Source organism: Copidosoma floridanum, unplaced genomic scaffold, assembly GCF_036245765.1.
Source record: "Copidosoma floridanum isolate Cflo_tuat_1 unplaced genomic scaffold, Cflo_Japanese_pri ptg000001l, whole genome shotgun sequence".
NCBI lineage: Eukaryota > Metazoa > Arthropoda > Insecta > Hymenoptera > Encyrtidae > Copidosoma > Copidosoma floridanum.
Window position 1 is genome coordinate 7,166,007 of NW_028321878.1, and position 70,561 is coordinate 7,236,567.

Genomic DNA, 70,561 nt, shown 5'->3' on the forward strand with positions numbered 1-70,561 from the left:
CATTTTAACGCATTACTTAGTCATACGGTTTGAGTTAAGAAATGCTAGATAACGGATTGTTGGATTTCGTTACACTTACAATAGCTGTTTTAAATTTTTTTCTTTAACTCTGAAAATAGAAATAACAGCAGTGAATCATTTTAAAAGTAATTTTAAAAATTGATAAATATTTACATTGAATTCCTTAATTTTTTTTTTCACAATTAACACGGTCTGAAAAATATATTTATAAAACCCTTGCATTGTGGAAAACATAAAATATTTTAAACGCGTATGAAATTGAAGACACAGGAATTCCTTAAATTCTCATGGGAGGGATTATTCTGCGATGGCAGACTGATAAATATTTTCTCGGTTAAGAAATCGTAAAATATACTTCAAAATTACCTGTAAGTCACTTTCTCCTGTAAACTTGATGTTTCGGGTTAACATTATGGTGGGTTTTAATTTTTGACATCTATTTATTTGTATGGAAAAATCCTAAATTTGAACAATAAACCTTAACATACTTTATATTTAAAAGTAGAAGTTATATTAAAAGCCTGAAAAACGCACTGAAAATGTGAGACTTACATTCGTGTATTGATGTTTATTGTTTCGGTAGTATTTTTTATTTTAAGCAAAATTAACCTGAATAATTTTAATATAAATTACAATTATCTTTAATTAATATGTAGATTTTAAAAACAAATTTTCAAATATAATTGTAAGAAAGGAATTTTCCTATTTCGTTAATTGAATATGTAGTTTATATATACTGATTTTGCCCAAAACAAATGCTTGATCGAAAATTTATCTTTTATTCAATATTTTATAATCAGTCGTAATTATAATTAATACACAGATTTTAAAGCTTGGTTATATTTTGTTTCAATTCTATATAAAATAAAAACAACTAATTTATTATCTTTAAGTAAGCTTCCGCTAAAAGCCTCGAATCGTAATAGATTTCGCCTGAGCCTGATTTGTCATCATAGTTTTGGGCTAGTATGTGTATTTACGAGACTGTTTTTCAATGACTCATAGTAAATACTCTTGGGTGCAATTGGCATTGTACTTCAGTAAATAGCCCTAGAATTTTCGAAAACTCATCGATGGAAAATATTGCAAATAACATAATGACCATGAACATTATTTTTAGATAAATCGACACCGGACTTATTTGAAAGTCGTAATTGTCTTTACCTTAGAATATTTTACTTTTGTGCACTACAACCCTTTGTTCTCATAAAAGTACGTACAAATATATAATGAGAGTGATTATAACATGATTTAGATCTCGTAAGTAGTATTTGTATACTCGACTATTGTAATTTGCAACTCCATTTTAAAATAAGAAAATCGAAATGGTGAAAAGTTAAAATAATATTGTTTCCAAAAAAAGACAAATGTTAATCAATAGTATTCAATGATAAAGTCCTTTCTACGACCTTCTGAATGTAATTTCAAGGAACAAAAGTGAATAATAATTTAAAAGTAATAGAAAATAGTATCATTTTTTTTATCTCAATCCACGTAGAACCATGAATTATCATAAATTTGAATTAGTCTTAAAAAATTTTTGTAGAGACATTATGCAAGTTATATTTAAAATGTTTTTAGTAAAGAGTTATTATTAAATATTTTGACGAAATTTCACGATAAAAAAAACGTTCAAGGATGTCACAACAAAAATACTTGGAAAAGACATTATCAAGTAATAAAAAAAATAAAAAATAAAAACAAAAAAATAGTACGTACATGTGAAAACAGTTGGATCTAGTTTCTAAAACTAAGCCGTTTCGGTAGGACGCGTAGGAGATTAGTTCGGAAAAAATTCAAACGAAAGGAGAAAAAAAGGGTTGGAAAGAAAGATTTTTTTCGCTTAACGCTCCCTTTACTTTTTTTTCGAGCAACATTTCGGTACGGCTTAGAAAGCTAAAGAAATAACTTCGAAGATTATGTAACTATTAGCTGCACAACGCCGTAAGGAGAAATATGTAGCAACTTTCGTATTTTTTTTTTATTTTTTTTTTATCACGCTGAGGGTAAACCATTTCTCAGCCAAACGAACCATCGAGAAAAAAAAATTGGGAAAAACTTAGAAAACTCCAGAAGGTCAGTAAAAGTAAAAAGAAACCACAAAAACCCATCACAGCATTTAGAATAAAAATATCACTTAAAAAAAAATTTAACAAACATTTCCCAACATTTATTAAGTATACATACTTTATCAAAGTCATATTTTAAACTTTTTGTGTAACATTTAAAACAGTACCTCGCAAGGATATAATTATATAAATCAGAGTAACTTCACATTGGGAGTTAAATGTATCCAAACAGTGGATCCAAAAAATTTGGATAAATCGAGAAAATTTAATAAATAAAACGTGAAAAAGAAATTTTTCAAGAAGTGCTAGACGTAAGCCTCGAAATAACATTATTTTCCCCAGCCGAGAGATCGACAAAGACGTCCCACGACTCCCTCATCAGAATCCAAGTCCATTCGTGCAGTCGTCGCGTATAAGGAAAAATTGCACGACGCGTCGACTTTTTCCCCCTTCGATCTCGAGCCCTCGAGCAAGGGAATCGTTATTGGTCATTTCACTCTCCGCACATATGCGCGCACACATGCACACACATGGAAACCAGGGGGTCGCGTAAAAGGAAAAATGCGAGCGAACGGGAGGAAAAAAAAAAAGATAGGCGCGATAGGCAAGGATGAGACGAGAGAGATAGAGAGAAATGGACGAGTGCTCCTTGTATTGTACAACCCACACCAGAGAGAAAGCGAAAGAAGGACGGGGTTGCCGTGGGGGACGACCAGACTGTACGGAAAGAGCGATAAGTTGAAAAAAATAAGATTACGGTCCTTCGCATTGTCATCGCGATAATATAATTTCCCGTTTTTTTCCAGAAGTCGTCAAAAATTTTTCGAGCCGGTTTTCCGCTTTGTCCAGTTTTGACGAAATTTTGACAAACAGCTGATTCATGGCATTTATTGCGTGCACGTCCAAGCCTACGAAAATACGATTTGTTGAAGATATACACGTGAAGAACAATGCATGGTTTCTTACGGAAAAAAGAAACAAACATTTTATGTACATGCAGTAAAAAATGATGTGGCTCTGATTATTCAACTGTGCCGTTAACTCAAGGTCGATTCAGAATATTGGCTCCAAGAAAAATCGAAATAACTTTGATCAAACATTTGTTTACGCTCTGGTGGAGTAAAAACTGTAAAAGGCTTTAGATCGCGTTACGAATAGACATTGCCATGTGTATTAATATATATATTACCGAAAGAGTTGAATCATAATTTTACTAAAATTCGCTCCTTTTTTTTTTGTGCAGGCCCACTCTTCTCAGGTTCAAATTTTCATGGATTTCCGCATGTATAGACTCACGCAGGTACACACCAAGACTTTTGGGCCTCTTCTGGGCGTCCGTAAGGTAATCAAGTCTCATTCACTCGAGCCCCGCGCCATTTATGGCGTCAATAATTAGCTCCAGGCTCCATCGGTAGGTTCAAACAATCTGCGTTTGCACCAATACCGATTCGTGCGTATAGTAGACACCGTATATAAGTGTGTGTACCAATGGAATTTCCAGCAGCAGCAACAACAACTTTTTCCCAATATTGTTGTCCCCACATTTGTTATTTACGACGCTCGAGGATGATACTTTTGGGACAGGAAAAACCGACGTGCGTTACAGCAGCTACAGCGTCATACAGTGCAGTACTCAGTAGACGAGCGGCGCATTTGGTTAACTCGATGCTTGTTTTGGAAATTTTCTGTTTTCCGTGTTTCGCGCATTTGGTCATCCATAGACGGTGAAAATATAGCATCGGATCAACAACAAATACCATTGTATACGAAACATGACCAAAAGCCTCGAAGAATGGAGGGAAAAAAAAAAAGCTCGGCTCCACACGAGGAAAACACGCTCTCTCGCCCCTTCGGAAAAGCGCAGATCGAGCACGTATACACACACGAATGTGGGTTGCGTCCCTCGGCATCGGAGAGCAGAAAAAAACAGAAAAAGAAATATACCTCGGGAGAAGAGAGAGAGAGGGAAAAAAAAAGAGGAGCCTCGAAAGGGGAGGAATAAGAAGACACGAACGCGGGGGCGATGCCGAGCACATAAGGAAGAGAGAAAAGGGTCAGGCATCTTTGTGTATACACACATGTGCATGGAGAAGAGGGAGAGAGAAAAATACTCTCTCTAACTACGCGATAACGGCAAGACGCGTGTGAGGAGTCGCAGGGAGGGGAGGCAGAAGAAGGTTCCTTTTTTTTTGTTTCCTCTCTCCTTCTTGACTTCCCTCTCTATACGTATTATATACACACTGGCTTTTGGGGGAGGCGAGCAAGGAGGGGTGGGGGTGTACACGCGCTCGATGGTCCAAAAAAAGAAAAGAAAAAAGAGAGCGCACGGCCGTGTCGGGGCCCCGCACACGCCACGCGCTTCGGATGCAAGGAGGAGAGCTTTCACGCACTACAAGAGGGTTGATGCGGGGGGTGGGGTGGATGGGGGGGACGAGCGATTGCGGAAGGGAGGAAGGAGCCTTTGTCCTATCGCGTTGCTTGGGATACACGGGCTGCACGAGCCGAGAGTATATACGGCTTTTCTCTCCGCTCCGTTTTTTTTATCTCTCCCCCCCCCCTCAGTGGCGATCGGACACAAAATGGAATGGATGTCGGCGACGCGTGGAAATCTGCGGATGGTCTCCATTTTCGTACTTTCGGCCGAGGGAGATTCATTTTGTTTTTGACGACAACCTATACGTATGTTATTCATTTGTTATATTCAACGACTGATCCCTTGAAACGAGCAAAAACCAAAATTTCATAAAAACAACAACAATGACAACAATAGCAATAGCATTTGCTTCCAAAACATTGTTCCGCGAAAAACTCTGGTACATATTTATGGGAGTACAAAACGCAAAACTCACGCAAGCTTGTTCACACGTTTTCCCGAAAGTTCAAAATAGACAAATCAGCGCCTAATTTACCTGGCACTCTTGAAACAATAAGCCAAAGCTCGATAAAAAGACACGCAGCGGCTCTTTCTGGACGCGGTTGAAAGAAAAAAAGAAAAAAAAAAGTAGCGCTGGCATCAGCAGCTGATCAAAAGACCGGGAGAGCGAGAGATGAATGGGGACGTGGTACCTATGTATACGTCGGCGCTTTTTTTACTCTCGAAATAAGTCGGCACGTGTCTCCTCCTCCTCCCCCTCCTTTTCTAACCCATTGAGAGAAAAACGAGCGTTTAAAGGGGGGTTTTACTTGCCCGACTATTTTCAAAGCACCGAGGAGATGGAGAAAAAAAAAAGTGCTCGGGAAATCACGGGATAACAACGGCTTGAGAGTAAGACACGGTGCGCGCAGCCATACGTAATAGTCCTCCTTGGGGTTGGATTTTTCGTGGAAGCGCGTTTAGGGAGTAATGCCAGGCTGGGATGATTTTTTTTTAAATGCAGAGGGTTTGAACAAGAGAGAGAGAGAGAGAGAGAGAGAGAGACAAACGCGTATTTCACTTGGATGTATGTGTCTCAATTAATGTAAATGGAGATGGGTAAGTAAATGGTTTTATTTTTAAACGTAGATTTTAAGGGGAATGAGGTGTTGTACTCGGGAGACTTGACCATCAGCTATACGTAAGAGGCTTACCGAAGGTTTTTTTTTCTATAAGCTAACACAAATGAAAAAATAAGAAAAATTTGGTAAGACGTTTTTTTACTTTTTTTTCGCATAAAGTTTCCTGGAAAATGAAAAACACATTGAAAATGTCAATAAAATGGAAAAACAAGTTGCGAGAAAATCGTGACAACAGTGCGAAATGTACTTTACGGTCAAAAGACTGTGGAATCCTTGCTATATCATTGTGTTTTTACACACATTGACCAAACTCGAGCAAAATTTTAATTTCCCGGAATGGTAACAATCGATTATCAAAACACAAAAGATAATAATGTTGTAAGCGGTAAGTAAAGCAGCAGTGATGGCAGCAAAGTTGGACGTTTCCGAGCTTTTAATAGAATTGCCCGATACAACATTCGAACGAAAATAAACAATAGAAATGGTAAAACAACGTTGTCTAATATCCGGCTCTTTGCCACGTGGTCTCTTCTAGATCAGTTTTTCGGCACATTTTTTTTTCAACTGACAAAAAAAGTCGAGGATGTTTATTAGTCGAGGAAGAACAAAGTAACGACGCCAAAAAGATTTGCTTTCCACGTGGAGCCCAAATCATTGTAGCGATTTTCAAAAATGCTCGAGTGACTTTGCTGAGTAAGTATACAGTCCGAGGATCATTTGTTTTTGCCCCCAGTTGGATGTGCCACATCATATTTCTCCTCGAGCATTTCAGTAAAAATCGCCAAATCAAGAGTTATTCGTTTTCCTCGGCTCGCTCTCCCCCCGCCCCTTTTCTTCAATCGTTCGATCCTCTCGCCCTTCCAATACGTGTAGGTGTATACTCTACGTTCTACGTTCTACGTTTACCTCTATCGTACCTACACCTACACCTGAGTATATATATATATATATATATATATATATATATATATATATATATATATAGGCCAATCGGCCAAGAGGTAAAAGAGGGAAATGGTCCTCCGTGCGCACATGCCCCCTCCACTGCGTCCGCATACATATTGTGCGTAGCCCTACCCCCGTGCTGCGCATTGGACACTGGATGGTGGTTTATCTCGTATTTAGCACACGCACATATACACATGTACATTAGTACCGCTTCGACCCGCACGGGCGAACTGTATATGTGTGTATAGCATCTTAGATGCCAGTGCGTGTATACAATTCGTTCTATTAGCTCTTGAGGCTATAGCATCGTAGCGTATACGCATCGTCGCATCAGTTGACTCTCGACGGTCATCGAGCGACGACCGGCCTCTGCTTGTTTGGCTAAATCTGCTTGCGTGCCGATTTTTTTTCAACTTGCTTTTTTTGTTTTTGTGTTTTTTTTTTTCCATCGACAACACTGGTATATTATACGCAAGTATATACAGTAGTGCAACAGTGCGAGGAACTTTTAAGTGATAAAAAACAAAAACTTGGTGCCCGTTTAGAGAGTGGACACTTGTTTTGTTGCGCTCAGTGTGTGCGCGGCTGGAGCTCCTGAACTGCACAGCCGGTGAGTTGATTTAATTTTTATTTTATTTTTTTCTTTACATCTAATTTAAGATCAAAAACACCGCATGCGTATGACCGACGAAAATATGCGAGCGATTTACAGGCGCAGATTATGCACGCGTGCACTCGCCCGTTTATGCACGTTGTTTTTTTTATCTTCAGTAGAGTAAGTACTTTGTACTATTGTTTCGGGTCTCGCGACTAAGTGCGTTGGTTATTTAATCCTCCATACATCATCTACTTATACCGATACGATAATACGCAGATTTTGCTTGGTCGATCGGCAAAGTTAAGCAGCGTTGGCCGCGGCCGATGCATGGATGGTTCACTTTCGCCATTGATTTCGACGATCGATTAGCTGCAGTTTTTTCTCTTTCGTTTAGAAAATGTGTCCACGCAAGAGTTCAATACCCTTCGTATCTCTAATATTATGATTCATTGTAGGCTTCGACGTGTCAATGACATTTAGGAAATGGAAAAAATATTAGAAAGCCGCGAAAACATGCGTGAGGCCCTCGAATTTTCAGCTTTTTATCAAGACTTTAGAGAGAGTCTTGATAAATTTTAACTTTTTTTTTTTTTTTTTTTTTTTCGTCATGTACACCAACTCTGTTTACGATAAACACGTGTGTTTCTTAGCTTCTGTTGTTTCTTCGCTATCTCCGGTACGCTTTTCTTTTACTTATTTTTTCTCTTTTTTTTCTTTCGTTCTCACACCTCATTCGTTCGCTACATACGTATTAACGTGAGGTAGCAATGACACCGCGAACCACGTGTTTATTCGATTTTTCGCACACAATTCGCGCAGCCGCGACAAATCGGAAGAAAAACACCCTTGGAAAATTTTCACTCGAGGCAAAAGGCAAAAGAGGTTTTTCCGATAGTTCTTGAAAAACTCGGTATCAGCAGTCGACCTTACCTCCAACTCATTTTTTCCCTCATCAGTTGTTTCTGTTGCTCCTCCGTTCTCCCAAGCTATTCAGCCCATTTGAATGGCTAAAACCCCCCCCCCCCCGTGTGTACGTAAGCAAACCTGGCAGGCTGCTTGCGTGTGTATATGCAAATGGAAGCGGAGAGGAAAAAACAGCGGCTCGATTTTTCCCCTCATTCCTTCGTCACGGTACGGCTTTAGGTAAAGAAAAGTATGGACGGGAGAGCGCGGAAAACCCCTTTTTCCAGGAAACAACGATCTCTGCGGCAAAAAAGGAAGAAGCCCGTAACCTCGCGCCCCTTTCACCAATCGTATGCGCATCCTCCCCCCCCTCCTGCATCTTCTGCCCCGATTTTTCTTCTTTTCCGCGTTGACGTGGGCGGATGTAGGGGCCCCCGAGTGTGAAAGGACGTTTTTTTTTTGCGGACGGATTTTTTTTTTTTAGTCCCCCCTTTTTTCGGGCTCTTTGTGCTCGTGGGCCTTTTTTCCATACCACGGAGACAGTGCTGGGCATCACCTGCGTTTGACAGGTTTTCTTTTCTTTTTTTTTTTTTTGAAAGATGGAATTCTTTTTTTTTTTCTTTTCTTTTTTTTTGGGTCTGTCGGGATTGATTTTTTTTTCCAGCCTGCTTTTTTTTACTTTAAATTCTCGTGTTATGGAAATTTCTTCGATTTATTTGTTCGCGTATAGTTCTTGTGTGGTTCTGGATTTTCCACGAAATCAAATGTTGTTCCACCGATGGTTAATATTGTACACGATACAAAAGTCTTGTTACCGCAAAAATGAAGGATTTCCAAACCGCTTTTTCTATAAATAAATTTATTTACCAACTCCGTTTGACGAAATAGGTGGTGCGAGCGAACGTGAAGTGTATTTTTTACCGCGATATCTGTTATGCTCGAATTTTCGACATCCACTTTGAATTTTTTTTCTCTTGGAAATGAAACATCACCTACTTGTCATAATATCAGAATTTCATCTATCTTAGATTTTTTGATCTTCTATTAGTATTGTGTAAACATCGTTCGAATGTATTTTATGGTTAATTGATTGTAAAATTCTACGATCACATTAGTCAGCCTTGACATTGGATTTTATTACATAAGCATAGTTAAAGTGTGACCTTGTCATAATTATCGATTTAAAAATTAATAAATAATAATCTCTGAACATAATACTCGAAAATGCAGTTGGAGCTTTGTGTTTTTGCACATGAATTTATTTACAAAGTTGGCCATTATTAATCCATTAGGAATAGGTAGCTTCAGCGAAACTTTGCACTGTATTAACCATAAAATTCCTCAAATATGAGTAAAATGTTTTTATCACCCATCTTTAACACGCAATAGATTTCATACGATAAGAAGTTTGAAAAATCTTAATGACTTCTTATCGCGGTAGTATCGAGCCATTATATAACCATTTAGTAGTAGTATAGTTGTGGTAATAATAGTAAACCATCAGAATGTGATTCATCAATCGGAGTAAAATATATCCAACAACATAATATACGACTTATAGGGATAATCGCATACGTATGACATAACTGTACGCAAAAGATTAACATTGAAATTTTTGATGTTCTAGGTGCATCGAACAACGCAGCCAAGTGACAATTCTTCCAAAAGCAATGGACAATGGGTCCAAAGATTGGACTCAATATCCCCAGCACCTTCTGCACGTGGTAAGCGATCATAATCTACATATATACATAACGTTTAAGATTATACAACAGAATCACCTCATCCCTTCCAGTCGCGAAGCCTCACCCTCGCTCTCTTGCAGCTCTCTCGCGCATATATATATTTACCTATACCTATCATCATCCCCTTCGCGGACGAATAGAATCCACGCACATGGTAGGGGGAGTGTTTTCCCTTCCTCCCACCCTAATCTCCCCACGTATACGCGTACTTTACGATTGGTCGGGCAGGATGTTTTTCTCTTTCTCTCTCTGTTATGATGCTTATACGCATATATACGCACTTACCCAAAGATATAATGCTCGGGCTCAATCTCATTTTCACGAGTCCTAAAATTATACGCCACTCTGGCGTTCCTACCGAGGATTGGCTGCGTATGTATGTAAGGACTTTAGCGCTCGGGCGTGATGAAAATAACTTGCGCTTTTCTCGCAGGGGAAAAAACAGCCGGGCCGATCGATCGGTATATTCTTCCTTTCGTTTTGTTTCGGGGCAACTACGATGTTTACGAATTTCATGCACTTATACGTGTTCCGTTGTTTCGCGATTTTCTGTAGTTGGCATCAAAATTTTTGTTCCCACTTTTTTGCCAATCGAGAAATTAAAGCCTACGCTATTTGACATTTCACGCGAAGACGTGTCGATGAAATACCGATCAACTCCATTATTCAAACGGAAAATCGACCAAATCTTGGTAACTATAAACGACAAAGTTGAATTTTGCAAAATTTTTACAAAACCTGGGGCATTCCTTGATAAAACCGCAACAAGCCGTGAGTCCCCGATACGAACCGATTTCTCCAATAAAAAAAAAAAAAAAAGACTAAAACCAATCGTTTTACTGGATTATCTTTAGAAACAAGAACCCATGGAGGAGACTACCGACGACTCCGGAGTGTCGCCAAGCCACTACGGGACGAGTGAGTCCAACCCGTCGCTCAACGGCAGTCGGCCATCGTCTCATCAGGGAGCCCAGAGCTTAGTGGACAGCCGTCCGTCCTCGGGCGCGAGCAGCATGGCCGCGTCACCACCGGCCGTCAATTCCTTTGACTACCTTCACCACCATAACTTTGGGAATGATCAGTTAACTTGCAACCCGGCCTACGGCTTTGCGGATATGACATCGCCGGTACTGGCCTATCCCAACGCCCTGCAGCACCAGCAGTTCGTCGCGCCTCCCGATAACATGGACAAGCCCTTGCCAAAGTCCCAAAAGAAGCGTAGGAGCCAGCGACAGACTACTTGCGTGCCGGAAGACCACGTAGCTCGACCGTTCAAGTGTCCCCTTCCTTCTTGCGCCGATGCACCGATCTTGACGCAAAAGTACGTATTTCATACCTATAAGATGTGATTTTCTCCGACGCGTCCATATTATTATTATTATTATTTTTTTGTAATTTTTAATTTTTAACTTTCCTTTGTTTACAGAGACTTGATCGTCACCCACATAATGAATCACAACGAGGCGATATCGGCTGACGAGTACAGGTTCGCCGCTTTTTACACCAAGATTAAGCTCGACGAGGTTGGCAAGAAAAAGCGCAAGAAGAAGCTGGATGACAGCAGCGTCGAGCCCAGCAACGAGGAAGAGATGAGCAACGAAGACTGGAGGGATTTGGAGTCGAAGCTGAACGAGTTGGGGCTCGCGGAGACCGGAATAGACTTGTCACGGGTGGACGCGCTAACGCCAAACTTCAACTCGAAGGGCCAAGTGTCGGTGACGCGTTGCAAAGACTGCAAGATGTTCTTCATCACGAAATCGGCCTACTGGAGGCATCTCGAGCACGCCCATCTCGATCCGAAAAAATTACACAAGTGCGGGCGCTGCTACTTTGTAACGACCCTGCCGCACCACTTCAAGTTTCACGAGGACAACCACAGGGGTGAGAAGCGGTTCGCGTGCAAGCACTGCGACTACCGGTGCGTCAACAAGAGCATGCTCACGAGCCACCTCAAGTCTCATTCGGACGTGCATCAGTTCAATTGCGGCACGTGCGCGTTCAAGTCAAAGTACCTGCATGCCTACAAGGACCATTTGAGGAGCATGTGCCACGAGCAGGGATTAATCTACGACAGCGATGGCACGAGGAACGAGAACATACGCATCGACGTGCACAGCAAGAAACGCGGGCCGAGGCCCAAGCTCAAGAGCGTCAATAACAACAACAACAACAACAACAATAATAACAATAACAATAACTACAATAACAACAACAACAACAACAACAGCAACAGCGCTGATCTTCAGTTGGCAGCGTTCGCTAGTCTACCGGTGGAATCCTCGGAGCCAGCCGGCCCGGCTGACTTTACTCAAGCCGGTTTGACCGACCCCAAGAGCCAGTTCCTCGGTCCCAGCATTAACAAATACATCAAGGAGATGATGATATTGAACGCGATGCAGCAAGCAGAGATCCTTAGAGGAATGTATCACCAGCAGCAGCCCCAGCACCACCTCGACATGAACGTGAGTGCTTTCCTGTCGGAGTCGGCTTGTTCGAACGACGACGACCCAACGGCCAGTCGCGCGGAGGCTACTCCTCTCACGGACCGACCGATAGATTTATCGGTTGCCGTACCATCAGCGGATGAGCCGTCTGCTGATGACTCTGTCGATAACGCAGAAATGGATATCTCCGGCGAGAGTGCAGTCTTGGACCTGAGCAGCAGGTCTTTGCCCTCGAAGAGCGCCAATTCGAAAAAACGTAAGGGCACACCCGTGAGGCACGACATCGCACCGGTCGACGACAAAATTTTTACGCCGCAGCCGAGAGTTTCAGCCGATTACAGCTGTACGCTTCGACAATGGGGCTGCCTGGCCACGTACACTAGTCCGCAGATGCTGGAGATGCACCTCTCGTGCCACGACCCCTTGAACATGATGAAGTGCACGAGGTGCGACCTGTCCTTTCTGAGCTTCGACGAGTTTAACACGCACCTTGCGATCAGAGGACTCTGGCATGAGGGTCAGTAGTCGATCGACCTCGAGTGCGAAGGCATTATTACGATTCAGTATTCTCACGTCGTTGCTGTGGTGATAAATATTTGCGCATGATACAAGATTTTTTTTTTTTTTTCAATGTAACAGTCGTACCTCCTGATTGTTGCTGTTTGTTTTTTTTTTTTTTTTTCTTTTTATTTTTGAAGAGCGATTTTTCTCTTCCGGTTTTTCGTGCGAGGTACGTTACGTGAATTTTCATTGCGCCTAATAATTGTAGTCGTCGAAGGCCAAAGAGTTACTCGAGTCATGTCATCCGCATCGTTTGAGGATATGAAATTTTTGTTTTTTGGTTCTCAATTTTTGTATGATTGAACAATCTTTTTTTTCGTCACATTAATAAGAAGAGTAGCTTAAAAACTCTACCAAGTAGTTGTAAGTAAAAGAAAATTTCTAATCGGATTATTGTAATTAACAATAATTTGCATCGTGTAGAATTAGAAAGTAAAACTCGATTTCGATGTACTATTTGCCGTTGAACAAACTAATCGAAAGTATCAATTTTTTTTTTTTTTTTTTTTTTTTCGTGCAATTTTTTTTTCTCAACAAGAAAAAAAAACAAAACGAAAAAGTTATTCAATCTGTTTCTTCGGCAATCAATTATTTTCTTGTGAAAAAAACTAATCATAACGAAAAAAATAATTTTTTTTCACAAGCTTGTATATATAACTTTAAGATAGCTGTAAGATTCCTATTACAGTGTAAAAATTTACATGTAGGGAGAATGGAAAAGCTATACTTGCTATTTTTTCAATGTTTGTCAATTTATAAATTTTTTGCATGATTGAATGCCTCTTTGATTTTCCACCCTCCTTGACAATACGATGAATGTACAAATTGTCGTGAGGTGGTCATTATTGATAATAAGAGATATTGCTATACTCAATTGTTACATTGTAAATACTATGAATACTCGATGTCTTGAATCTCGAGTCACATTGTCAGTGACATGAATGTCCGTAGATTTCACGTTTGCAAGTGTATTAAATGCCTACTAAATCGTATAAATCTTATTTTACGAATTTTAATACAGCACCGTGAACATGAAATATTTTTTTATATTCAATATTTTTTTGTAAAAGAAAGGAATCGATAAAGAATGATCAACAGTTTTTTTTGTACAACAAAGTTAAAGTTAAGTTTTGCAGCAAATAAAAAGATGATAGTAAAAAATGTACCGAATGATTATTTTTTTCCCCTCTCTACTGAATTATTAATTTATTCAAAAAAATTGATAAAAAATAAATAAAACGATTACTAAAATTCAATTAGTTATTGGGCTACGAAACAGCTCAAATTATTTTTAAATGTACGTATTAATAATTGATTTATTTTATATTAATAATTATTTTTTTTAAGTCATTAAATTACGTACTTGTGGCTCCGGCAATTTTCGCTTTGATATTTTTTACAGATACACATATCATCTACTACGCAAAAATAAAAACTGACGGCTGATTGTACGTTTTAACTTTGACATGTATCCAACATTTTAACGTATTGTACAATAAACACACAATGTTCTGCCTCTGAAACATAGACATTGAGAATTTTCGATAAAATCAAGTCATGGAGATGGAAGTGGAAGCGGAACCCGAATCCATATTATCGCCCGAATTGCTGGGCCCCGTATTTAAAACTGAAACCATTACCCTGCGTCAGGTTAGGAGAAATTAAAAAAAAAAAAAATAAATAAATTTCCATCAAATCAACGTATCTCGTAAATTTCAGGCGTTGTATGACAGCATAACCCACAGAAAATTGAGTCTCTTGGCTACTTTTGTTCCGGACGAGCTGATTTTGCTGATCGCGGAACAAGCCAAACTCGTTGAGCACAACTTTGTTATCTTGCTCCTTCTGGACGTATCCAGTGCGTCCCTACTTACTCGATGATACAACCTATACAACATTAAAGTTAATCATTTCACCTCCTATCGACTACTAGGTTTGTACGCGCTGTTCGACAGATTCTCCAATTGCCAAAACAACGGGAGCTCCGGTTTGTCGTACATGTTCAATTTGTGCACCAGCACCCTCATCGAGCAAATATACATCAACGGGGGTGACGTTCTCCAATTATCGAGTAAGCTCCGATTTCCGAGGTGTTTCTTTTGAATCGACCCGCTATGACACTAATGTCGCAGATAGCGGGATATTGTCGATGTGGAAGCAAAACGACAGCGACTCGGTACCCGAGGCCATGCGGAGAGTCATCTCGTGCGCGTTTGCTTTAAAGGAAGCTCTGAGGAACTTGGAAAACGACTACTTTGACTTGTCGGAAGGTGAGAAGTGAGCTGTCGCGGGTAAAACGAAATAATATCGATTTTTAAACTGCATAATGAATCCGATCAAGTTGGCCCTTTTGTTGTTGAAAAATGAAATATAATTCCAAGTTGTACATTATTATCCTCAAAGTAAATTTGTTTGAAATATTTTTCAAAGTCTCGTAAAGTTTTATGTACTGTCAACATACTTCCGATACATGATTAGTTACATTAAGAAAAAATAAATAAATAAAATAGAGAAATTCCAGCAAAATTACCATTTACATGGTAAATCGCGTGCAAGCTGACAAAAAAAGAAAAAGTTATCATTTGTAACAGTAAAAATTATTGTTTCAACAGTTTAAATTGTGATTTGAATAGTAAAAATTACTATGCTGGAAAGTAAAATTTATTAACCGATTCTCTTAAGGTTTACTGTTTCAGCATGGTACTTTTTACTGTTCTTACCATAATTTTTACTATTCAAACCATAATTTTAACTGTTAAAAGTAATAAGAATGATAATTTTTGTTGAAATTTCTCTATAATTTTTTTTTTTTTTTTTCTCAGTGTAGGAGATACCATATATTTACCAAAAAATGAAGTAGGTATGTATTTTTGACATAAAGTATAACGTTTTTGTCAACTTCCATCAGTTCTCATAAAAAGCGCCATAAGCGCGGGAAGCCTGACTTTTGTAGAAATCGGTAACAGTGACGTCCGCCACCATACAGTCGTCGGAGATCCGATGGTTGCCATCACCAAGGCCATCAAGCTGTCCAACACCAGTGATGTAGTGCTCACCACAAACGCCTGGAAATTTTGCAATCCGTCAGATTACGTTCACGTAATTGACGACAAAAACTACATAAGTGTACGCATCGCGTGTACTTTGTTTCGAAACGAGAACAAAAAAGTACAAAATAATTGATGAGATGAATTTTCAGATAACCAAAGTACTCGAAAAACAGAGTTTATTGAAAATCAATGATTGTAAAAACAACGTTGAACTGATTTGCAAGCCGGATAAAAAAAAATTGGAGTCCATAGTGAAAAAGCACCATTACTATCGAGAAATTTCAAAGGCAATCGCTGCTATGGAAACTTCTTGTCAGAACACGTTGAAAAAACGCGAATGCCTGGCTATTGCTCGCTGCAAAGAAAATGAAAAAAAGATCCTGGAGAGTGAGTTTTCGAATCTTAGGTCATTAGCTCGTCAAGTTATTTAACTTTGTTTTTCCAGATCGTCTTCAGTTACTCGATTCTTGTGGAAACAAAATAGATGAAATCCTCAAGAGTTTTGTCATTTTACCAGTTTTGAAACAAGCAAGTGAGAAAATCCTTTTTAAAAAAAATTGATAGTCATAACTAGGGGATTTAAATAATTAGTAGTTTACAGACACAAATACAATCTCCTGAATTTAACGTATGGATGGATTTAAAACATCAGAAGTAAAAATCTTTACAAAAAAACAGCTAACTATAAGTGATAATGATCAATAATAAAAACAAATAAACTTAGGTTTAAGATTAAAATAAATTGTCATTTAATAATTTTTATTAATGGCCACTGTTAATAAAAATTATTTATTGTTATTATTTAATGATGGAGTTGAATCATAATTTTAATTCAGATTTCACAAAAAATAAATTACCGTCGATCATAACAGTTGAAAAGATTTCCTAACGTCATATAGATCACAATAATGAATGATGAATTATTACAGACTCAAATCTGGACTTTAGTAACAATTACTATTAATTATTATCTGTTTTTATTAGTTACCTTTTTTATTTATAAATAATTAACATGAATTAAATGTCCTGACATGGTCGCTACTACTTATTTTTATTGATTAACAATTAACAAATTCGTAATCTAAGATGTGTAAAGTAAATGCCAACTCATTACTTTGATTAGCATTGTATTACAGATGTGTCAAAAAATGGGCAAAGATCGTCTACCGTCACGAATAGAGCAATAACGTAACGATATTTTATTCAGATCGAAGACGACCAACCTCTAGAACATTTGACGGAGATGAAGATAGTAACCATCGCCATGATCGAGATTTCGTCTTCGGCGAGCACGGATCTCATTTTCCTCGCCGACTATTGTCACGCCATGGTCACAAAGTAATTGAAAATAATTTTACACCGCCTTGAGACATCGATCTCTGAATTTCTTCGCACACCTCGTCGAAAGCATATCTCGATGTGTATTTAACGATCACACACACACACACACATACACATCCATTCGTGAAACACGAGCCTCACGAGAGCGCACATTCCCCAGAGTTTGCGAGGACGTGGGTTGGATCGAAGGTGTGAGCCTATACGAGTCGAGTATTGTGTTTCGCATTGTCTTCGGCATTCGCGGGTATTTGAAGAATCTCAACTATTGCCGTTTTGGCGTCAAGTGCGCCTGGGTACTGCTGAACCTATTGAGGCGACAAAACGATGTAGATAAAGTATCCGTGGGCGTTGCTACAGGTGAATTTTCGCAATCGTTTGAAATAAAAACAGTTTTTTCCTTTTTTTTTTTTTATGTTATCTATTGAAATATTTCGAGAGTATAGTATCGATGGTTACTATAGCATCATGAGTCGCTACCTGTAACATTTTACGTGATGAATTATTTGCCGTACAGGGATGGTGTGTTGCATGGCGATAGGACACGTTGCGCGACGGCAGTACACCTTTATCGGACCCCCGTTCACCAAAGCTGAGCTAATAATGCTCGCCTCGACCAACAAGGTATTTATTTAGTAAATGTTAATTTAAAGAACAATTTACAGTCAATTTTTCGTGCAGGTCAGCTGCGATCATGACACGGTCATATACAGCGAGATAAAGAACACACACTTTGTATTGGCCGAATTAATTGACTTGGAAGGACACCCCAGTGGATATATTTTTTCTTACACCGACATATCCGAGTAAGATGCCATTATTACTCTGCTACAAATAATCGAAACCACGACTTTTCACCGTTTACTTGGAAAATTCACATCTGTGATCTGTTTTATATTTAATAACAATTAAGAGTCGAAGAGCGACTACTCCACGATCTCAAGACCGCCTATCCCATACTGGGCAGATTTGAAGAGCTGGACCTTTTCAGCAGTATACTGGACGACATCGGGTTACCAGACCGCAGCCTCGCTGGCATCGTAATCGAGGTATACGTGTAACAAAAAAAATCTATAATCACACTCCAAACTTTGCCAACTTTTCCGTGCAGGGCCAGAACAGGGCAGGCAAATCTCGCGTCCTGGACATGTTTGCCACGATTGCGAGAGCCAGGCAGATAAAAGTGATCAAAGTCGCCCTCCATCCTCCGTTCACGATGAAGCCGTACTCGACAATCCACAAAGTTTTGAAGCAGGTACCCATTTAGCGCTTTTCATTAGCTATAAATCCAACGAAAAATAAATCGACTTTGATCAGATTCTCGGAGCCGATGATTGCAAATCGATGGTCGAGCTCGAACGGGAGGTCGTGAAAAAACTGAGCAGTCTACTGCCGGTGCAGGACTTTTGCTACCTGAACAAAGTCCTGCGGGTGCAGTTCCAGATGTCCGAGCAGTACATCGTCGACAGCGACTGGGACCGGCACAACAAGACGATCGGCATCTTTGACAAGATCTTGAAAATGGTTCAGAACCTTCGTTCAAAAATTTCTTGCTCCTTGGTGGCTAAATTTCCCAATAGTGTCGCTTTTCTGCAGAAAAATCAAAAGCTGTGTATCCTGCTCGACGACGTGCACTTCATGGACTACATGTCCTGGCAGTTTTTGACCTATGCTCTGGCCAACAAAAACGTCATAATGGCCATGACGATCCTCGAGATCCAGTCCTGGCAGAGGCTGTCCAGGGTCGAGGTGGAGATTTGCAAGGACCAGCGTTTACTCAGACGGACCTTGACCAACTTGGAGTTGGACCAGCTGCCAGTTCTCGTCTGTCAGTTCTTGAACGTCCAAGCTCTGTCGACTGAATTGCACGAGTAATCACCGTATATATACCTCATGAATCATGGGGCATTGGTAAAGATGTTTCATTCGCGTCGTGTACAGCTTCATACTGAAATCGGGAACGAAAATACCCGGATGGTTCGAGATGTTTTTGAGCCTGATGATCGTGTGCAACGGCATCGACGTAGTTCACGTAACTCCGAGCGAAGTGACGAGTCAGTCACTGGTTTTCTTGGGATCTTTGTTGAGCACGCGGATAGAGGCTGAAGTGTTTCCGGACGAAGTGGCGCCTGCCGAGCCTTGGAACAAAAAGAACAAGGTACCGGTCTGCGTGACTAACGACAATTTCAGGATCGCCGAGCAGTTCAGGACTCTGGACTTGAGTGGTAAGGTACGTTTGTTTGGTAAAATTACTCGAGTGGTGACAAAATTCTTGGTCTCACAGGCTTGGCATCGGAAATATTCACGAGGCTCTCGGTCAACGAGCAACACATCGTTCGATGTGCCGCTGTGCTCGGGAAGGCCTTTGTCCGACGATCGCTCGAAATTATAGTCCCTAACAATCAGTCGTGGATGATGTCCTCAGGTATTTATCATTTTTTACATCAAGTTACTTATTATTTTTTTTTTTTTTTAGTTGAAAAGTAACAAACTAACAATCACTCGATCCAGCGATCGAGAAGCTGATGCGAGCGCGAATATTCGAGTGCGCGTCGTTGCAGAAGCAACGCACGGGGGTCGGCGAACTCGCCGTCTGTTCCTTCGAGCCAAGGATCACTTTCTCGGACATGCACCACTTGCTGCGCTGTCTCTGCCAGCTACGCTGTAAGGAAACCTTTCCCGACACCAATACGCATATTTACGCACCATACAAATGGTAAAACGGCTTCTGATAGCTTCAACTCTTGACTCAATGTTGGAGTCGCATTGTCGTCTCGGTTTAGAGTTTTCACTGTGAATAGGTATAAAGTAAACAGTGAAATTATCTTTCTTAAGACATTCCACCTCCAGAGGCGGATTTGGCGCGTTACGCCCACTGCCGATTTATGGAGTTCAAAGTTGGCGTATTCCGGGATGAGATGTACGACAACATACCCGAGCCCGAGAGAAAACGGATTCACGAAAAAATCGTCGATATCTACAAGATTGACGCGAGGAAATGCACTGCCTGCGGGGGTGGGCCTTTCCTCCAGATTCCCGGGAAGGATAAACCGGTAAGACACCCGCGATATCTTGATAAAGAAAAAAACTCTACATTTTAAGAGGATTTTGATTTTTTAGAAAAAGGCGTCCGATCCATCGGTGCCGATCGTCACGTCGAGTGATTTCGAGCCTCTGGTGGCGCGGTTTAGCTCCTCGACACTGACGGTAAACAGCGAGTTACAGGAAGATCCAAGCCAAGGATCGTCTGATGGTGAAGGAACCTCGTTTGAAACCAATGACGCCGATGGTACGTCAGAAAAACAGCTTCTAATGAGCTGTTTGCTGGGCTGAGCATTAATTCATTTTTTGAACTAAAATACTTTTTTTTTATTATGCCTGTTGACATTTCCACCAAATATTTAAATACTCTCTCACGTACTTACTTCAAAATTCGTTGTACTTAAAAAAAAGGTATTTGAAAATTTCTAAAATAATCATGCTCACCCCTGTATAACTGTTTGTCGAGTGTGAAACAAAAAATTCGTGCGAATCGACAGATTTAACCAGCTTCAGTGCTCACCAAGTGATCGATAAGCCAAAACGCGCGAGAAAAATATTTAGAAAAAATTCCCAAGTTCATCCCCTTGCGTGCGATGAAATTGACCTGAGCTCTCAGTTGTACCATTTCAAGTACATGGATCTTCGAAACTGCTACTGCCTGAGTTACATCAATTGCGTTTACGCAAGACTCCAATACCACCTTGACTGCACGGGTATATCATGAATTGAAAAATTATAATTAAATAATTATTAGTGAAAAAAAAAAAAAAATAATTTTCAATCGGATGATTTTTTTTCGAAAAATATTTAGACAGTTACGGAAAAATAATCGACTTTGAGATGGAATATGCAGCAGCACTTATAAATCACGGACAGCCTGGTTACGCGCTGAGCTTTTTAGCTAAGGCAGACGAAAAGAATGACGTATGACGATTATAATTTTTTCTTGTTTTTTCCGCTCATTTTTAATACACGTTGTTTTTTGGTTTTTCAGTTTTCAAGTGCTAGCAGCTCTCGAAAAAAGGGAGTACTACATCGAAAAACGATCAAGAGAAGCACGATTCTCTGTTTGAGAGGTATATATGCGTTATTTATCTTCTTTTGAGAGATCCCAAATTCAATGCATTGACACGGATTTCTATTACCATTTTATTATATTTATGTTAAAAATTGGTCCCTTTAAAAATAAATAATCAGTTCTGATATAAATTACCTTTTTCTCTGTCAAAGACTCAATGAACTTTCAAAGTATTGGTTGGTTTTAATCAAAATTTTATACTCGTTTTTACCTTTGGTTTCATTAAAAACAAATTATGTTATTAATTGATAAAATCTAAAAACCAATGAGGTTGAAACCTGCACCAGTGTCCTGCTAAATTCTCCTACAAAATTTTTTTGTTTTCAATTTTGTTCGTACATTTTGTCCTCGTAGGCAAAGCTTACTTGCTTCTCGGCAATTATCCACAAGCAAAAACCAATTTCTGTGAGGCTCTGTCCCTGTACAAGACCAATTTTACCACGAACGAGCTGTTAACGGGTTACAGAACGATGTACGAGCAAATGAAACAAACCGCCCGTTGGTTACTCATTCACCCTCTTACCAACACCGGTACCGAAAAAACGAAACACGAGCAAAAGTTGAACGTCGTCAGACAAAATACCGCGATGAGCCTGAGTTTGGTTTCTACGATACTTGTGGTAATTTCGTCACTTTAACACCCAATATTTGTTTTTATCCACGAGTTATACACACTGTGTATAACTTATAAGTGCTGCTGCACATTCCATCTCAAAGTCGATTATTTTCCCGTATTTGTCTAAATATTTTTCGAAAAAAAATCATCCGATTGAAAATTATGTCTTTTTTTTCACTAATAATTAATTAATTATAATTTTTTAATTCATGATACACCTACAGTTGAACCATCGTCCCAAGGCAGCAAAACTTGCGTCCACGCAGAGTATTGTCTTCGGCTTTTCAAGTTTCGATCCAAGCAATTTTTACAATCAATGCCAATTGTATCTGACTTTTGCGAAAATTTATGGACAGCTTGGACAGTTTTCGTATATGAAGCAGGTTGAGGAGTACGTGTTATTTGTCATACGTCAAAAAAAAGAATGGCACAGCAGCGGAGATATAGAAATATTGATGCACGTGTATGCGTGTATTTTTAATACGAGGCGAGTAAAAATACTTAATTTTTATATAAAACAACATTTTGGCAAAAAAAAAAAAAAATTAAGAAAGTACGTCATTTAGTTGGATACGAGGATACCTCGGGAAAGCAGTTCATTTTGGGGAAAAGGCCCTCACTGTGGCAAAGGCCTTTCACGCCATTCGAGTAAAATTCAAAGTGCTGGTATCCCTGATTCAGACATTGGTGAGTTGATCTTGGTGACAAAATAATTTATTGAATGAAAAAAAAAAAAAAAAAAAAAAAAAAACCTAAAAATGATAAACACACATCGCACAGATGTGCCTGAAACGCGTCTGTGAAACGATAGACATGTTGCAGCAGCTTCGCGATTACTCAGTCGAGGACATAGATAAATCGGCATTGACGTGGTACTACGCACTTTGCGTGGATCTGTTTTTAGACACGGGATTGCTCGTCGAGAGCTTTGAGAGTTGCTCTAGTTACGCCTGCAAAATACTCGGTTGATATCATCGCTAGCTCTTTCTTTATAGTTATGAATCGCGTACAAATATCTTTTTTCTTTCAAATACCTAAAGCTGGAAAATCGGGTTACTGCGTGACTCGCGACCCAAGAGGATTCAAACGTCTCGTGGCTGGATTGTGGTTGTGGCAACTACGAAAGTAATGATGAATTATTGTCACATGCTAACCTTTGGCTTTTTCTTTCAAAAATTGTATGATATTTTATTAGAGGAGATCTGATGTCCATGACTTTCGTTCAAGAATTGGATTTCTTCATGCACGACGTAGTACTCGACGATTGCTCGCAGATCATAACGCTGTGCAAGGTTTTTATCCATGTTATTATAACTATCGTTTAGCAAAGTAACAGGAAGCTCTGTATCTATACTTTGAATCAAAGTAAATAGTTTTTTGTGATGAAAAGACGGTAAATACGAAAAACGAATAATGATCGTACAAACAGCTGAAATAGTGTCATTAAAAATTATATTAGTGAATAGTCATTGAAAGAGTTAGATGGATTTAACTTTAATTAATAAATTGCTAATTACTTACTGCACTATATTTACATTACTCACTGGTTTAACAGTAAAACGGTGCCTGTAAATAAATGTGCGCAAAACAAATGCTCAGTGAGTAGGTATGATCGGTATGAAAAGATCGGCCGATTTTTACCGATCTAGTTTAGGAGTATAAGGACTTTGATAAGAATGTTTCAAATAAATTGTAATCTTGACGCATCAGATATTAGAGTGTCATCTGCTGCTGCTCACGCGCTGCATCAACATGAAAAGGGGCAGTCAAATGGAGCTGCTTCTGGTGGACATTAAGTTACTGCTAAAAACACTGGACAAAATCGTGGGAAGCACAAACTTTATCAAACCTCGGTATTTACTGCTCTGCGCTTACTTTAGTCTCCTGCATTCCGACACTGTTCTGACGAATGCCCAATTACGCCGAGCCAAAAAATTCGCTGAATCTCAGATGAACGCCATGACGCTCGCCTGGATCGTCCGCAACAAAACCGTAAGTTTGTTTTATCACAGTAGGCGTGATGGATATGAGGATACGATGAAAAAAAAGAGTAGAAATCGGAGATATATTATAAGTTTACATACATTTATTTGATTTACGTAGAGTAATAACTTACAAAAGTTGATACAAGAATAATGTCATTATAATACAAGTTTTGACGAATGATACAGTAGAACAAAAAAAAAAAAAAATAAATAAATGAAAGGCGTTGGAGATGCGCAAAAAAATTGACATCAAGGAAAAAACGAGCCTCGTAATTAATCGTTTGTCACGTCGTGCAGACTTGGTCGGCTGTGATTTACAATAACATGGCCAGCTACTGGGAAGAAAGCCTTGGCTGTCACAACGCCATCACTTGGCAAGACCTCGACACCTTCGACCTCAACGACTGGTCCAACATCCTGTATTCCCTGCCGATTCCCGACTCTTACATATGACGAGCCTTACATACACGTCAACTCTCTTTTTTTCTCCTTGCCACATCTCGTAATATGTTTTGTAGTGCGTGTGCGTGTGAAGGACACGCTTTGCAGAAATAATGAACTTAAAGTATGATATTTTATAAACTAAGTGTGTAGAATTTTGTCATGTTACTGGAATTTAAAATAGTAATAAAAAAAATTCAACTTCCTATGACATTCCTACGTTCCTCAATAGTAATATTCCATCTGATGATAACATTATCTCTGTATACACCAAATACACATAAGTTCCTCTCTTTTCTCTCTCTAGGCACGGAGTACAAAAATTCAAGCAGTCTATCTTACGAATACATATATTTACATTGTTTCTCGAATAATATACTTTTTTTTTCTTCGCCAAGTCAAATCTTCATCTTACTTTGTAGATATAGTTAAAATAAAATACTTCAACTCTAGTTGTAAGGGCTAAAACTTTAATGACGTACAAAAATACCTAACGCTTGTGATGATGATTATAATAATAATAGTAATAATATTAATAATAATAATAATAATAATAATAATCATACTTTTTAATTTTCCTATGTTCAAAGTTAACTTATCAAATGAAATAAACTCTTTCATCGTCAAGGATCGATATGCACGTGTTTCGAGCATCAATTTGCAAATTTCTAAAGGGCAGTTCTTACTTCACCCAATGACCCTGGAAACGCATGCTCTTCTGCTTTTTTATTTTTTCTCAAGTAAAAAAATTACTCCATCGCTACAATTAGTTATCTAGTTTCGTCGTCGAGTACGCCTGGATCTCTAACTATATACCTATTTTTATTGGCTAATATATTACTATGTAATATGTGAAAATAAAAAAAAGAGAGAGAGAAAGAGAGAATATAAAATTGCAAGAACAAGTGAAAAGAAGTGGTCAAAATTTTTACAAAAAAGCATAAGATAATAAATTAAGTAATGATACGAGATACACAAACTACCTATACGTACGTACAACGTGAACATTCACGTATGTGTAGGGGAAATCTTCGACCGGCGATCGATGCGTCGATCAACGCGAAAAGGTCAGTCTGCCTACCGATACGTCATCGGGCCGCAAGAGACCACGCAATCGTACGATCACGATCGGCTGTCGAAGCTACCCTTTTTCGATGTTATTGCTTACGATTTCAATAACCGTGTTTTCTCTGATCCCATGGCGTACTCGATCGGTTTCCTCGAGCTCAGTCGAGTTCGTCCCTTGTAAGTATAAACAATTACTAATATTCGCTGCAGTACCGAGAGGACGGATTCGTGGACGCATCAGTGGACAGAACTGCGGAATCACACATCTTACGAACAACTCCTTGTCAAATATACATGAAACTTTAATTGTTTGATTGAATATGAAATTTTTTAAATTATAGTTCGTAAAACCTGTGTAACTGCAGCTTCGTCCACTCGTCTCTTGGTGGCTGTGAGAGAAACTGAGTATTATTAAAGCAAGATATTTCGTCAACCTCAAAGATATTGATTAAGTTGCTAAAAAGGGAGCTACACCAATAAAAATAGGACGATACTTACAGTTTACGAATAAAGATCGATAGTAGTTCAAAGTCAAAGTGGATGAAAAAGAGAACTAAGTTCGTCCTTGATCTTATTTCATGTTGATTGTCGAAATTCAAGTTTTACAAACGATTCCACTTTGACCTCGATCCATCGGAATAAATTGTTGTAGAGCTAAAATTACAAATATAAAGTACAAATGGCTTTAAGATTATGCGATTATTATTGTCCATCAAAATTTCATCAAGTCGAAAATATTTTCTTCACTTATCTACGTACCAAAGCGACACTTTTGCGAAATCAAGTATAAATGCCGATTTTCCGCCCCAACCTTCGATCGTCGAACCATCAAGAAACGATTCGATTTCGCAAAAATCACGCCAAGTTAGTTTCACAAAATATCGAAAAAAAAGAATCTGTGTCACTTGTTAAAAAAAAAAAAAACTTCATTCTTTTGATTATCCCTAAAAAAAAAAAAATCTCAGAATGACACCACCGATTGCATTATCATTGCCAGCAACCGTGCGTACGCGTGGACCGCAAAAAAAAGTTGACCGAGTCCTTCACAACGCTCTACATTCCAAGAATCGACACGCACACTAGCTCGAGCCGAAAACAAAGTTGGTCAGTAGTTCCACATCTTTCCATAGAAAAAAAAAAAAAAAAAGGAAGAAAAACATACTTGCACGAGTACTACTGCTTACTCGCGCAAAAAAAGTCCTCTCCAAGTACATACCCACAACGACGAGTAGAGCGAGAAAAGTCGTCTTTCCTCTTCCTCGTTCCGTGGGAGGATGCATGCAAGGCATTTCGCGTGTGTTTTATGTATGTGTGTGCGTGTGCGTGTGTCAATAAGCGAATCGCGAGGCTCAGTCGTGACCGTCGATGTCGTTGTCGATGCGACTGCTGCGGATTCCCGTTTTACCGGTCCACGGGTAAATGTCCGGGCAGGCCTGGCACGTCTTCATGTAGCGCACGCCGCTCTTGTGCCACAAGTTACACACCTTCGGGTTGTTGCACTTCTTCGGTCGGTCCTGGGAAATTTGCCGATCGTTACTTCTTTTATTTATTTATTTTATTTTTGTTATTTTTTTTTTTCATTCCAATTTTCGTTGGTTATTGGATAATGTACTTTGAATGAAAATCATCCCGATCGAGATTTGGTATGTACACATTCGAGCAACTCGGGTTATTTTAAACGAAACGTTTGGCCACTTATAACTCCGCATTTCTCTCGAATCTGATACATCACGCAGTTTACCACGCAAACCGTACTGACGCAACGATCCTTTGAAACGCTCGAGCCGATTAAGCCCGAGATTTATTTTGCATTCCTTATTCTCCCGCGATTTGCTTGAATAATTTTTTTTTTTTTTGATAATGCATTCACGTAAAACTTACTTTTCTCACAATGCGCACGAGAAACAATTCACCGAGTGAGAGTAAGCGCGCGAGTTTTTCACACAGAGTTACGTTTGACCCCGTGATTTCAAAACCTAATAAAAACACAAACACAAATAATCGATAGGCCCAATACGCGAGGTAAAATCAATGCCAAGTTGATGGGGTTAGACGTTTTGGAGGAGGGAAGATGGGGGGGGGGGGTACTTACGGCGTAGTTGCATCCAAAAGGCTCGAATCTGTCGAGGAGGGCGAGGGGCGTGGGGTTCCTGACCCACTGGAGGGCCTGCCAGTTCGTGATTATCCAGACGTCGTCCATCGCGACGATCGTGTCGAGGAACGAGATGAAGCCCTCCTTGTGGTGCGGCTGGGTGAACCACGCCGCGTGATAGAAGAGTCCAAATGGAGCTCTATTGGGGCGAAAACAACAACAAATACATACCTTGTCTCGTATCGATTAATATACATGTACGTCAGATGAATTTGTTGAATTGTAGCATTGTCGTGGTGTGCAACATTCATTATGGGTTTAAAACATTGGACAATGTTAAGCGGTGAGAAAAATATTTGTTTTCATCTATAATTTTAAGATTATTTTAATGCTTTCGAGAAAAAAAAGGGAAAAAAAACAACAGAAGTACTTCACCCTCAAAAACTGCAAAGTTAGTACGCGTGGATTAATAAAAATTACGCGCACGTCTCATCAGAGTCAACCATACATTGTGCGCGCCGTTGCGCAACCGCTTATGTAAGTTTATTAAAAAGTCGGGTTATTTGTTTGGTGTCAGTCCCCTCCACCGGACACTCGCCAAATGCTTTATTAAAGCGTCCGATGCACGCGCAAGTGCACACGCATGGGTACTGCGCGCTTTTTATCCTCCGTATACCTTGAATGCGCCTAATGAACTTTCAATGGGTCTGCATAAATTTTCAATTAATTCCGCCTGACATTGAGTAAGTTTTCCCTCGTATGATTATGTGCTCTTCGGATGTCTGCGGTGCCCGTGTGTATAATGTGTGTGTATACGTGAGTCGTGTACGTAACATTGTTCGGCTTTGGGTTTCGTTTGAATGCCGTTGGTCTACGAGAATGTCAATTTTAACGAGCAGACGGTTCGATAGTTGAAGTATCCGATGATTCTTTTACAGTACGTTTTCGTTTGTTTAAAACAAGTCTAATCAGCTGTCACTGAATTGACTCTTACGATTTTTACAAAAATCTTACCAGTTTACAAAAATTGCAAAATTGTTTTTCCTCAATACCTGTGATTTAATTTTAAAATATACAATGCACATGCGTTCGCAAATACATGATACTAGACGGGAAGCAGTCGTGTCAAAAAAGCGGGAAAGAAAAAGAAAAATCATCGAACCTGTTGGTGGTGTAGTGTCGCTCAAAGTTTTTGATCAGCATTTTGTAGACGCCGTCGGAGGTGGGTGGGTTGCTACAGGCGTCACCCATCGAGCACCTGCCTCCATTGAGATCCTGCCACATGACCATCGGCACCTCCCAGAGTCCTGGGTAGGATCTCGTCGGACAGGGTGGGATCATGCAATCGTGGAAGAGCTTGTAGTCGAGGGTGTAGGGCCAACTTGGCGGCCGATTCTCGTAGATCGGCATCGACGAGTCGTACGTGAAGTTTGTATCCCACAGCATTTTGAACATGTTGTTACCGCCAACCTACGGGATTTTTTTCATCAACGCAATTTTATAACGCGCCAAACCGCATTTTACTGTTTCAAATGTCACTCGTGCGGATTCTTCGAATCGACACGTTTCTACAGTGTATCATCGATGCCACTCTGATATAAAAATCGCAAAAAATAGCATATTATTACGTCTATCAACGGGGACGCGTCGTCCCACGACGCCCACAAGCCTCGATCTGCCAGCCACAATAATAATAAATCGCGAAAAGTGAACGTCGATTCCTTAGCTGCAGCACACACAACAATAGCAACGACAACGAGAACTGCTCGCAAGTGAACGTCATTTCACGTCAAAGGAAAAAAAAAGAAGCGAGCGCTAGAGAGAGGATCTTCTTTCTTTTTTTTTGCTCTCTGTCATCAGCGAACGTATAAAGAGTATTGCGCAAAATGTGTTGCCTATAACAAAGTTTTTCATCCCGAGCGAGGAGACTTAATAACCACCAACGCGAGTGTACCTCGGCACGAGTCGATGTATCCCGAGGCGTTTCGATCCCCAGGATAAAGGGCTGTTTGTTCTCGCGCCTGCCATCACTCTTCGTTTGAAAAAACCTTCTTTTTTTCATTCGCCATTCCCTTTTCCTTTCAAATCGCACAACCGAGGATTCTCGATGCGTTTTTAAACGACGAGGGTGTATTGCGCAACGCCAAAAAACAAAAAATTGCTCCGCGTTTTTTCCCCAACACCCACGTCGCACGCACGGAAAGAGCGCGCCGTGGAAATTAATTCTCGCGAAGATTCGTGATCGCGAGGGATGCCTTTTTGATTCGTATCTCTTTCTCGCGCGCGTACGCGCGTGGAATTCGTTTTGACATCTCGTGCGTGCACACAACGCGGCTATGTTGGCGCGCGCGACGAAGATTGATGGAATCGTTTTATTGTGTGCTTGGCGATGGTGTGGTGTCGCAAGGGAGTCCGCGGCGCGGAATCAAAAACTCGTTTTCTCGGATTGAGCCGTTTGGAGCTCACTTTTGTATACGATTATTGAGAAATCAGTGCGATTTTTTAACATTATTTTCATTCGATTGTATAGTTGGTTGTAAAATATGAATTATTAAAAACGTTCATCCGAGTCCAATCGGAAATAAATATAATTGAAAAAAGTAAAGAAAAAGCAAAAAAGCTCCTCGAGACAGCAAGCGTATCATTGTTCCCTAAAATGATGCGTATCCGCGATCGTAAATAAATCCATCTTGCGTGCCTACGGGTCGTATAATTATTTCAAGTCCTCTCCGTGCGAGAAAAATTCAGTTCTCACCTCCAAGATGCCGGAACATCCCACCTAACGCTACATGTTACATAAAAAGAGTATTAAACACGTGGTGTACTTACCGAAAGGAAAGGAGCCCTCATGCCCCTGACGTCCTCGAGTTTCACTCCTCCGTAAGCGGACAGGATCTCTCGTTGACCGGCAACCTCGCGGGACCATTTTCGGTGCGAGAACTGCTCCCCGAAACTATGACTGCACGTCAATGCAACAAGGACAAAGATAGCTCGTTAAAATTACATCCTTGGACCAGTTACCTACAATCACTCATTCGAGCATCACACTACACTCACGAGGATCCTCGACAAAGTATGGGATATCAGCTTTGGTGCACGAGGTTAATGTACCTCTATAGGGTCGTATTTTGTCATTCGCTTGGAAAGTGTGCGTACGGCTACTTGCGAATTCGAGAGTGTACACTCGGTTATACCATAGCTACATGCGTACGTGTGTACGTAAAAATTTTTTTAATTTTGCAATCGTGCGCATACGCGAAAATGTGTTTACTCATCGCGGTGAATTTCTCTAGCGATATCCGCATTGAATTTTAAGATTAATTTCCAAGCGAGTTATTCAAACTTTACGTGGATTAAACGTCGCATTTTGCAAACTGTATATATTTACTTGACGGATATATTAATTTGTAAAAAAACCATAGGAAATGTATCTTACTGTATCTGATAAAGTGAATCATTTCCGATAATTTACTATCAAACAAAAAAGAAGACTGTCATCAATTGTACTGTAACCACGAGCTGGAGATACCTAGTCGAGGATCCCATTTGTCCAACCAACCCTTTTAAGACATACATTCGCAACAGACGTAACAAGTATTTCTCCGGGTACGACTTCACTCGATACGTCCATACATTTGTGATATGATTCGTTAGCAATTCGCGAAACAGCACGACGCACATATCATACGTGCCGTGACTATTAAATGGTGTACCGAATGGGACGCGCGCGATAACGCAAAGTGGTCACAAATGAAACGACTGTACTCGAATAATGGGGCACGGACACGGGAATATTAATTTTTCGGCTCCACTTCAGCGAGCCGTAAAGAGAAAATAAGGTTTATGCATGTATACATTTGCGTTTTGCGCGCGTATGTCAGCGGATGACGGGTTTCATGTGGTTTAATGGACAAAAGTGACTCGCGCAACGGCACACGAGGAGACACGGACAAGAGATTTCAATGCCGAACCTGCACGAGCGAGTAGATACATAAACTGTGAAGCACAGTGAAAGAACACGAGAGCTCAGAGTTATACGTTGGTCGATCAATTGGGTTTGAAAAATGATTTTTGCTGTACATGCACCGTTTATGACAATACCATCGTATTAGGATACGATATGGTACGCAACACTTTTTACACAAAACCAAAAAAATGGTACTGTACACCTGTTTGTTTAGATGTGATCAAAGGATTAAAAACATCTGATAAAATCATAAGTAATGAACTATCCACAAACCACCTCGTAGGGAAATTTTCACAGTAGTAATCGAAAGAATCTCTTAAAATACACATCTTTCTGAAAATGCAAACATATATATAGGTGTCAAACCACGTAACTCCCAAAAGCAAGCAAAACCATACCAAAGCCCACGCAAAGCAGCACGCATTTTTACACAAATACGTTACACATGGATATCATTGTTATAACACACACAAAATTTATGAAAATTTTTGGCCTACAATCAGGTGAGGGAAAAGTAAGGACGTTGTATGTACAATATCCGCACAAAAAAAAATTACAGTATAATACAATTATGTACACCACATGCATATGTCCGCATATATACTCACGATACGGTGTGCGAGGCGATCTCGTGACCCCCGGCGTACAAGTTCTGCACTTGGCTGTAGTCCGTCCACTCGTGCGACACGTAGAACGTGGCACTGATCGGACACCCATTGGGATTCGTCCGGCCTTTTTCAAAGAGATCGGCGTAAAGTCCCTTGTTGAGGTCGTTGACCGAGTCGTCGAAGGTCAACAGCACTATCTGCGGTATCTCCTCCGGCAGGTAGTCACCTGATATGCACAAGTGGATACGTACGTGATGGAGCCGTGATACACGTCATTGCGAAATGTCGATCGGTGTAACCAGCAGCAACGGCATCGGTGGACACGCGAGTAGGAGCGACACGTGCGTATTCATGTGCGTTTTTGTGTACAGTGGGATAAAGGCCGAGCAGGAAAAACAAGAAACAAAAAAAAAAAAACAACATTTACACACATAAGTTAGCTTCCATATTATTTGTTGTTTAATTCGTTAGCTCTGCGATCGCATCGTTATACTATTATTGTATTAGCACATCGTATTAGATGATCGGTCAGTGTGTTATTAAACACATGTAGTATGTACACATCCGCCGAGGAGAAAACTCTCGCTTGACGTGACTCTTTCTTTTTTTTTTTTTTTTTTTTTTTTCTTCTTCGCTCTCCCGTTCGTTTGCATGTTAATGAACGAAGTGCGTTATAATATACGGCTTCGGGAGAAATTTTCCTCCTTCCCTTCGGAAGTGCCTAATGTACAGAATATGTACGTATGTACAAGAAAAGTCGCGTCGTCTTTTTAATACCGTGTCTTCATTCGTATGTGCTTGGAGGTATATATTATGTACATGTATATTTTTACACAGACGAGATTTCCTCTTCGGCGGATTGTTGTATTACTCAAATGCTCCGTATTTGTCTTTACATCGGAGGACACCGCGGAAGACGAAAGTGTGCCGCTGTAACATATATGTCAATGGCTGTGTGATGTATACCATACAAATCTGAAATAAGTACTTTGGGAATGAATTTTTTCGAAAGATTTTTGGAAAAGATTAGAATCGGGTGTGCAGTATAAATACGCGGCTCGTCTTTGGGAATCGTTGGAAAGCTGATGGTGCGCTTCTTGGAAGTGTACAAATCTCTTTTGAGAGAAAGTGAAGAAAAGAAAAGTCCATTTTGATACCGTATGCGAGCGGAAAAATATTGTGCTGTATGTGTGCCAGCACCTGTCGTTGGACTCGATTTCGGTATGATTATTTATATCGTTATTATCTCTGGGATGGTTATCGCGCTCAATGCAGTAAAGTCGAGTTATTGGCTTTTAAATTTTACTTTACCTTTGTTTTCTGCGATAAAACAGGCGGAGAAAGGCATATGGTTACTTGATGGATTTTTCGTATCAATAATAAATATATATTTTCAAAAAACAATTTAACGGTTTGAGATTCACGAGTCAAATCTCATGGATTTTTTTCATTTGGATGCAAGTGCAGTGTCAAAAATTATTAATCTCAAACCGAAACCTTTACTTATTTTGCTTAACATACGATTAACAAAGTAGGTAGCTATTGAATTTAAAAATCGATGCTTGAGATTTCGAGCAAGAAGATGCCTTTTTCTTTTCAAATTTTGTGCACAGCTTAAGTAAAAAGACTTTGTGTTTGCTTTGCTAATATATATACACTGTGATTTTTCATGCCTATAAAATTTTCACAAGTATACACAGCTCATCAACATATATTATACTTGTAACAGAGCAGCTGAAAATTCTCTCTTCCAAGATGTCCTAAAATCATCATATTTGATACCTACAGATGTGACAACGAAAAAAGTCAACGTCCTTAGGAACAAATCGAGTGTGCATCAGCAGCCGTACACCTAACAAAATTATGCACACGCATGTATAATATATACACGATGTACATGATGGATTATACACATGAACACAAAAAATGTGCAGATTGTATGTTAAAAAAAAAAAAAAAAAAAAAAAAAAAAAAAATACCACAGCAGTAGCAGCAGCAGTCCCTGCATTTCTTCCGGTGTGTACATAAACATAAAGTGAGTCAGGGAAACAGTGTGTAACAAGCCTCAGTATCAGCCGGACGCCGCGCATTTACTTCCGAGTGCGCGGTACAACGATTCTCTCGTGAATTATTAAATCACGTCCGCGACGGAAAAAACATCAGCAGAGAGAACTCTCGTATACACACCACAGAGACGTATGATCGAATGATTTACCAAGTGTATACTCACACGCGGCGAGATTGAATCCAGGACTTACGAAAGCGTCGGAAGTGATTTAGTGATCCAACGGACCCTCGTGTATACGTTATACACGCGATAAGACGTGCGTGTTAATTAAATAGTTTCCTAATTAAATTCTCAGCTCGGTGTGGGCCACCCAATGCACGTACGCGCACTGCTACAGCTACCGATTTATTAAGAAGCGAGTGTTTACAGATGCGCGCCTATATGTGTGTGTACAATAGTTTTTTTCTTCCTGCGCGTCGGGGATGATTACGTTATTGATCGCAGGTCGCGGGGATTTATTTACCCCCGGGATATCTGCGGAGTATTAACTTGGCTCGCTCTCCGTCGATTACTACCTTTGATCGGTACGCTTAATAACACCGATACGGTACAGAAACGCAGTGGGAGCTATTGGTACTTTTTAATGCCGTCATTTGTCATCGATTTTTTTTCTTTATAGGTATACATTATCAGTGTACGATATCGAGCAATAATTTAAGGACTGATCCGAGGTTGATCTCGAAGCGGTGACGGTGGGGTCTTTAAATCTGTCACGAGAGCCGGGCGCGCTTGCGATCGATCAGACTTTTCGCGAGTAAGCACCGCAAATGTGGGGTCTAATCGTTTTAATGAATCGCCCAATCGGTTGGCACGAGTTTTCCTCTCCATCCGACGATGGCTGGGAGAGAGTGTTTGTGTATTACGTTGGATTCGTCTAGTGGTCAGAGAGCACGTATCATGTTACAGATTGGAAAATTCGATACACGTATGGCTGGTGCGGATATGGTTTGCATGGGATGAGGATACGCTAGTTGTGTAGGAAAATGATACCGACGAGGTTCGTTTTGAAAATTTGATCTGTACCTGCAATGTGTGTCCATGTATGTACATAAATTACATAAGGTGTTGCAGGTCATTGGATATTCATCCAGATGCTTATGGGAATACCCGAAACTCTGGTTCATAACGAGCAGTCACGTTATACGCCTAACGAACCTTCACAGCGTTAGTGATTACAAATGTTCTCATTAGAACCGTATCAATGGCTATATTCATCATTCAATCACAACTCACGCAATGTAGAGCACGTGGAAAAAAAGTCACACAGCTCGTTCGGTTATCCACAACGATCGGACAGCATATAGCCCGACAAACAGACAGACTTACGAAACGGTGTGCGAGGCCATCTCGTGCCCGTCGACATACATGTTCTGGACCATACTATAGTCCGTCCACTCGTGCGATACGTAAAACGTCGCGCTGATCGGACACCCATTGGGATTTCTTCTGTCCTGCTCGAACAGGTCGGCGTAGAGCTGTCGGTTAAGATCGTTTATGGCGTCGTCGAAGGTCAACAGCACTATCTGCGGCGTCTCGTCCGGTGATAAGCTACCTAGTTTGATGTTTAGGTTCGGTGGTTGTTACTTTTTCTTTCAAGGGCACCATCCTTTGAGCATGTGACAATTTTTTGGGTACACAAGAATCGACAAGAGGAGCACACCGATCGTTCCCTTTGGACGTTTCTTTTCGTTTTTTTCTTACCACTTAAACGTTTTTTTTTTCGCCATACGAACATGTACTTGTTTAGCAGAACATTATGTATAGAAAAAAAGTCTTTTTCTTCTCTGTACTTTTCATTTACGCGTGTAGAAGCTCTACTGTACTTAAGCTTAAAAGTTTGTATATTTTAAATAACATTCAGTTTCGTTTATGACTCTAATTTATAAAAATTCATCAACTATACAATTATCTTTGTTGCCGATTCATCATCAAGATTTAAAGTATACAAACATCGTCAGCAGTTGGAAGTAATGCATCAGAGATATTTGATAAGCACCAAAATTTTATTTTTTGGAATAAAATTCATTGCCATCGTTGTGTCTTGACTACTGATTTCGATGCAAAATAGACCAGCGAAACAAAAAGTATCAGCCGATCCGGTGCATTTAAGCGTGAGTATTCCCGATCATTAGAAACACAAGCACGTGTACCGAAAGGCAGAAAAAAAAACCCACCGAAGAAAGTCATCAGCATAAACACACGCTCCTCTTTTCAGGAAGTGTACAGGTACACGCTGCGCCGCAAAAAAACTCCAACGAAAGTTCAAGGTTTTTTGGCAAAAGACTCTCTCGAGCCGACAACCCGATCGATGTTGATTGAAACAAGTGCGCGAATCGGCTGCCGATTTCCGGTTCGCACGCGCGCAAAGGTGAAAACGATCGAGCCCCCAAACGAAAAATCGGTTCCCCCTTTTTAAAGTACCCAGTCTAGTTGAAAAAAAAAAAAATCGTCATCCCACGAGATACGATCAGCCATCAGCGTTATCGATCCCATTACCCCCGGAGCATTAAAATTAATAAGCCACTGTCGAGAACTACAAAAAAAAAAATCAATAATCGCCAAGTAACCAATAGATTTTAATTCTCTCGCAAAAAGATCGAGTCCGAGCAACGATATACATACGCACAGAGTCACACCGAGCTCGCGCGCCCACAGGAACGATTACCCGAATAAAAGCGGGAAAAGCAGGCGCGCACGGAGAGCCGAGCATACGGAAAAACCGCTCGACTTTCTCGCTGATTTTTCCAATTGCCATAGCGGACTATCAGCGTTTCTCTCCCCGTGTCCATAAGCCGGCGAGCGACGTTATCTCTTTTGCTCGTGATTTTGAAAGGACGCGTGTGTGCCGTTATAATGTTTGTGGGTCTAGCGGGACTACCACGGTGTAATCGCGTGCCGATCTCCCGGAGGAAAGACCCGACGGGAGGGAGGGGTGAAAGTTGCGCAACCGTACACTACCTGCATGCATGTATTGAGGTACACATGTGTGTACGCGTATGGCTAAGAAAGTTAGCGGCTGCGACGCCGCTCAAGTGACAAATTTAATTGGTTTGATCGCTGCTCGCGCTCATGTGGGCCTATATATCGTATATTACTTGGCTGCTGCTGCGCTTATAGGAGCGTGTGGGCCATACAGGGAAGGCAGGACGAGTTGAACGACACGCTAATGCGCCCGATGCAGTACATGCATTATTGTATACCCTTCTCATGTAGATGCCCACACGTGTATAAACGCCGGCTAGGTGTGTCTCGTCAAACGTTATACACAGCGGAGGTGGAGTCGGTCCGTTGATGTCGCCGTCGTCAATATCACCGGGTGGAGCAGAATAAATGCGTTTTATCTTTAAAAATGTATTATTTACCCAGTGGTGCGTTAATTGATCGAAGGCGCGGTCTACGGCGATGCTTATCGGAACATTTACATTGCTAAGGCCGAGTTGTACTGCGGGCGCTTACCGTTATACGGTCGTTTTGGAAAAATCTGCACCGGCAGATTATGAAATAACGCAGCTGTTTAAGTGCACGAGAGACATTTTGAAAAAATATACATTCGTAAATATGACTGTTATTATTGCGCACCGAGTAGTCGTGTGGTAAGATAACGCGTTGTACATCGGTACACTTGGGCGATTTCCGTGGTAAATATTATTTTGCGATTTAAAATTTCACCAACGAAACTCTTCGGGGGAGTGGAAGAAAATACCTTGCCCTCGACCGCGTTATTACGCAAACAGCAGCAACAACCAGCTGTCCACTCCCACGGGAGCAGGCCCGCGCTCGTTTCTCCCCCCACCCCTTCGCCGATCGCAAAATCAACGAGCGCATAAATACAATACACACCGCAGCGATTGTCCGTCCGCGTGTTCCCGTTGGGTTATTAGATTGCAATTTCCACCCACGATTTCCCAGCCCGAGTTGGCCGGCCTGTGTACGATATGCCAGAGATCGGTATCGTTCTCACAGTGGGCACCATGAAATGGCACTTAAGTGCATATATTGCAGCCATTGGCGAGCGCCCGCGCGGCCAATTATTATTATTATAAGCTCGCGGTCGTAAGCCGACGAAGGACACGCGCTTTGTAATACATATTGTCGCCCTTGCGAAATCCGCCGGTATACATCGAGCGAGTCTTTGTGTGTGTGCGTGTAAATGCCCGATCTCGCGTTGTAAGGGATGGGCGTTAGTTGGTGCTGCTGATAATGGCAGAATTATCCTATTTTGCATGGAGTGGCACACGTTTCCTGGTTAATTTAACGGCTGGAGGAGCGATTGTGCTTGAAAACCCATTATCCCGAATCTACGGCGCGGAATGGAAAATGAGCTCGTGCATGCGGGTAGAGATTTCTATCCTTTTATGGGGTGTTGTGTTGATTTTTTATGTATGCATGTTCGTGTGCGCGTGCCGTTGCGAGATGATTTTTACATTTTGTTTCACGTTGTCGTTAGGTTTACGGTATACGAATATTGTTTTCGGTGTACGCATCAGGAAATGCGTCGTTAGTGCGATATTTTTGCCGTACCTTGTACGTAGGATATTTATTGTCTTCGATTTACTTATTACGAGCGGATAACGATACGAGCATACCTTATTCGTTGGGTCATTTCGCGGAGTCGATTTGTTTTTTGAAATTCCTCGCGTAATGCGATTTAATGAATCGCTTATTGTATCCGGCTATACGTATGATTCTCTGTCAAAAAATATGTAAATCGTTGGTGCGTATGTATGCAATTTCTTACTACAAATGGACCAAATACCTCGGTTCTACAAATCTTTGGGATTTCAAAAAATAAAAAAATAAAAAATAAACCACGCGTGTACAAATCATTTCTAAATCATGTATACGAATCTCGACTACTCGATCATCCAGATCGAACCTTCATAAGCAGAGTAATGATACAACCGATTTTTGCACATACAATACCGTAGGAAAGCGAAAAAGTTTTCACACCACGTACACCTATCCCGTACACTGTATACATATGTTTTACTTTGGCGCGTGCCGCGCACGAGCGAGTATCCGCGAGCTGGTGTGTGTACACGTACCAAAGTCGTTCGCGCGTTAGAATCGGAGAAAGTCCCAAGAATCAATCGTCGGAATCGGCGTGTGGCGAGTACACGAGCGCGTGCGCGCTTCCATATTCTATACACACATTTGTATGCCTATACATGCTTGTTTCTATACAGTGATGGCTTGATTTGCGTCCACGTCGTCTTGAGTCTCGAATTTTCAGATGCCACTCGACACTTTACTGTTTGCATCGAGAGGGAGCGCAAAAGTATCGGTAAGGTCTACCACATTACGACACATCGGGAATACGATCAGCCAGTCGGTAGCATTGTTTATTTAATTGTTCACGGGCAGGAAAGTTCTCTATTTTCTCCCTCTGAGCGAATGATCATTAAAGTCAAACAAACGCTGGTTGTGCATCTGTTTTTTTTTTTTTTTTTTTTTTTTTTTTTTTTTTTTTTCGTTTACCGATCGTCCGCTCAAGGAGCGTCGGAGCGATGATTACTCGTTTCAGCCGATCGAGGGGCTGAGCTTCCCATTGAACAAACCTCTTTTAATTGGCATCGAAGAAGTTGTTCGTCCGTTGTGATTGTTATTGTTGTCTGGAGCACTGTATGTTTTAACGAACAAGTTTTTCTAATGAAAACTCCACTTCATTCCATACACAAGAGTATATGTATACCTGTACACCCATAATGCAAAAATGAAGCTGAGCTCAAATATCGCCGTGCATCGAGATATAATCACGATCTAAGATTACCGTGGCTAATGGATACGCATACTATGAGTATAACAGTGAAAAGCTTTTCCAACGTCGTAAACTTAACGCTATTGATACACGTGTGTCACTCCCAAACGACTTCCGCCCATTGTTAATTTGTATTTTAATAAATCGATTCATTGACTTTGGGAAGAAAAAATCGGTTTACCAGCCGATTTCCGTTTGTCAAGTTAATGGCCATCAAGTACGAATCCATTAGAGAATCATAGTCTTGGCTACTTGAAAAGATACTATCTGTTTTGTGGTAGTTTTAAATATCGGCAATTTGGTTGGAACAGTTTATCAATGAGTTTTTTAAACGTAAGGGGGAATTTTATTTCAAAGATGAAATTCGTACTATCCATATCTCTGATTATCGTTACTTCCAACTGTACGCAAAACCGAATGAAAGCACCCATAAATGAGAAGTGATGGACATACCTGGTATATCAGCACCACCACAGCTGCAGTCGGGAAGGAGACACACGTCCTTGCGACACTTGGCGGCCGGCTTATCGACCTGAGGGGTGGGGTAGATCGGTGCCGGTCTAATGGCAGGGTGGCGGTAGATGTCGACGAACTCCTGGACCTTTGAGACGATTTCCGTCGATGGCTTGAGGGTTGGGCGCAGTCTCCTTCGAGAATGAAAAAAAAAATACATGTATCTACAGGTTCGCGATGGAAAATGCGAGCAACACATCTTGTTCCCGCTGTTTGGTTTGGTTTGGATGTCTTGCCGATTTCGATTACGCAAGGATGCGAGTGAGGAAAAATTGCAGATCTAGTTACACGCCCTTTTATGGTACACGTGTTGAATCAAACACCAAATAGGAGACTTGACTCGTAACATGAGTGGGTGTGTATAAGCCTTTTGACTTTATGGAGCAAAGGGAAATTTTTTTCAGCAAAATATTTTTACAAAAAAAAAATTTTTTTCCTAATTTAAAATTGTATATCCATGGCTGAAAGGCTTGAATGATTTTACAAAAATTTTATGTAATTTCTTGTACGGAAATTAAATGAATTCGCGTGGGATAAGCACATCCGTTCAACTCAAAAGCAACGAGAGTGTAGTTGTAATTTAACGTTTCAAAGGAGCTAGAAAGTCATCCAATAATTAAAATAAAGTGGCCGATCCGAAAATCCGATCTCATGGATCGGACATGTCAATATTTTTAAAATAAATACCACAGAAAAAAGACTTACGGAGGTGCTGTTCCACGGTTGATTTGTTGACGGGTTCTGCTAAAAAACATAAAAGTCGACGTCAACAATGTAATAATATTAGACTAATAGGAATTGGCGGTAGAGTAAAAAAAAAAGTATTCCAGAGAAGTGAGTTAGTAACACAAGTCAATAACATATTTTGAGTCGTTTTGTGATACGGGCTAAGAAGGTAATCAGAGAAAAACTCGGGATTTGAACATTTTTAGTTCACCCATCCCATTATCTCGTCTCTACCCTTCGACCCAATCGGCCGAGTGACACTTGGACGTGAACTTGTATAACACAATCACAAGCCAGTCTGTAACTACGTGGACAAGTAATGAAACTATCGTGAATTAAAATAAAATAATTCCTCCCGTGGAGTGGCCTTCCGTGAATCTATCGACGCCACTGTTGTACCCCCCAGAAAACAATAAAAAAAAAAAAATCTACCGCCACTCGGCTCGAGAGACGCGAAACAGATGCATCAGGTGAAAGTCGGCGGTTCGCAAAACGCACAAACCATCACTATAGCTCGGTCTATTCTCCTCTGGCGTGCCGATTTTTGTATCATAAAACCACAGTGTGTTTCACTGCGCGAAAACTGGGTCTCGGTCGCCGATAGAGGCTTCCTTTTCCACTGCAGCGACACTTTAACAGCCGGCTTCCTGGAACGCCCATATACACAGAGGAGCCTAGGAGATGACAGGTGTATCTTCGAGTACACGACACAGAGCCGATAATGTATACGCGCGGCGCCTACTTAAGTAATATATATATACATCGTCGTCGATGCCGATCGTGCTGTACATATATACATACACACACACGAGAGCGACCTTGCCTGCAGCAGCCGTGCACGCCGCCGGCAGCTTTCACACACTTTCATCCAGCGCCGGCGCCGCGTCGTTGTATATTCCTTGTGTATGTACTTATCCATAACGCACGTTGCACGTGTACGTAACACAAGTATGTGAGTGTAATAAGTTTATGTACCTTGCATGTTGTACATGTGCATTGTGTGTACGGCGATCGCGTGTATATACTTACAGCCCGTGCCCCGATAAAATACCGTACATATGTATGAGGGATCTGGTCTGCTTCGCGTGTCTTCCTTTTTCTTTTCTGGGCTCTTTTTCTCGCTCCTCGCTCTCTTTATTCGAGCATGTTGGTACAGCTTGATGGAGATGTTTCAGGATATCGCCGCGTGTTTTTTTTTTTTTTTTCTTTTTTTCATCTTCAGGTCACCACGTTGATGCCGATTTATGGAGTGTCGGGAATCGTTTTGACGTGAGTTGTGATCTTTGTTATTTTTTTGCGCAACTGTATTCGGAAAGTGAATCGTTAATCAAGCAGACCAAATGGTTGGGCTGCCTATACCGATTTTTCAATGTATTTCATTGCACCTCACGTGTAATAAAAAAAAAGGTCCTACAGTATATAGGGCAGATACTCCCAGGAGCCTATGTGATGTTCCGTACGTGGTTGAAACAAAATTTTCATTGGTGTCTAAATAGGCGATCGGTAAAAAAAAACAGTGTCCGAACATTTCGTCTAGCATATATATACCGTGTTATTTAACGTGACCGCAATAATAGATTGGTGTGTGCTAGGTATATATCATCGATACTCACTTTGGTGGGTAACTGGCAGAGTAGGACCGTGCGCTGGTCGCTGGTGGGCTCTGAGTGGTCGTGGTCAACGGGATGAAGGAGTCGATTATGGCATTGGGCGTTGTCACGTGGACGACTGGATGGCTTATCACGTTCGGTCTGGAGAAAGAGGAATCCGGGATTTTTATTTTTTTTTACCTTTTTCCAACAAAATTTTCTTACAATGTTGCAAGTGATAATGGATGAAATTTTTCTATTTATTATAATTTTCATCGGAGAAATAGCGGGTGTAAACGAGTTTTTGTCCGCTGTATTAGTACTTGTATCTTTTTTTTTACGTGAAAATTAAAATGAATAATACGCTGAAAAAAAGTAGCATTCACGTACCTATCGATTAAAAAAATTTCTCGCAAGGTGCCGTGAATAAAACATTATCCACGATCGATAAAAAAAAAAAAGTTTGATGAAAGAGACGGGATTCATCTCATCAATTAGATGTATACGTTTGGAATTCAATTCACCTGATTCTACGGGTTACAGCCAAAGTGTAGCCAAAAGGCAAAAAGAAAGCAGCAAAAAATGAAGCACAGTTTTTACGTAACGATGTTATTTCTTTTTCTCCCTCGAGAAAAAAAAGTACCTAACGATTATTAGACGCACGTATAGCAAAACGCGTAAACGGTGGCATGTGTTTTTTTTAATTTTTTTTTTTATTTCACTCGTTGGTTTGGGTCAGAAAAAAGAAACAATAATAAGGAAACCGAGAAATGGGAAAAAGAGCAATCTCGTTTTTGGTCTTGAGAGAAGAACGAGTGCCGATGGATCATAACTTTTGCGGCAAGTCCAATTAGAAGTGCGGTCGATTGTCCTCGCTCTGTTGCGTAAGAACGCGTCGCGCTAATGATCCAATTGTGGTGTGAAAATTAATTTTTTTTCTCTTTCCTTTTATTATTGTACATGTGAAACAAGCTTATTATATCTGCTGGTGAAATAGATGAAATTTTGCGGTATCGCTCGTCATTAAAAAATAATAGTGCTCAGTAAGAAATGCTCCGGGCGAAAGGTAAGAGGACTAATAAAATCCTCGTGGGCTGTTATGATTTTTACGATCAGGTGTTTTCGAATTTCAATTGAACTACAGCGTTGCATCATCTATCAGTGTTGCGAACATTTACTGATTAATAAATAGCAAAAATTTTTTTTTGCACGATAACGCTGCGTGTAAAGATGTTTTTAAAATCATAAATTGTTTAAATGAAAAATGAAAATTTCAATTGATCGTACGTTACGTATCGACAATTCATCACAATCCAACGTTAATTCGTGTTTGCTGATAGATTTTTAAGTCATGAAAAATTATGCATATATTCAAAATCTAACAGTTTGAGGAGTTTGCATGAACCATACTGTGTCTAAACACATAAGCATGTGGGTGTATCTTAAGATCGTGTTTAGCACCAAACACTATATAAATTCAATTGTATGAAATTCAACTTCTACACTCAATTATATCAGCTGAACTTGGCCCAGTATCAAGTATTAATGTACTAAAAATAAGAATGGATTATTACCTGAGCGATTGTCCTTCGGTGATGCGGAATTTGTTTTTGCTAATGTGCTGTAAGTACAGAAGAGTTGAGTTAAAACATTATCAATAAAAAAAATGAAAAAATGTCACCAAACGTCACTGCTCTTGGTAACGATTTATTTCGTAAAGTATTCGATAATGAAAGAGAAAAAAAAAAGAAAAAAAAATTTTCCTCAAGCGCGAGGAGGAGTCCGACAAAAAGCTACCTGATTATCATAAATATCGTAGTCCTGAATCGTAACATCCTGGTTGAGGTTGTACTTGTCAGCCTCGTGAACGGCGACCTTCTTGGGTTTCTGGGAGAAGGGCTTCGAGCTGGGCGACACCTCGGCTCTGATGTTCTGCTGCTGGTGCTGCTGAGGTGGTGGTGGCGGGGGTGGTTGGATGGGCGTCGAATGGTTCACGTGGAAGGGGCCGTAGTCTGCACAGGACGACGAGGATAAAACAATCAAACAAACGGAAGATCTTGCCGAGATTGTTCCATTATACATGTAAATGGGACTGCAGTGCCGGGCACCTTTTTTTTTTTTTTTTTTTTTTTTTTTCTTCGCATAAAATAACAAGGCATGGGAAGCATTGGTTAATTGCCGATTGTATATTATACGAAGGCGTGCTAATTCCAAGAGAACCATTGCTTTACACCGTGTGTACTGTTTGCTTTGTGCGTTAGTTGCGGTGTTCTCGGGAAATCGAGAAAATACACTCGATCGTACGTGAGAAACTTATACGTCTCGCGTGCTCAGATGGATTATTTGAATTTTATAATGTGCGTACGACTCTTTGATTGCCCGATGCGCAATTTATACTCTGCATTTTATTATTGTGGATTTTGAAACGTACGATTTTTTATGAATAATTTCAAAGAGCCTCACAAAAGACATTATTATTGCATATACCCCATTACTATTGCAACACACAAACCTAATTAGAAATCTGTATGGATTCATTATTGTACTCAAAGCACATGGAAAAAAAAACCCGAGACGCCGCCATTTACAAAAGATCCCCGAATAATTGTACAAAGGTATATAGGCAATCGGTAACAATCAGTCGACGGTTTTTCTTGAAAAAAAAAAAAAAAAAAAAAAAAAAAAAGGTTCAGAGTGGGCGGGGGGTCCTTCTAACGCCGTTCGCTTTCACGCTTCGCGTACAAAATCGACGACTTTCTCGACGAAAGATAAAAAAAAAAAAAACAAAAAAAAAAAAGGTATACATTCCCCGTTCCCATAACACACCGACATCGACGCGTAAGTACACACGGTACACACCGCGAAGGTACGTAAGTAGGTGTACAGCCGGGCGTTGTCGTTGCTCTTTAGAAAGTCCGTCCCCGGCCGGTGCTTATATTTTACGTAAGGCGCCGCCGCCCCGAAAAAAGCCTAATCGAGAGAGCGGAGCGTAAAGTAACCAATACCTGCACACGGAAAGCTCGTATTTTTCGCGACTTTATGTAACGCACGTGCACGGCTGGGGACGAACAAGCGCACACGCGAGTCCATTTCGAAAACGTACCGTCGTCCTTATAGATGGAGACGTCGTCGTCGTAGATGGTGTAGTAAGGATAACTCTGGTCCGGCTCGCTGTAGTACGACTTTGAGACGATTGGTGCGGATGTCGAGGCGCTCGCCTTGGCGATCCTCTGCGGTGGTGACTCCGATGACACGCTTCTGCGAAAGTCATGGCAAGAAGAATAATACGGGACACGTGAGTTAGCTCCAGGATACTATGCGCGACGGCACGAAGCGAGGCAGCTTTTGCGCAGTAATTTTGCACAATTAAAGAGTACAGATGATTCTTCGATTGATTTGATGTGAAAAAAAACGCGCAAATCATCCATAGTCTCTACGCTTGTACAACGTGTCCGTTTTACTCATTTCGTTTGTGCCATTGATATGATAATAGTTGATTAATTAAAAAAAAAAAAAAAAGAAATGCGTTGCATCGTCTCTGCAGAGCAAGATTGGATCTTAAATGAAAATTTCAATCAAAATCACAATTTATCGTGTCCATGAAATTGACTTTTCCAAAAAAAAAGACACACTCGACGGTCCAAACGGAAAAATTCCCACGCACTTCACAACCATCATCATCCATCGACTGCACGCATCAGCCTCGTACAACATGCACAAGAAAAAGAACGTGTATGCACGTACCTGTAATGCGTTTCCGCCTGCGTGCGCGAGTTCACCAGCCTGTCCTTCTCCCGCTCCTGAAAGCAACAAATCGCATTCATCATCTCGAGCGGCCACCATAAATTTTCTCACATCTTTTCCCCCTTTGGCGCACGCGCTTTCAAACATACTATTAATTAGTATGTGCTGGATGCCCGAAACCCCACCTGTGAGCACAATAATACCGAGGCAAGGAATTTTTCGTACAGAGAGCAGATTTTAATTTACAGCTGTGAGAGAAATAATATTAATTTCGGCGAACCCTCTTCTCGCACTCGCGTGCACTTTTACCGAGCCTTGAACTTAATTTATCATCGAAGCGATCTCGGCGCATTACGATTATTGGCTTCCGCGTTTCCAAGACTGCAGCCTCCGGGAGCCTTACCGATCGCTCATATAAAGATCGTTCATCGGAGAGAAATAATTTTACATTGTCTGTTTATTTTACTTTCAACACTTGTGCCGATTTACCGATCGTACTCTCGACGTGAGTAAGACTCAAGCCCACGGACGACAAATCGATACGAAAAGAGACATCTCTTGTACACACACGCGCGCGGAATCTCATCTCTGACTCTTGGCCTAATGACGCTCAATTTGTAGATCGATCGTGCACATACGTATATGTGTACATCCAATCCACAACGTCCAATCATCGGTAGGGATACATGTACACGTGTAAGAGATCGGTATGCCGAGATCGGTATAGAAGAAGAGCGCGGAGAGTGAAATCGAGCGTCGCGATCGGGAGTAACGGACGGCTAATGAAGCGCAACAGATACATACACGCACACTTGACTCCAGCAATCGCGATAAATTCGTTTTGCTCTCCTTAGCACTTTCTTACTACCGATTTATTCGCCAGTAGGGACGATAGCCGATCGAGCCTCCGTACGAAAATCTTTAGAATAGTTTTTCTTAAAAGCTCACTTCCTCGTCTGGTATGGTAGTGATTTTTGAGAAGATTCTCTTCTCAAGGGTTATAATAGAAAACGACAAACGGCACCAAAGTAAAAAATAAAAATAAAATAGAAAGAACTGACCGTGATGATGTTCCTCCTGAGACCATCGCGATCGCGGGCTACCTGACCGACGGTCGAAGGCTGTCCGCGATAGACTCTCTGCTGCCGATCGCTCTCGATCTCCGAGGCAGGCTCGTACTCGTCGTCCTGGTAAGTACGCTGGTGTTGTTGTCTTTGTCTGAGCTGTTGTTGTTGTTGCTGTTGATGTTGTTGTTGCTGATGCTGCCGATCTATCAGAATCGCAGGAGAGACGGAGGGTGAGGACACAGTTACCGATTGTCTCTGGATCGGCTGAGGTTGGGGCTGCCGTTGCTGCTGGTGCACCTGTTGGATTTGGATTTGCTGCTGTGGTTGCTGCTGTTGCGGCTGCTGCTGTTGATGCTGATGGTGGTGATGGTTAGAGATACGAGCTTGAGGTTGCTGCTGCTGCTGGATGACTTCTATTTTCTCAGCTCTGTAACAAGAAGGAAATTTTTTTTTTTTTTGTCATTTCTTTTCATTGCCGATTTTGTTCCGAGAGATTGGATTTCATACAGATAATGAGGACGAGCATGGCTCATCGGCACAATTTAGGCGAAGGTCAAAGTAATAAACAATTCGAGTAGTGATGAACTGATCTCGTGCAGGTTTGTGGTGCCGCGTATGATTATTCGGGTAAAAATAATGCGGTATTTTATAAAACAAAAAATACATCGAAAAATAATAATTATAATAATCCACGAGCGATTTGTGGGAGACACGACTGCGGGAACGGAGAGAAATACACGTGAACTTCCAATGTCCATTCAACGACCAAAGAACCACGCTGTGTGGGGCTTATCCGCGGTTCGCCTCTAATTCGCTATCGGGGGACACCAACCGCGCCGTAAAGTAAAAATGAGCCGAGGTGAAGTAACGCCGAGATACTTATCCCAGCCTCGAAATTCGCGTATCCATATAATGCGCATTAGAATACATCCCGCAAGTCATATTTGCCGGGGAAAGTAAAAAGATGGGGAAAAAGAAGAATATATATATGTATAGAAGCTGCGGGCGCAGTTTTACGACGATGACGCGCAGTAAAGCGGGGGCTCACACGCGAGGCTCCACGAGGGACCAGCACATTTCTCTAGGTGGGATTTATTTATTAAGGTTATTACTATTATTATTATTATTCACGGCTAGCCGCGAATGACCCACGACGATTTTTCATTACCTCTTCTACGTGTATGTATACATAAAATTAGAACCGTTTACCCATGGCAGCGAAAGTGTGCTGTGGAGGGCGCAGGTTGTAATAAATTTTTGGTATGAGTACATGATTGTTAGAGATTTTTGGGAGACTAGGATTTATAGGTATTTTTTGTATAATTGTGATGTTTTGTCGCTACAAGTTACGTTACAAGGTGATGATTATGTAGTTCGCTGTAATTTTCATTAAAAAAAATCTATTAGTAAGGAGTTATTATTTCAAAGTGCTGTGTTTATATCTTCCTTCCATTCTCTGTTCCCAATATCAAGAATTGTAACTTTTGTTATTTATCTCGGTTTACTCGAGCTTTTGGGGCGCTTTAGCATTTTGCACTTTGGAATTTCACAGTAATCATACTTGCTTATTTCAAATTGCACAAGTTTAAAAGACACTTTTTGCACCCGAGAAATCGCTCAAGCGAAATTTGCTACTTTTATACGCAGAGATTACATATTTTTCACGAGGACAGTAAATAAACCACGTCCGTCATTGCAAAGACTCAGTTACGAAATATAATTTCAAGTTTCTGTAACTAAACAAGCAATGATTGGCGGCTTCTTAATGGACACCAGCAAAAAATGTTAATCCTTCACGTGTGCGTTCTTTGGAAATTAAAGAAAACATTTGAAAACGCGAATGCAAGTCATATGATTTCGTGCTGTGGGACTGGTAATTTATTTTTAACTTGTAATGCACTAATCGGAAAAAGATATTTCGTCAGATAATATATACAGGGGTTGATCTATTTTTTTCATAGAAACTAATAAGAGTTGGAAAAAATAAATGAGGGCTAATCTGAGAACAAGGTGTTTTCTGATACTTTGATAGAAAAAAAATCGGATCGTTACGTTCTTTTTCCTCGAATATACGCAAATACTTGTGAAAAAAAATCCATATCATGAAAATAAATTACTTAATCCTATATTTTTGCACCCATCAAAAGTAAAATTAAATATATTTATTAACCCATTGTAAAATCAAACAATAAAAAAAGAGTCTTTTATTAATAATGCAACTAAACAACGGCACCTTGTAAATACCATGCCAACATAATCATTTCCTTTGCAAAAATACGGCAACACGCGAAGGAAATTGCTTTTTTTCGTGCAAAACAAATGGTCTTCCGCGTCAAATCATCGCCACAAAACGAACAAAGTCCACCCCGAGATCCAATCTAATGGCACACACCGCCACGCAACAGCAACAGTTACACAGCAGCGTCATTAGCAACATCACTGCAGGTACAAACGGCGACATTGCGATGACGGTGACGAAAGAAGGCAAGCCTCGACGACGACCTCCCGCGAAATCAACGGCTCGGAAAAACTCGAGGGCCATCCGTACTCGAGAGAGAGAGAGAGAGAGAGAGAGAGAGAGAGAGAGAGAGAGAGAGAGAGAGAGAGAGATGAAAAACGTCTTCCGAATTTGGTATATAGGCATACCTATACCACGCGAATCGGTTGCCCAATGCCGGGACCTTGCGGTTTCCAATTGTTCTTCGCTTCCACCTGCCCCTCTCATCTCATCTTCTTTTATTTTTACCCCTCATTGTTTATTGTCTACGCGCGCGTCCGTCTTTTAAGTCTCATCTGTTCTCACTGCTTTTCTCTTGAAAAGAAGCCGATCCAGCCCCGATCTCTCGCTCAGCCAAACCATACGCCGGAGATACGTTTCAATGTTTCCGGTTTGGGTAACTCTCGTGTGGCTGCTGTTTCGACACCACTGTTGTACTCTTCGAGAGATTCCGCATGAAATTCCAGTTGAGATATCCAACTCTGCTGATGGCAGCACGCGAATGCAAAAGAGACTATCGAGGAAATTAAACGGGGAAATCGTTGCGCGGCCACTTGAAAATCGTCTACTTATTATACTATTGTTCTCGAAATGACGGCTCTCCGTTGGAAAATGGCCAATTTTTCGTTCACTACATCATTAATAATGATTGATATCGCGTAATTAACAATTTAGACAACTGTTTTAACATTTTTTTCGTTTTCAGGGGGAGCAAAAAAAAAATAATTTAACGAGTAGAAGAGAATCGTGATCGTTACGTGCACATGAAAGCACAATCGAATGGAAAAAAAGGCAAAATTTGCAAATGGAAAGTGTAGGCGATTTTTGCGGCTGATTTCTTTAGGGAGGGCGAGTCAATCGGTTTTAAAGAAGCACTAATTAGTATGGCTTCGTGGCAATCACGTTCCTGCGTGACGTTTAAATTGGGATGATGCAAAGCTGAACTCCTATATGCAGTTGCCGCTTAGATCAACAGTATTACACTGTGGTTTTGTAAGTGATGCAGTTTCTTGGAACTGATCTTACTTTTTATGCGCCTTTTTGCGTCATATTCACTGAAGACACGATATTTTTGTCAAACTGCAATAATAAATTTTATCATCGTTATTATTTTTTATATTGTTACCTATCCTTTAAAACTTCATCTCCGAATCATTGAAAATCTATGTTTTATCTATGAGCCAGTGAAAATTTACTAGAGCGTAAGAGAATATTAAGTAAAATCTTAGTGACAAATACTAGGCACTGACTTCCGTTATTGTATTTTTCACTAATTTCATTGCAAAAGATAAGTTGTAATAAGCTCATTTTTACAAAAGAGAGTCATCCTAAAGTTAATCATGGAAAAGCAGTGTATCTCAATGACTCAATGCAAAGGTGACTTGATTAGCCATTCCATAAAGATCTAAATACTAATAACTTATTGTCTTTTGAAGTAAAAAAAAAAAAAAGAAAAAAAAGATACAAAGAGACTTTTCACCAACCTTCAAGTATACTTAGCTTTTTGAGCGCAAGAAATCACCTCGGGAGGGTCATATCTCGAGTAGGCATGTGTTACACATTAGCAATCTATCGTGCAAGCACGTGGAGGCAAGGTGTACCACGTAAGTTGGCCACTCCATTCGAAAACGACTCGTGACCTTCCTCTATCTCTCTCTTTTCCTTTCACCCACGCAGTAGCCACGATTTATCCAGACCATATGCGTATTAGATACGTATACGTGAATAGTTTAGCCCGGCTATAAACTCGAGTACGATCGTTAATGAGAGCTGATGGCTCTGTATACCGATGCCCGTTTGCTTTTAATGACCAGCTTGATGCCCAGCAGTGACAGTGTTTTGATCTAATCCAGAGAATTTTGATATTCAAGGGAGCCCCAACTGAAGCATGTGATTGATGACGGGTCGGATTTATTGTTATGTAACTTGTAGCACCTGAAGTGTTTATTTTAGAGCTGGTGTTTACGTTTCAGAGTTGAATAGGAATTTTTCTTTTCTTTTTTTAAATTTATTTCAAGTGGGGACAGTTTAATGTTTTATGACTATTTTATTTACAACCATACTCGTCATTTTTATGAATTAAAATCAGTTGGTAATTATTTTTTCCTGCTTCTTTTCTGGTGCAATTTAATACGTTTCATAATGATTATACAGCTTTACCTATACTGTTATCGAATACATACATTAAAAATTAAAGGCGATTTTTTTTTCTGTACTACCTGAAACCATCAATAGTCTGAATTTGATTCTATGGACTTTTTAGGAAGAAGAAAAAACTATTTGTAATAATATCCACGTCTCTAAAATGATCAACTCTAGTAGCATTGACCAGATGATTGATAAATGCGAGATTATAATTACATACGAAAATCGTGTTTCCTGCTTCTTATACAAGTCAAATTTAAATAATGAATGAAATATTTGTCCGAAGAAATGACAGATTGGTAAATTTTTTTTCTTGCTAAGTCTGTTAGTTTTTCTACTGCAATAAATTATACCTAGATAATTTTGAACTTAAAAAAAATAGTCACCAAAATAATTAATGCAAAGCTTCCTCGAACTCCGACAGAATATCTAGAATGTTTTTTTTTTTTTTTTTTTTTAATTCATATTCCTTGTATTGACATCAATATAATTTTTTTAAAGCCTGTTCCAGACGCCATTTTTTTTTTACTTATTCTTTCTTACTAGCAATCGTATCAATCATTTGTCAGCTACTGACGTAAGATACTTGTGACGTGTTACTACATCAATTCATTTTTTTTGTTCATTATAAAACATTTTACGCAAGAAAAGAAATACAACTACATGTCACATCAAAAAACTAAACCAAAACCACAAGCCTAGAGCGACCTGAAATAAAAGCTCACCGTAAAACTGCTGCACCACGCCGTACAGTCGAAAGCTTTTGCAAATACACACATAACGTTATCCGCGATCGTGACTATAAATCTCCAAAGGTCTACGGCTTCAATTAAATGAGCCAATAAAATATAAATTTATATTCTTGCTCGCAAAACATTTTTCCAATTCATCCTATTTTTTTCTCCCCCAACTGTTCCAGCCAACCCAAAATATTTCGGATCCCTATCGTTCCCGGAAATTCTAGCGGAGGCGAAAAATATCATCAAAAACAACTGCGGTTCGATTGGCAAAATCAAAGTTGAGATCTCAAAAAAAACAAACTTATTTCCAGTGAGTCCCACGCCAAATGTTTGTTTTATGTTGCATAGATGGTGCGCATGGAAAACCAACCACTATATAGGCAAAAACAAACCAGACGCTCTCCTCAACAACCGGTCGTGCATCACAACCACCCGAGCGGCGGGCAAATACATTACGTGCCATTAAAAAAGCGTTTACCGCACGGCTCGCTTAGCATATTATGGTATTACGCGCAGATGTATAATAGCGAAGATTAATCGTCCGCGAGCGAGTTACACTTTTCGCCGTCAGCGCAAATGAGCCGGTTCTAACAGGTATAACGAGGATGGAAATACATCGACTTTCCCAAATCGGAGGAGGAAAGTTTAGGGGAATGAGCTATTGGCTTTGATGTTGCGAAATAAAGTAGATGGATGATGGAGAAAGAAGGGGAAAAAATGTTTCAACTCACCTCTCGAGCAGTGGATCCTCGTCGATGTCCTTGGAGGGGGAGCTGTTTTCAGGGCAGCCGACGTTGCGGGGCCAATCGCAGGTTTGGAGCTCGTGACTGAAAGGAAGCGAAATAACGTTGTGGTTAATTACGAGGGAAGCTTATAAATCTTCGAGGCTCGTGTGTGTGTGTTTGCACAGTGAAATCGGTGCAATAACCCATAGGGCATGAGCTCATGGATCATATGGGTTGGAAAACTCAGCCAAAATCACATGGCTAGTTTGTTTTGGAGTATCGTGGACTTTATCGGTATGCAAAATTGATTATATAATAAAAAAAAGCATTTACGCGTTATTGGTGAAAAAATGAAGTTTTAAGGACCTACGATGTTTCCAAGTCGATTGCCGTATGTACATGAATAAATATAATTTTAAAAATATTTTTTCGTAATATGCCAAATATAGAGTCAATATAATCCTAGAAATTTTATTAGGACCGATTGCAAGTTATTTTCAAATTAATAAAAATTGTAGGCTCTCTCTGATATGTTATAAAATATAAACTTTATGATGTCTTTGGTACAAAAAGACGCAGCAACTCGCAGAGTTCCAGTAATGTTCTCGATTCGTGTTTCAGTGACCAAACTTCTCTGTTAATTTTCATAAAATTTACCCACCAAATGATTTTAACAACAAATTCAAAAAAAAAAATAGCACTCTCGTGCACGTAATTAATTGTAGAATCACGGGAAAAAACACTCTTATCGGATCCAAAATTCCGCAGGTTAAAACCATACGTATACACACGAGGCAGAGATCGGTCCGAGAGAGAGAGAGAGAGGGAACTCTCCGAATTTTCTCTCATTAACGTTGAACGTCGTCGAAAATCCGCAGTCGTCCATCCATCCATTGCCGTGGAGGCCCATTTTTGCTCTCTCGCATACGTGCTCCCGATGGGCTCAGCACAGCTTCCGGATCGGACGCATACGTACACATAAATAAAACATACGAGAGGGAAAGCCCTGGGCTCTTTCCTCCTGGAAGTCGAATGGACCCGTATATAATGTGCTGTAGGCATACGATGTATATAGGTACGTAGGCGCGGAGGCAAATGAGGATCTTAACGCGCGAAATAAATCAGCTGGTGGCGGCGTTCGGAAGTATACCCAAACATAGCTATATACTGCGCGTGTGCGTGTGTTATGAGTGTGCGTTTGGAGTTAACGTAGCCGCGCATTGCATGCACTTATCCTTAATTGGATCGCGCCTTATGTATCGGCCGTATACATCTCACGTGCGGCTTCCCTCCCTCTCCCCCTCTCTCTCTCTCTTGATTTTCTACGTACATATGTATACGAGCTTGCAAATGTTTTATCCAGCCCACGGATCGTCAAAGTGCAGTGTATGGGTGTGCTTTTCAATTCTGATGTGTCCGTGCACGCATGCACGTTTCCTTGGACGGATGGATGCTGGGGCGTGGTGTACCGTTGTCAGTCGCTGATTTTTCACAAGTACTTGTATATGCTACAAGGGAGGTTTGATTGGCCGTATACGTGCTGTTTAGCTAACATTTTTGTTGTTCCGTTCTAAATCAAAGTGCTCTCTCGCAGTGCAATACACATCGCCTTTGTTCTCATTTTGGGCCAGGAAGTAAGAGATGGGGGTTTCATGTACACAAGACATTGGAATTTTTGCTAATTATATTCTTACGATCGCAAAGCTATGTTGTTGGTACATTGGCCGAATGTAATACTATAATGTAAGTACTTGCTGTTGTTGTTCGAGATGTTGATTTTGCGGGGTTATACAATAAAACGTGTGCAATTTATGTTTTTACATTGTTTACAAGAGAATCAGCGGTACACAATGATTTCACTACAAGTTAAAGCTTTTAGGTATACAATGATCTATCAAACAATTTTAGATTTCATGTTAAACACTCGACTTTCCCAAGCACGTTTTTCGGTGAAATACAATGTTTTCAATACCATTTACATTTCTAAACTGTGTACCTGTATATTATGCACAAGCAGGAATCTCCGTTAAATCATAAAACAAAATCGTGATAAGCCACAGCTACGTGTTAAAATCGTGAAAAAATCTCGAACGACCAAAAAGCACGATACTATTATGAAACATTGTTTACTTGGGCTTTAAAAACATACGATAAACCACACGCGATCAACTACGGGGATCTTGGATGGAATAAAAAAAAAAAAATTCGCACACGTACAGACGCATTGTTCCGCGAGCATTCGATAACTTCCATTTCCCCTGTCCTCTAGCTGTGTACGAGTATAGTATATAGGTGCTCCTTAAATGTCGAAAACTCGCGAGGAACGTATAAAGGTGCAAGGCACCGTGTATACATGTATCCACTGCGCTGCAATACACCCACGCGCGATCTCACGCATATCATACATATAAAGTGCCACGCGATTGTTGGGAACCGGCAGTCAGGTGCAGTCCTATTCTTCGTGGCTTAAGGAGTCTAATTTATTATTTTCACCTCCACCCCTCCTGTGCTCCTGAAATACATATATATGTACCCGTACACTGACTGATGGACGCGTAATTCCATCCGCACTTTCGATTCCTGTACAAGCACTTCCGCACGCCACGTGCACCTATGGCTGCCCAATTTCTCTTCGCGACTACTGTGTGTAACAGTACAGTATGGGGGGTAATATATATATCCACAGGCCCATGTGCCCGCGCTTGATTCGTTTGAATCTCATTATCATTGAATGCGTTATAAATAGCCGTGCACCGATCGCTGGCTTCTCCTTTTTTTTCTATTCGATATTATTATTATTTTTTCCTTTCTTACAGCTCTATTGAGATGCTTTATTTTATTTAGTAGCTTGGAGAGTAGGAGGGATGGATGTTCCTTGCACGCAGGATAGATGGTGATTTTTTTTTATGATCAGCATTTTTTTCTCTTTGCTATGGTATGGAAGTATATTTGTGCGTGGATTCTGACGAGAAAACATATTTTTTCTATCATTGATACCTGAAATCCTGATTTTCATGGTTTAAAAATAGTCCTGTAATTATTTCGCACTTTTAGCACTAACAGTTGAGGTCGAGAAAGCTATAACAAGAAATATTTATTTTACAAATTTCTAAAACTATTGCGAGTTAATAAAAAAAAAAAAAAAATTCAATCAAATAAAAGTCAGTCCAATTAACTATCTTTTACAATTTATAGTCGCTTAAGGGCGCGTAGGGACGTAGCTCAATCGGTACGATGATAGAAATCATCTCTCTCACACATATGTACGATCGAGCCACTGTGGTATCCTTTCAATATGGACCACGTGTTATACTAGAAGGGTATGTATTGTAGCCCAGGGTAAAAACGACATAAACAATTCTACATAAAATAAAACTGACATGTCTTTAACATGCAAAAGATTTTTTTAGTTTTTAGCACTATCTTGTTTGCAAAATGTAAAAAAATTTTTTTGTGTACGTGACAGCAAAAAATATCCTCTCCAAAAGACCATTCGATGAAAGATTTTTTTTTATTTGTTCGATTGTCATTTTCTCGCATCAGAAATTACCAAAACGCACCCGTGAAGAGCAAATTCGAGCATGTTAAAAACTAGAGATGAAAACAAAGGTTGTACTCGCATCTTGAAAATTACGTTATTCGTATACTTTCATAACTGCAGTGAGGTAATATCACGCCCTTAATGCCTCTCAAACATCCGAGCAAACAAAAACACAAAATGACAAATGATCCTTACACCAAATACACAGGCATTGCTTGCGGAGAAAAAAAATATCACCCTGTTCGATAACACCAGTCACATAATACATGTAACGAACAGCAACAACAATCCACGTAGCAGAGTACAGCACTGAGGGGGAAGGAGGGGGGCTCAAAAGTATCACGCACATTTTTCTCAACTCTCTCTTGACAAAAAAAAAAAAAAAAAAAAGAGAGAGAGAGAGAGAGACAAAAAAGACACGCGAAACCTTCGTCGAAAGTTAAAAAAAAGGAAAGGACAGCCGAACATACCATCGACGCAAAAAATCAGCGACGAACAGTAGATACTTTATACGTACACAGAGTACATGGTATAGGTCCAAGTCAGGCGTTGCCGTCCAATTAGAATCTTACGACGTGTACATATATGTACGAGAAGCATTTACTTTTACACGTATCATATATGTATATATATAATGCTTGCATAAGAGAGCGCGTTCTTGCAGCTCTCGAGGTTTATTATAGTTCACTTTCATCAACAATTACGTCAATTGTGTCGCCTCGACTTGCTCGTAATTTCTAAAAAGTTCGTCACACGCCAACGGAGAAAGAGCCTTGTCCGATGGGCGGTACGGGAGAGGGAAAAAGAGAGTCGATCGGTATACGATTCGCCTCTCGTCAGTGGTAATATTTTCCTTTCAGGATATATATTATGGCGATGGGCAATTGGATCTTTGTGGTTATTAATTTTTTTCGATACGATTAATCATGTTGTACGAACCTGTACATAAGTCCACCGGTGCATGACTCGAGTAGAGCACCACCAAAGACGCAGACGTAATACTGCGTGCAGTCGCGGGGATGCGGATAGTAGCCAAACTCCTCGGGGCACTCAAAGTCCAGGCCAGCGGCATTGCGGCTCGCTCGTGGGCTCCTCGGCGTTATCCTCGTGCAGTCTGAAACAGCGAAAGTTGGAGGGCTTTAAATATTTTTTTATTTTTAAGATAAAGGAAACATAATTTGGCAAATATACTGTTCCTCTGCAGGGATTGAAGGAATAATCAGTTGTAAAAATCAATATGTATATATTTATTTACCACAGGCTTTAATGATTCTTTTATTTACCATTGTAATGCATATGGTGATGGAATATACTTTATGCTCTTTTTGCAATTTACAATAAACTAATTGAAATTTGCAAATAAAAAGTTTGAGTTTGATTTCGTAGCCCACAGTATGAAGGACAATTATAGAATTAGCATTGGCGTAAGTGAAAAAATGGTAAAAGCGGAACGTTAAAAGTACTGTTATTATTTTTATATTTTTAATGACTGGTATACATAAAGTAACATTATAGCGACGCATAAATAAAAACGGAAAAGGAAAAAACTAAAAACGGAAAAATATGCGAGTGTACCATTTGTGGACAATTGAGACATTAATTAAACATCTCACCAGTAAAGTTAAATGAAAATTGTTATTCTATTTTTTTTCCTGCTAACCCGAATTTACCTCACAAACTAAGAATCCTTCAATTTCTTCTATATTTTTTATAAAAAACGATTTTAAAAGTATAAAAAAAGCACTTGCACAATCTCACGATTCTTGAACCAAACTTTGAAGCAGCTGATTTGAGAAAAATTCCAAAACGCTCACATATACTCGGTAAGACTTTCTTGCAAAATCCCACGACCGAAACGTACAGATCAAACTTATGTATGTGTACTTGTAAGTACATGCGTATGCAATGTTTCCGCTTAAATAACTCATCGTATTAATGGCCGGCATGTACAGGGAAGTGCAGAAAATTTAGCAACCCATGGGAGCAGAGGTAAATCATCAAACACCGATTGGGATCATTGATCATTATATGCTGTGGCTATCGATTTCCTTTGCCTGGAGTTACGTGCGTTTGTAATTGCATCTGAGGTAATGTAATCGAAGAATATGTCGAGCTGATGAAAATATCATGATGAAATGATGGTTAGAAACATAAGAAAAGCTTTAATTAAAAAACGAAACAAAAATGTCGATTCAGCATTATCAAATTGGTTGGTATTAAACGGTGGCTAAGTATTTTGCTGAACTCCAAGCTTATCTTAAAAATTAGTATACTAAGCATTTTCTTTTAAAAAATTAATTTTAATGAATTTTATAATACTATTAATTAAGACGTTATTTTTAAGTTTTGAGAATAAATATATATAAAAACACAGATTCACAATACGATGGATTTTCTTTAATACAGACCAAAAAGACCTAAAAAATAATTAAGAATTTAGCAATATCTCATTCATCAAATTTCGTAACAAGTTCTTTGAAGCTTTAATTCTGTAAACTTCAAAAATTTTAACTCAACAATTGCGAAATTCATAAAAAAAATAAAACAATCTTTTCTGTTTGAAATATTTTAAGAAATTCATGAAACTTGCCATCGTAAATTAAGACCAAATTTTTTTTGGAATTGGTAAAAACATTTACTGAAAAATTCCAATCCACTAGTATAAAGTGTGTAACAATAGTTTAGCAGCGTGTGGCGAATTTTATGGTAATTTTTAGGCCCAGTTAAATCCAATTACATACGAGTAAACAAACACCACGCATTGAAACTCCATCGAAGCTCTTTATTTCCCATGACACAGCGACGCGAATAAAAAAAAAAAAAATAAATAAAAAAAATGGGCGTGCAGTTTCGCAATTTCAATCGATGTTTTGCTTGGATCGCTTTATTACTGCACAAGCACGGCTACATGGTCGCACGCACAACACTCGCTGACATAACCTGGGACACGCGCTGGGAGAGATCGAGGATTACCCACTCGCTCCGTATCCTTCTGCTTCCAATAATTGTGTTTTACTTTTTCGCTTCATCCCTATTCCTTCGAGCCCAGAAAAAAGCGAGTGATTGCGTTTTGCGCAATACTCTGACGCCTTGGTACATTGCTTATTATCATGCACTTTTTCGACACCAAAACGGATAATGTCGAGTGGGCGCGGAGATACTTACATATATACACGTGGTACTCGTGCGTGCGATGGTTTGTAAAAGTTTTTCGGGGGAAAGTGCGAAATGCTCTCGGCGCTTCGATAACTAGTTATTAAGAGAATGGATCGATTAGTGTTTATATATTTTTGTGTGCACGTAAAAGTGTAGGTCGGTTATTAGCGAAGCGACTTCGTCGCCACGGTGGGGAGCATTCAATGAGCAGTTTGACGACTTTCTACATTATACATAATTGCTCGCTCTCTCGCTCGGCTTATTAATATAATCATCGAGATTTTTCGACGCCCAGATTGAGTTTGCCGTATACCTGACATGTTTGCAAACGCTCGACTTGTAATTTTAATGTACTCGGCGCACGGAAGCAAATACCCATGTATTACCCACAATGTTGTTGCGAAAAATGAATTTTACGCGAAAAAAAAATCTCGCGAACTCGTAAAATCTCCAGCCTGTATGGACGGGGAACGAGTCTACAACCTAATTGCACGGTGAGCTTGGATTTTTCGATACAAATTATCATAGAGGATGAAAGAGCCACCACATTTTTCCACAAGAGCTGCAAAGTGACTGCAGTGGATTGTAAAAATGGTACTAAAACCACGAATGAAAGTGCGCAGCTCCGATAAAAAAACATACGCAGCAGCACCTGTTTTATTTTGACATTGGAAAATGTTCCCAAGAACCAAGCTGTGCAAATGCCACCCGAGCCAAACATCGGCTCGTTCAAACACCATTAGCTGATATGAAACTCCCTGTCCGCGTTGTGAGGCAGCTTTTTCGCCCCAAAAGCAGGCACTGGCCAGTACACCGTATGATGGCGCAGAGGGAAGGGAGGCGGAAAAAAACAGGAACACGAGCAGAAAATCCGAAAACGGCATCCGCACCTGTAATTTCGCCAATGCGTGTAAAAGTACCACAACCCATATAAATATACGAACGCGTATACGCGTTGATAGCACGTACACATGTGTGACTTTCGCAACGCGGATTCGACAGTAACAAACCGCCTTGGCGACGACGGAGTGCTGAAAATGAAAAAAAAAAAAAAAATCGGCGCGTGTACACCCGACCTAGCCAAGGGAGGGGTATTGGACATGATGTAGAAAAAAAAAAAAAGGAGGAAGGCGAGATCTCGCGGTTGATAAAAAAAATTTACATATATAGCTGCAGCACGCAGGGAGTGAGAGTGAGATCGATCGAAAGAGAAAGAGCGAAACTTTACAGGCGTATGAGCGCGCAGAATGCAATCGCTGCTGTGTTATTGCGCAACTGTTTAACCGACGACTGCAAAAGCACTGGTACGCGTGGCAACCGGATTTTCGGTCGACCTTGCCGTTGCGTGTGTGTGTGGGTAAAATTAAGTGTCGCGTGTGAGCATAATCCATCACACACAACCTATCCTTCCACGTGTGTGTGTGTGTGTGTGTGTGTATGGATAAGGGAAAGGACTCGCCCGGGACTCTACTTTCTGTGTGTATATGTGTGCTTTACACCGTCAAGAGAGGGGAGTGCATTTTCCCTACGGCTTGCGAAGCTGTTGGGTGTTTAAGTCGTCGCGTGTTATTTTGGGGTGGCTCCTTTCGCTGGTACTACTACGGCCTTTTTCCTCTCGTAGACGTGGATGCGGATGTGCGCGCGAGAATCTTTGTTCCTTTCCTTTTAATTTAGTTTTGTTTTTTTTTTTCTCTATCTGTCGGGGTGACGAAATCGTTACTCACGTTTTTCTGAGGCTCGATATGCGAGAAAACTTGTGCAATAAAATTCGCTTTTTGAAAATCGCACGGTACGTATTAAATCTATGCATATTCATGATATTTATATCCAGTATATGCGATGGAAAGTCGTTTTATTGTTTGCGGTATGAAAATTGATATTGAGAAAATTGATATTGAGAAACTGCTCTGAAAGTTCAGCCGTAGGGAGAGATGGAGTTGTGGATGTTTTGGCACAATTGCATATACGGCACTGGTAATTTGAAAATTGAAAATTGAATTAAACTTCTTAACAAAAGTCCAGTCTTCATTTACGAGCAACAAAACGCCAGTAGGTATACAAAATACCGATCGCATAACTCTGGCTCGATTTAACTTGGATTTTCTCGCTGCGAAATTGATGGAGCACACCCCCTTGCTGTCGTCATCTTCGTAGCATCAAAAATACATCTACGTGAAAAAAATCTGTCGAGAAAAAGAGTCTTTTGGTAAACCTGTTCTTACTATCACTCCTCCATTCAATCAATCATCGTAGCCCAAGTGCACAGAAAACTGAAGTACCACGAGGTGTACGATCGGCACTGGACATTGGGCGTGGATGGGCGGCTTTTTCGATACGAGATCGCGTACAAGTATAGTTTTTCATCTGTCCGGAATGTCAAGACGCGCCAAAAGAACAAACATCCATAGAAATCACCCTTACAATCCGCACGTACGCAAAAGTTTCATTTTTACAAGCTTCCACGCACGCACGTGCATTAATCGGCAAGATAGTGTAAAAAAAAAAAAAAAAAAAAAAAAACAAAGAGAAGGCTGTAGTTTATTTATACCCACGAGAGTATAAGGCCTCGCGCGAGTCCCTCGTACAATCAGCCTTTCTCTCCCTTCGAATTTTCCCAGCTCACTTGCTCCGTTTCTTTTTTGTTCTTGCACTCTTAATCGCTCCCTCGCCCGGTAGACTGACCGAAGGTCGACCGAGAGGGCATGTATATATACCCACCACTCGGATCGGTTTCAACATCGTCGTCTCGCGTCGCGCCACGCCTTTTCCACAGCGAGTGGCGCCCCTCGACAACGCAGCCCCGTTATTATTATCATTATCATAATAAGAGCGAGCGATTATCATGTCGCAGCAGCCGCGGCGATTAAGGTGCTCGCGGTTTTTCTCCATTTTTTTGATTTTTACCTCCATGCATACGTGTAAAAGGAGGTGAGAGGGAGTCGGTTGTGCGCGTGGTTCAACAACCACAAGACTCACGGTGGATGTAGGTGTCTGCTATTTTTGGGGGTTTTCCACCGAAAGAAAGAAATACCTTGGGACGAAAGAAAAAAGATTTCAGATCCTTTCTTACGATAAGAGCAAGATAATAACCAATGAATAACTGTTTTTTGTTTATTTGTTTTTTTCAAACGGAACAAGATTTATGACACTACGAAGCTTGAGAAAAAAGAAAACTAATTTTTTCGAGTTAGCTCATATACAAATGGTAAATACAATGCCGTGTTTCACGAGCCATGTGGATATAAAGTCAACGTCTTATCAGTGTTTGTGTTTCCCTGTATGTACAATTGCTTTTTTCGGCCCAACCAAAGTTTAATGCACCTAAGCGTGCGTCACAACGCGGGAAAAGAAAGACAAAACCTGAAATGACATCACTCCATTCCGGTTGACCATTAAAAAAAAAAAAAAAAAAAAGCCAGCCAGTTAAACCATTAACCAGTTTCTTCCTTTCCTCGCGCTTTTTGGCATACACATTTCTGCTATACAGAAAAAAAAAAAAATTCCTCCTCGTCATCAGCAACGATGGCATTTTAACAAACAATTATAACCACGTATCCGTATGATGCGATGGGCTCAAATCTTTTCCGAGGCGTTGTTTCCTTTTTTATGCACATGGTGTTTCTGTCGCTGCAGCTAGCGATCACCCGTTTAAATCAGACGGGAAATAATAAGGCGACTCGGACGGGCAGATTTAAGGCTCCAATTAAACGGGTCTTTTGTAAATCAACCGTTGATTGCCCGCAAGTGCGAGTACAATTGCCCCGCTCCGAGAGAAGGAAACATTGTGTTCCTGCACACTTCCATTGGGTGTGACGGGGCGATGTGGGATATTACTTTTTGTACAACGCACCGGAGAAACAGTGTGGATGGAGATTTTCCAGAAAAAAGAAATGATGATCATCAGCGAGTATAACTCCGCACATCAGAGAGGGGCGTAGCCGGCTGCGGATTAATCTGGCGCGTGCGCTCCAATTATCGCGCGTGAGAGTTGGATGCGGTGAAAATCCCTCTCTATTTCACGTGCCTATAAATGCAAGCCGCCATGTGTGCACAGATAATACGAGCAGCGAAAAATAAAAGTGCCGGTCTAATGAGCCGGGCTTGCCCCCTTCCCCGGAACACCGAGGCTTTCATAACAGCGGTGTCGCCTCGGATTATTATCGCTGCCACGCGAGTCTAAGGTCGTTTACTTGTGCACAGTAGGTATACATTACAGTACATATATATCCTTCGGGTAAGATGTAAAAGTATCTGTATTGTGGAGGAAATCGGAAGGAGACTTTGCGAAAAGGCGAGCGCACGCGTATAATATCTACGTACCTACCTACTCTCCTTTTGATGATTTATTCGCTTTCTAATGGCCGGCTAATTAATGGAAGTTTGTTGTTCATGTGCGGCAACTCTTGCCGTTGTTGTTTTTGGTGTTGTTTGTAGGTTATTATTGGTTTTTGATCGAATAATTTAGATTTACGACGCGGTGGTTCGCGTTTCGGGCATTTTTAGGTACTAATTGTGTGTAAAGTATCACGTTGGATGTTTTTGAAAGTGAAAATCGACCGCGAGCCCGGTGATTGTTAACGGGGTCTCATTCAGCCAATCGGATGATCTGTAACCTCAGAGGCACGTTTGACAATCTTTTTTTTTTTGTTACATAATTTTTTATTTGATTATTTTTTTGGCTTTTACGCGTACACACGAATATTTGTGAGCTACGTGAGTTTGGAAAATAAGGTAAAAAAAAAATTCTTCTCGGCTTTGCTGAAAAATGTTTGTTTAAACATCGGTGAAAGTACGAAACGATCATTTACTCGTCATTATCATAATGGCTTGTTCCAAATTGAGGAAAATCGTAGCACGTTCCGCTGCATATATATGCGTACAGCTTGAACTGCGTTCAACAAAATTATTCGATATCAGCGTTATGTTGTGCAATTTCGCTGTTTATTATAAATTGACGCCAGAGTATGTAAATTAATTTTTGTGGATATGTATCTATTAAATGGATACACGTTCTCTTCTCTCAATAATTACCACCTAATCGTATTTATATCTACATAACGCGCGAGAAAAGGAATGAGCTCTAATTAATATTAATTACATCCTATCATCAGCTGTAGAATTTTATTTCCTACCATTGAACATGGTAATTAAACGTATGTTTAATATTTACAAATATCATATCATTCATTATTTAGAAAAAAAGTTATATATAGTGACCAACGAATATTATTTTTCTGAGATTTTTCTTCCTCACTGAATGAATTAAAAAGGTAATGGTACAAAAGTATACAGGCAAGTTAAAGTGATTTCCTTTATACACATACACTGTATGATTACTGTAAATTCGTTTTTGCTAATTTTTACAGCGGATAATTTATTTCGATTATTTACTCTCTTCGGTATGTTTTGTCCTCTGACCGTCAACTGATTCATCAGCTGCTAGACAATATTAATTTTCAGAAAAAAGGTATATCTGCATAAACTAGTAGCTCATCTCCCTAAAATTATTCACGAGATCATTTTCAGTTCCGTAAAAAAAAAAATCATGACCGTCACAGCCGACCAAATCATCGTAAAATGCGTCCGCGTAGCATAGCACGTTCCAACCGGAAAATAAAGTTGACGTACTTCTTCGCGCTCGCTCATGCACGCGTCTAAAATGCAACAAAAAAAAAAAAAAAAAAAAAAAAAAGGTTGATGGCTCGAGCATTATAACGAGCTCGTTTTCTAATTTAAGAGCTCGTCATAAATCTCAGCTGCTCCACAAGACACCACGAGCCCGGACAGCCCGTTAGCACAAGCTTGTTAGTATAAGCGCTGCTCTTGACGATTTTTCGCCCGAGTTTATATTTATTAGCAACAAAGCTCTCGGACTCGCGATGCGCGTACAATATTCCCGCGAGAAGTAAACGTCTCGGGAGCGACGAACTGGCTTGATTTTTCGTGGAAAATATACGTTATTCATTTCCCTACAGAGGATCGACGAGTGCGAGGTTTCTATGTTTTTTTTTTTTTTTTTTTTTTTTTTTTTTTTTTTTTTTTTTATCGATTGACTATATATTTATCTGAACATACACGAGTGTGAAAAGTATTCGGATGTTGCGTAGTGCATACTCTCGTTTATTACCGTAAAACGTAACGGGAGAAAGCCTCGGTTCTGCAACATCGGCCTAGTAGGGAGAAGTAGAAAAAATTTTTACGTCCACCGACTGAAATTACAGTCCTCCGGTAGGAGCACATAATGACTTTTTTGCTCGGCGCGTACCCCCAGACACGCGAGGGATCTCTGTTCCCTGTATTTTTTGCCGCCGTTGTTGTTGCTCGTTTGTTGTTTTTTCGGACGAGCGATAATCGATGCCGGGAAACGTGCACACACGCTGTAATAATACGCTCCGCGGGAGGCATGAATTATCAGAGCCAATCAGGAAAGATGTGAGATGGGAAAACGAAAGTGATCAATCGGTACCACGGGTTGCGCAACCGGCTTCGGTAATTGATCCATTACTAGTTGAATATTAACGGGGGAAATTAGCTTGGCGTGCGCTGTTACGTCACGCGGAAAGGGCGAAATGTTTGCGTTGAGCAGCTCTGCACGCCAGTTGGAATTTTCGCGGGAACTTGGGGTTGTTTTTCCACGTCATAATATTTGGTTTGGATACTGTGTCAATTATTTTGCATTACAATTTGTTTTGTTTTTTTTTTTTTTTTTTCCAAAAAATATGATGCATTGCGTCTGTAAATTAGAACGTTTGGTTGCTACTTTTTGGTAGAAAAAATTTGGTGGAGTTTTGTATGAGAATTAGTCAATGAAGGAAAATTTTTTCCAAAAAAAATAACATACTTCATGCCCAGGAAAAAATTTGATTTCAAAATGTTTGAAAAAAAATCTGTTTAATAAATAATACAGAAGATAGCAAGGGACTACGTAAAACTAAAGTCTTACGCGCTACCATTCGTCTTTCGGACGTCTCGGTTATTTTAAGCCTCTCCCATATACATCCACTGGGTGAAATGAACATTAGAGGGGAGTCGGGTCTATATACCAACAACCTGGTCTCGGATGATTTATGTAATCCGCGGGATCCTTCGAAGTATTTTGTTTATGCGAAATATCGGTGTTTTATCGCGCAAAAGTGGAAAGTTGCTGCTAATCCAGTTGAAAAATTAAAAAAAAAAAAAAAAAAGAAGGATTAACGTTCACTTTGGGTCAATGAACTACGACTCGCGTTTTGCCTTTAATAAACTGTCTATATCGGCACGAGTAGCGAGCAAATGCAAAAAAAAAAATCGAGGTTTCGCAATCGCAGACTTGAAATGATCACCGAGGGCTGTTCTTGAATAATTGTCAGGTGTCATAAAACTATTTTCAGACGAAAACTCGTTTTCCAGCCGCAAATCGTTTGAATCAACGCACGCGTACGCTCGCGTTATGTGTTACTTATCAAACATCACGGCATTGTACACGCGATAATTATTGTGATTGACACTTTAGAAAAATACCCGCCGCATGACAGTAATTTTGTATTACAGAATCACTTTCTGGTACAACTTAGAGCAAACTGGACGCGTAAATTGCAACTGTCGTTACATAAGAATGAAATATAATGGTTACTTGCGATTTTCTGCTTGGCAAACTTAAAAGTCCATTTTTTTTTAATGTTAATACTTACGTACCTTCAACTAAAGTATGCAATATTTTAACATGTTAAGCTGAAAATATACTTTTCAAGTAAAGTCATGATAAACGCGCTGTCAAAGTGATGTAAGGATTTAAGGACTTCTATTTATTTTTAAAAAAGGATCACATTGACGACTGAATTTATATACCCATTGTGTATACTATACTTACACATTAAATACATGCAACCTTTGCAATCGGTAGGTACCATTAAATGTAATTAAACCAAGCGACTAAAACCATATCTGGGTTTGTTTTGTTATGAACAAAGTTGAATTTGAATCAAGATCCATGCACTCCAAGCTTTCACATTCGTATCTCAAGGATTGCACTAATGGTAAAATCCACCGTAAAGCAATTTCGCGCGATAAATGAAGAAAATCGCCACTCACTCGAGCTCGAGGAAGTCGGCGCGGCCTTGAGACACGTCGTTTCGTTTTCACCTGCTTTTGTCTTTCACGAAGTTTTCTGGCCTTCGCGACCTTGGCGAGCTCATTGGACCTTTCGAATTGCGCGCGTAAAGCGCTCTCGAAATGCGGTTTCCTCCACGGGGCGTTACCTCTTTACGATTCAAGCAGGCGCGGTGGTTTCAGTTTTTTTTTTTTTTTTGCGGAAAGGACAGTGTTGATGATTTTTTTCTTTTTTTTTTCATCCAAGCCAAGGTCACTTATTTCACGCTAACGAAGGTCGCATATCGAGATTAGATCTTTTTTTATTTTAGCATATCACAAACATAATAAGAGAGAAGGGGTTGTAAAGTCTTTTTCCTTGATGGATATACCTTTTCTTAACATTTTGACTATAGGTACGAATTCAATGTACTCACAACCTTTTTTACCATCACATTTTTTGCTTATCTAGATTACATTTACGCCAAAGCAGCGAAAAATAGAGGCTTGCTTTTTCCATGGAAATCAAGTTTCCGTGATTAATTTCAAAAGGCATGAACGAGCAAAAAAGGTTGAAAATTACAAATCTGTGGCATCGAGCTGTGAGTGTACCAACAACCTAATTGCACAAATGAATGAGATTGAAAATTAATTAGCGTAACGGTAGCAGCGGTAACAGCACAATGAGGCATTTCTCACGCGGATGGATGAAAATTGCGCAGCGCCGCAGCCGCGTATACATAGTATGAATGGTATAGGTGGCTCGGCAGTGCTTTATTTGACAATGGCTGAAACTCTCGGTGCAACGGTGTAAAGGAGAGGCGATTGGAATTTCTCAAAAGCCAATTGCGATACCCAACGCCACTGCTACTATACGCTCGTTGCGAAAGATAATATCACCGTCATTGTGATTATTGTTTTTGTCTTTGGGCTTGTTAGCCGCAGAAGAAAATAAAAAGATTTTACTTCCGAACAAAAGTTGCGGCACAACTGCAACGGCAGAGCACGCTGTGTCATCGAGACAAGTATCGAAATTCGATGCGATACGATATTAACTTACGGAACTTTGAAAACTCGCTCAGAATAAAATTAAATGCACATCCGGAACAATCGACTCGATGCTGTTTCCCACGATGTGTCGGACCAACAACGAGGGGTTAAACAAACTCGACCCTTCCCCAAGCTTTTTCAATTAATACTCTATTATCTTTGATTCACCACATACACAGAGTGTGCTTCGACAGACCTCCCTAGACTGCCACGAGTATTATTTCAACTCTCGGTGTACCTCTTTGTTCGACTTTATTACCACTTAGTTTTTTCCCTGCTCTACTATCCTTTCGTTTTTCTCGATCGAACCATCTGCTCTGTGATTCGTAGCTTTGTCTTTGCTTTGCTCGGTGATCCGGGAATTGGGACTCTATAGACCTTTAACGGGCCTTGGCCGCAATTGCCTTTTTTTTTTCTTTCAATTCGGGTCCTAAGTGTGAGTGCCAGTTTCGTGGCTACTGCACTGATTTCTCAGATTGGGTATATGTGTGTGCAAATCAAACTGTTTCGTTACCCAAAAAAGTTTCTACTTTTTAAACTATAGGTACGAGGAGCGTGAGAATAAAGCATTGAATTCGGCGAGTCTGACTTTTAAAATCGCCAATTGATAACGTCACACGAGCACCTCCTACGCACGTATTTTTAACCATCATTGGCCGTCTTACGTATGGTTTTTCCACCTATTTGAAACTCCAAGGTCTAATAAATGATGATTTTTGCCGTTAATCCTTACGCTTTTAATATTTTTAATTTTGTTTTTTGTCCAATGTACGATTATCTTTGCAATTATCACAAAAACACGCAATGTTTCTCTATTCCAAACATCGAAAGGGATAGCGCACGTTACGAACACGCGTAACTTTCAAAAGACGATAATGGAAAAAAAAAGTAGGTACATGGAGGTCAATAAAAGTAAAAAGCCTATGTGTATGGGTATACAATTACGAGGGAAAAAAAATTAACAGCCCTGAGGTACTGGTACCGCAAGCACACTTTTCTCACACCTTGAGCGGGCGGTCGGGTATACACATGCCACCCAGGATCGATCGGCAAGAAAGAGGAAGAAAGAAACACGGGAAAAAAGGCTGAAAAAATGAGGATATAAG

At 40.2% G+C, this 70,561-nt stretch overlaps 3 protein-coding genes across 3 annotated transcripts; 2 read left to right on the forward strand and 1 right to left on the reverse strand.

Annotated features, from left to right (window-relative positions):
- Nucleotides 1-6,768: 6,768 nt before the first annotated feature.
- On the forward strand, nt 6,769-12,748 carry Hb (hunchback). The gene is made up of 4 exons (XM_014358965.2): nt 6,769-7,143; nt 9,662-9,758; nt 10,634-11,100; nt 11,206-12,748. Exons 2-4 carry the CDS (start codon nt 9,705-9,707, stop codon nt 12,746-12,748), a joined length of 2,064 nt encoding a protein of 687 aa, XP_014214451.2. The 5' UTR covers nt 6,769-7,143; nt 9,662-9,704.
- A 1,593-nt stretch (nt 12,749-14,341) lies between these two features.
- LOC106643688 (adenylate cyclase type 10) lies at nt 14,342-24,346 on the forward strand. The gene is given in 29 exon segments (XM_089589286.1): nt 14,342-14,434; nt 14,504-14,642; nt 14,718-14,855; nt 14,917-15,054; nt 15,693-15,883; nt 15,984-16,221; nt 16,280-16,362; nt 17,042-17,172; nt 17,838-17,978; nt 18,086-18,222; nt 18,225-18,427; nt 18,490-18,696; nt 18,769-19,043; nt 19,114-19,397; nt 19,457-19,597; nt 19,684-19,836; nt 20,008-20,225; nt 20,293-20,461; nt 20,712-20,927; nt 21,026-21,138; nt 21,209-21,290; nt 21,647-21,912; nt 22,133-22,395; nt 22,475-22,595; nt 22,689-22,872; nt 22,949-23,033; nt 23,104-23,200; nt 23,619-23,900; nt 24,176-24,346. Coding segments are annotated over 29 exon segments (4,959 nt in total).
- A 2,195-nt stretch (nt 24,347-26,541) lies between these two features.
- Cda5 (Chitin deacetylase-like 5) lies at nt 26,542-60,658 on the reverse strand. Its single transcript, XM_089589295.1, has 16 exons — nt 60,652-60,658; nt 58,122-58,296; nt 53,648-53,743; nt 47,529-47,961; nt 46,468-46,523; nt 45,827-45,981; nt 44,521-44,735; nt 44,298-44,344; nt 42,748-42,885; nt 41,114-41,149; nt 40,349-40,542; nt 32,070-32,295; nt 30,324-30,453; nt 28,657-28,964; nt 27,495-27,693; nt 26,542-26,916 (listed from the first exon to the last, which is right to left on the reverse strand). Exons 1-16 carry the CDS (start codon nt 60,656-60,658, stop codon nt 26,752-26,754), a joined length of 2,580 nt encoding a protein of 859 aa, XP_089445421.1. The 3' UTR covers nt 26,542-26,751.
- Between the last annotated feature and the right edge of the window lie 9,903 nt (nt 60,659-70,561).

What these genes read in the sequence shown, in the direction of transcription:
- Cda5 (XM_089589295.1), bottom strand. An exon ending in TCAGGAGGAACATCATCACG is followed by an intron (nt 46,524 to 47,528) that starts GTCAGTTCTTTC and finishes TGTTGCTTTCAG; the next exon opens with GAGCGGGAGAAGGACAGGCT. An exon ending in TCTGCCAGTTACCCACCAAA is followed by an intron (nt 41,150 to 42,747) that starts GTGAGTATCGAT and finishes GTTTTTTAGCAG; the next exon opens with AACCCGTCAACAAATCAACC.
- Hb (XM_014358965.2), top strand. Translation starts at nt 9,705, where the DNA reads ATGGACAATGGGTCCAAAGATTGGACTCAATATCCCCAGCACCTTCTG. An exon ending in CCCAGCACCTTCTGCACGTG is followed by an intron (nt 9,759 to 10,633) that starts GTAAGCGATCAT and finishes GATTATCTTTAG; the next exon opens with AAACAAGAACCCATGGAGGA. An exon ending in GCACCGATCTTGACGCAAAA is followed by an intron (nt 11,101 to 11,205) that starts GTACGTATTTCA and finishes CTTTGTTTACAG; the next exon opens with AGACTTGATCGTCACCCACA.